The 72,089-nt window shown below is 44.6% G+C and overlaps 1 protein-coding gene, 2 long non-coding RNA genes and 1 pseudogene across 5 annotated transcripts; 2 read left to right on the top strand and 2 right to left on the bottom strand.

The window, feature by feature from the left end:
• The first annotated feature begins 15,961 nt into the window (after positions 1-15,961).
• Positions 15,962-16,566, top strand: LOC123460292 (annotated as a pseudogene).
• A 6,703-nt stretch (positions 16,567-23,269) lies between these two features.
• LOC123460283 lies at positions 23,270-25,181 on the bottom strand. 3 transcript variants are annotated; one of them, XR_006636868.1, is made up of 4 exons: positions 24,935-25,181; positions 24,648-24,806; positions 23,730-24,139; positions 23,270-23,571 (listed from the first exon to the last, which is right to left on the bottom strand). It is a non-coding gene; the product is annotated as an uncharacterized LOC123460283 (long non-coding RNA). The 3 variants fall into 3 exon arrangements; XR_006636867.1 differs by having other exon boundaries at positions 23,948-24,139; XR_006636866.1 differs by having other exon boundaries at positions 23,270-24,139.
• On the top strand, positions 23,336-63,214 carry LOC123460284. The gene is made up of 3 exons (XR_006636869.1): positions 23,336-23,535; positions 58,934-59,007; positions 63,119-63,214. It is a non-coding gene; the product is annotated as an uncharacterized LOC123460284 (long non-coding RNA).
• On the bottom strand, positions 59,393-61,275 carry LOC123460282 (cyclin-K-like). Its single transcript, XM_045148439.1, is given in 2 exon segments — positions 59,393-59,648; positions 59,650-61,275. Coding segments are annotated over 2 exon segments (1,800 nt in total). The 5' UTR covers positions 61,221-61,275; the 3' UTR covers positions 59,393-59,419.
• Positions 63,215-72,089: the final 8,875 nt, after the last annotated feature.

Here is a 72,089-nt window from a genome sequence, read left to right as displayed (position 1 = left end):
CTGGCTGGAGGACCTGTACACCCATTCTCTCTGTCACTCATTGCTTGTAAATAAATAAAAAAAAATATTAAAAAATGAAAGCATTAGAGACCCTACTTCAATAAAACAAACAAAAAATAAAAGCATTAATTTTGTTGAGAAACATGAAAAATACTTAATTTCATGAGGTATTTAAAAATAATTTTAACCTTAACATCAGACCTGAAACTCTGAAACTGCTAGAGGAAAAAGTAGGGGAAACCCTTCAACATATTGGTCTTGGCAAAGACTTTCTGAATACAACCCCAATTGCTCAGGCAATAAAACCACAGATTAATCACTGGGACCTCATGAAATTACAAAGATTTTGCACTGCAAAGGACACAGTGAAAAAAGGAAAGAGGCAACCTACAGAATGGGGAAAAAAATCTTCGCCAGCTATATATCTGATAGAGGATTAATATCTAGGATATACAAAACTCAAAAAGTTAAATAATAAGGAATCAAACAAGCCAATCAAAAAATGGGCTATGGAGCTAAATAGAGCATTCTCAAAGGAAGAAATATGAATGGCATATAAGCATCTAAAAAAATGTTCTATGTCACTAGTCATCAGGGAAATGCAGATTGAGATTCCATCTCACTCCTGTCAGATTGGCCACCATCATGAAAACAAATGATCATAAATGTTGGTGGGGATGTGGAAAAAGAGGAACCCTTCTACACTGCTGGTGGGAATGCAATCTGGTCCAGCCATTGTGGAAAACAGTGTGGAGGTTCCTAAAACAGCTGAAGATTGATCTACCATATGACCCAGCTATAGCACTCCTAGGCATATATCCAAAGGACTCATCTCATTTCCTTAGAAGTACGTGCTCAACCATGTTTATTGCTGCTCAATTTATAATAGCTGGGAAATGGAACCAGCCTAGATGTCCCTCAACTGATGAGTGGATAATGAAGATATGGCACATTTGTACAATGGAGTTCTACTCAGCGGTAAAGAAAAATGAAGTTATGAAATTTGCAGAAAAATAGATGGACCTGGAAAGGATTATACTAAGTGAGGTAACCCAGGCCCAGAAAGCCAAGTGCCACATGTTCTCTCTCATATGTGGATCCTAGCTACAGATGATTGGGCTTCTGCCTGAGAAGGAAAATACTTAGTAGCAGTAACTTAGGCCAGTAAGTTAAAAAGGAGACATAAAAGGAAGAGAAAGGAAGGGAGGAGAATACTTAATAGGTTGATATTGTATATATGTAATTACAATGATTGTAATGGGGAGGTAATATGATGGAGAATGGAATTTCAAACGGTAAAGTGTGGGGGTGAGGAGGGAGGGAATTACCATGGGATATATTTTATAATCATGGAAAATGTTAATAAAAATTTTAAAAAAGGAAATAAAAAAAATTTATTTTTATGAATATTTTCTTTCTTTTTTTCTGGGGGGGGGGTGCGGTTGAAGTAGGGTCTTGCCCTGGCCCAGGCTAACCTGGAATTCATTATGGCCTCAAATGCAAAGTGATCCTTCTATCTCTGCCTCCCAAATGCTGGGATTAAAGGTGTATGCCAACATGCCAGGCTGTAAACATTCTTTTAAGTTGTAATTATTTTTGCAGTGGAAAAAATGACAATCAGTGAAAGTTATGCTAACATCTCAGGGGAAACAGTGGGCTATTTGAAATAACATATTTGGGAAACATTTTTAATTGCCAGCATCATGCTTTCTCCTTGGTAGAATCATCTTGTTTATTCTTTTTACATTCCATTATAAACCCTGGTCATACTGACTTCAGCAGTAGTAAACTGATCTTGAAGAAAGTCAGGTCAGGACTGGAGAGATGGTTCAGCAGTCAAAGGTGAGGGCTTACAAAGCCTGATGGTCCAGGTTCGATTTCCCAGTACCCACATAAAGCCACATGTACAGAGGCCCACGCATCTGGAGTTCATTTGCAGTGGCAAGAGGCCCTGGGGCACCCATTCTCTCTTCCATTCTGTCTCTCTCTTCCTCCCGACTCTCTCCTTGCTTTTTTTTTTTTTTTTTTTTCCTGAGATAGGTTCTCTCTCCAGCCCAGGTTGACATGGAATTCACTTTGTATTCTCAGGGTGGCCTCAAAGTCATAACAATCCTCCCACCTCTGCTTCCCAACTTCTAAGATTTAAAGGTGTGTGCCACCACACTTAGCTTAAATAAAAAAAAATTTTTTTTAAGAAAATAAGTCAGGTCATCTTCAAGAGAATGGAGAATTTTTTTTTCTTCTTCTTCTAGGTAGGGTTTTACTCTAGCTCAGGCTGACCTGGAATTCACTATGTAGTCTCTGGGTGGCCTCAAACTCATGGCCATCCTCCTACCTCTGCCTCCTGAGTGCTGCTGAAAGACCCCCAGAGGGAGACCTTCACTCAAGTCTCGAGATAGCACGCACCCAAAGACACACGGGAGACCCAACTTGCTGCAAAAGCATGAGGCTTTATTCAGGAAACCAGAGCTCTGGGGTCGACACGTATCTCATGCAGGAGACAGAGGAGTCGACCCTGAGCCCTATTGGGTGTTTCTTTTTATAGGGTTTTTAGCAAGGAAGGGAAAGGGGAGGGGGTTCTACAAGGGCATTTGCCAAGCTTGTAAAGTTATGTCTACATATTTTATTTGTGCATAACCAGAGTTTTAGTCCTTGGTCAGGCTGTCTTGGGAAACTATTTTATTATTTTGGTTTTTCTCAAAACTGTATTTTTGTTTATCCTCTTCCTGTAACATAAAGTTTAGGTTGACCCTACCAACCCATATCTTGTGCCACCCGCAGCCTATCTTTTAGCCTATTTTTTTAAAAATATTTTATTTATTTATTTGAGAGCGACAGAGACAGAGAGAAAGACAGATAGACGGAGAGAGAGAGAGAATGGGCGCGCCAGGGCTTCCAGCCTCTGCAAACAAACTCCAGACGCGTGCGCCCCCTTGTGCATCTGTCTTTTAGCCTATTTTTGATTTACTCCTTTCTGAATATAAAGTTCAGGCTGTCCCCTAGCTGTAGCAACCAGCTGTTTCTTTACTAAGTTTACTTTAAAATTTTCTATCCTGCCTTTCACTGCGATTAAAGGCGTGCGCCACCACGCCCAGCTGAGAATGGAGATTCTTGGTGGCAAATGACAATTTCTGACATTCTACCCAGGAGGAGGAGGGGAACTCATAGTTTAGGCTGTTGGCCAGAAAGAATCTGGTCTCCACTGAGCTGATGGATCTTTTTTCTTGTGTGTGTATTGCAGGATTTCCAAAATCTGCTTAATTTCAGGCATTTTATCTTCCCACCTCCTTTGAGCAAGGTCGAGTTCTGCTCTGATACTGTTCATCTAGCCTGCAGTCTCATTCCCAGGCTGTTTCATGAAGAGATCTACATCTTCCACAAGCACAGCCTCGTGAATCCCAGGTAGAACTGCCGCTCATTCCCAGCAGTGGCTTCTAAGCCAGCAGGCAACAAATGGATTTGCTTTAAAACATTGTTTTTTGTTTTGTTTGGTTGTTTATTTTTTCGAGGTAGGGTTTCACTCTAGCCCAGGCTGACCTGGAATTCACTATCTGGCTAAAACAATCTTTTTTTTTTTTTTTTTTCCCACCAAGGGTGGTGGCATGTGCCTTTAATCCCAGGACCTAGGAGGCAGAGGTAGGAGGATCTTTGTGAGTTCAAGGTCAGCATAGGATTACATAGTGAGTTCCTGGTCAGCCTGGGCTACAGTGAGACTCTACCTTAAAACAAATTAACAATAACAAAAAATCTTTTTCAAATTGGGGATTGACAGACTGGAGAGATGTCTCAGCAACAGTTACAGGTGCATGCTTACAATCTTGCCAACTCAGGTTCAATTCCCCAGCACCCACATAAAACCAGATGCAATCTGAAACTCATCATTGCAGTGGCTAAAAGCCTTGTCTGGAGCACAGACACCGCAGATTGACCTCTGACCTCCACATGTGTGCTACGGCACATACGCAGCCACACACACACACACACTCACACATCACACAGGTGCATGAGCATAAAATAAATAAATTTACTTTTTAAGTTAGAGATTGAACTCAGGGTCTATCCATATACTAGGCAAGTACTCTGCCACTGAGCTACAGTTACAGCCCAGCTGGAGAAGATGGTTGGGAGGTTATAGGCCCAGCACATTGCTGCTTCAAAACTCTGTCTTATGGTTGAATGGTTAAAGACACTTGCTTGCAAAGCCTGATAGCTTGGTTCAACTTCCCAGTACCCACGTAAAGCCAGATGCACAAAGTGGTGTTTGTTTGCAACAGCAAGAGGCTGATCAAGAGAAAAAGAAAGAGGGAGAGAGAGAGAGAATGGGCACACCATCGACTAACCATTGCAAACAAACTCCAGATGCATATGCCCTCTTGTGCATCTGGCTTACACGGGTCCTGGAGAATCGAACTAGGATCCTTTGGCTTTGCAGGCAAGTGCCTTAACCTCTAAGCCATCTCTCCAGCACCTCCCCCCCTTTTTTTTTTTTGGTTTTTCGAGTTAGAGTTGTCTCAGTAGTCCTGGCTGACCTGGAATTCACTATATAGTATCAGAGTGGCCTCGAACTCATGGAGATCTTCCTACCTCTGCCTCCCAAATGCTGGGATTAAAGGCATGTGCCACCACACCTGTCCAGCCTGATTTTTGAGATAATCTAAGTAGTGTAGGCTGGCCTCAGACTTGCAATCCTCCTGCCTCAGCCTCCTGTATAGCTGGAATTTACAAGCATACTGAGCTTTGAGGCCATAATGTCCAACAAAAGTCTGTGTTCTTTTCACTCTGTAACCTGAAGGTTGCTGCTCTTGCTTTGGGGCTGGTGTAGTATTGCGTCCTTCGTTCTCCCCGCTCTTCACTCGACAGCAACCACCGGAAATGAGCACTGACGGGGGAGGAGGGCCGAGTGGGAAAGAGTTCTTTCCATCTCACTCTGCACACTTTTCTCCAAAGCTCCTCTAAATGCGTATCTCCTCACCTCTCCTTCCACAAACTCACAAACGCCTGTGTCCCTCTCCAACTTGGATGCGCAGCACGAGAACAGGAATTGAAGCCAAATTCTAGTCCTTGGCCAGATCCTTTCCCCTTAAGCATACTGTACACTGTTTGGAAATGGGGTCATGAGAGACTTCAGAGCGTTTCTGTCAGTACATCGTTTTTCAAAATTCTTAAATATGTGGTAATATAAAATCAAAAAGATGAAACAGTAGTGAGTAAAACTGAGGAAGCAAAAGCCACTGGAGGGGAACATATCTCCAATCCAAAATACGAATACCCCTTAATAATGGGTTTGCAATTATGGGCTGTGGATATACAATGTTGGTATTTCAGATATGCTTCTTTGAAGTTTCGGGGTAAGGGACCATAAATAACGTTTTGAAACATTTTGGGATCCCCTGGTGGATAGCATGAGGGTGGCATGGGGACCAAATTCCATGTCTGTCTCAGACTCTGTGGGGGACAGGAAGGTACCAGATGGCCCGAAAAGCCACCAGGAGAACAAGGGTCAAGTGATTATCTTGGTGGTGACTATTGGCAGAAATTACTTTTTGTTATTTCACATTAAAATATGCACCACTTCCTGGTGACCAACTACTTAAGCTAAGGTGGAGGAAACCTTTGGCTCTTTGCCCACACCTCATTTCTGGAGCCACATGTGGAATATTTCCAGACACAGCAACACACTTTGAGGGCAGGAAGAAGATGGGGATCTGAGGATGGTCCATCTCAGTGCCCAGGACCCCAGGAGAAAAGAGGCATGAAATGCAAGAAGTACTTGGGAGTTAAAAATAGGGGTGTTGCCGGGCGTGGTGGTGCACACCTTTAATCCCAGCACTTGGGAGGTAGAGGTAGGAGGATTGCCGTGAGTTCTAGGCCACCCTGAGACTCCATAGTGAATTCCAGGTCAGCCTGGGCTAGAGTGAGACCCTACCTCGAAAAATCAAAAAAAAAAAAAAAAAAAAAAAAGGGGTGTTCTTAGCCAGGCTTGGTGGCACATGCCTTTAATCCCAGCACTTGGGAGGCAGAGGTAGGAGGATCACCGTGAGTTTGAGGCCACCCTGAGATTACATAGTTTATTCCAGGTCCACCGGGACCAGAGTGAGACCATACCTCAAAAAAAGCAAAAATAAATAAATAAAATAGGGGTGTTGTGCATGTGGCCCCAAAACAGGTGAATAAAAGAACTAACTCCAGGATCAAAGGAAGCAAGAGGGTGCGCCCTGCTAGTGCATGGACCTGAATTCCACCCAAAACATTCATCTGTTACCAAGTCAGAGTTTAAAATTGTAATGAACTATATAAAACCAAACTTGGTCTCTTTAGGAATGAGTACACACTGTTGACTAAGAAAATACAGAAGTATAGCTTCTAGAGCCCATGCTAACTAACTCCAGCAGGGCTGCCAGAGCAAATAAGAAGTTAAGATAAAAAGTAAAGAAGGTTTTGTATAGGTAAGTAACAAGATTACGTGTGTGATTTAACTAGAGGGTATTTACTCATCCAGCAATCCTACCGGAGATGGAAACGAGGATGGCAACAGGGAGCTGGGCTAGTTGATAGGTCAAGGACAGAATATCCATATTTGGCACCACAGGACCTAAGGTGGGTATGACAGTCCTGTCATTTGGCTGCTCCAGACAATTTTTTTAATAAGTGCTATGGTGGTTTGATTCAGGTGTCCCCCATAAACTCAAGTGTTCTGAATACTAGGCTCCTCCTAGCTGATGGAGATTTGGGAATTAAGGCCTCCTAGAGACAGTGTATTGTTGGGGGTCAGCTTATGGGTGTTATAGCCAGCTCCCCCTTGCTAGTGTTTGGCACACTCTTCTGTTTCTGTTGTCCACCTTATGTGGGCCAGGGGGTGGCTGTTCACCCTCTGCTCATGTTATTGTTTCCCCCTGCCATTGTGGAGCTTCCCCTTGAGCATGTGAGCCAAAATAAACTTCCTTTTCCCCCCAAGCTGCTCTGGGTTGGGTGATTTCTACCAGCAATGCGAACATGACTGCAACACGTGCTAAGGGCATCCGAAATCAGCAAAGTCAGGGAAACTAGGATAAGTTTGTACGTGATCTTTGAACTTTAGGAGTGAGCTGGTGCTTTCAGACATCCAGATATCCTACCCCACCTCACATCCACCCCGAGACTCTCTCAAGGTGCTGGTAGGAAGGGGTATTCTCCCCCTCAGTTTCCTGGAAGGTAACTACTCTCATGAAGAATGGTATTCATGTCCTCTAAGGAGGCTCAAAGAGCTCAGAAACTTGGTGAACTTTTCAAAGGCTAGAGGTTGTTCATTTAAGTCCATAAAAATAAATGTCAATATCTAAGCCCATGTTGATCCTAACAACAGAGCCTCAAATAACATAAAAGAAAACTGATAGGATCACAGGGAGAAATAGTTCAGAAATAAGAGTTGAGAGCTGGAGAAATGGCTTAGCAGTTAAGGCACTTGATGGCAAAGCCTAAGGACCCAGGTTGAATTATCCAGGTCCCATGTAAGCCAGATGCACATGCTGGCACATACGCCTGAACTTCCTATGCAGTGGCTAGAAGCCCTGGCTCACCCATTCTCACTTTATCTCTCTCTCTCCCTCTCTCTGTCTCTAATTTTAAAAAATGGAAAGAAATAAAAGTTGAGATTTCAGCTTTCCACTTATAATTGCAGAGAGAAGTACTAGGCTGAAGATCAACAAGGGGACAGAAGATAGGAAAAGACTAGGCTAAACTATTTAATTGCCACATACAGAACCCTCCTTAACAATGAGTGGACATTCCTGTCCAGCACCCATGAAGTGGGACTGAGCTAACCTACTTAACTGTCACAATCAGAACCCTCCACTTGACAACTAGTGGACATCCTTCTGCAGTGCTCATGAAGTGGGATTGAGCTAACCTGCTTAACTCCACCTGACAACCAGTGGACATTCCTCTCCAGTCCACAGTAAGTGAAACTGAGCTAACCTACTTAAGTGTCACATACAGAGCCCTCCACCTGACAACCAGTGGACATTCCTCCCCAGTGCTCATGGTAGGTAGGCGGTGAGGTAGGGAGGAAAGGAGAGAGAGGTCTTCCAGACCTATGAAGTAGATGAGAGCCACTAAAAGAAAATCCAACTGCACCCCTGGGGAAGAGGTGTCTACAATAATAAATGCACAATGACTATGGCTATATTTGGAAGAAAACTATTTTAGTTAGAATTCAAGGATTAAAGTTTGTAGAATCTTATCTCTTTGTACTGAATTTAATTGTTCATAATAATTACATTTGAGCCGGGCGTGGTGGCACACGCCTTTAATCCCAGCACTCGGGAGGCAGAGGTAGGAGGATCGCCATGAGTTCAAGGCCACCCTGAGATGACAGAGTTAATTCCAGGTCAGCCTGGACCAGAGTGAGACCCTACCTCAAAAAACCAAAAAAAAAAAAAAAAAAAAAAATTTGAGAAATGATGGCTGCTGGGCATGGCTCATACCTTTAATTCCAGCATCTGGGAGGCTGAGGCAGGACAAACTGCTGAAAATTTAAGGCTAGCCTGATTTACACAGACTCTGTCTAAATCCCAAAAAGGAGGAGGAGTAAGAGAGGATGGAGAGAGGTAAAGGAAAGGAAAAAAGAAGGAGAGGGAGGAGAAGGAGGAGTTTGCATTCTCATGTATGAAATGAGAATCCTTACACATATGTAAGGATTCATTTAATTATTACTAGAACTCTATTAAAAAGGTATTCTCACATTCCCTATTTATAGATGAAATGAGGAAATTAGACAGAGGAATTAAAAACTTATGGTCAGCTACAGAGGGGTTATAGGTAATTAGAACAGGGATTTGAACTCAGGTCCACCTGACTCCAGACTTTGGGTCCTTCACTAGGTCACTGGTGGTCTATTGTGACAGACAGCCATAAGGCTCTGGACAGTTACATTCTTTTTAAATTTATTTTATTTTATTTATTTGAGAGCAACAGACAGAGAAAGAGGCAGATAGAGAGAGAGAGAGAGAGAAAGAGAGAAAGAGAGAATGGGCATGCCAGGGCCTCTAGCCACTGCAAGCGAACTCCAGATCCATGCAAACCTTTGTGCATCTGCTTTACACGGGTCCTGGGGAATCAAGCATCGAACTGAGATCCTTAGGCTTCACATGCAAGCGCTTAACTGCTAAGCCGTCTCTCCAGCCCAACGCTTCCCTCTTGTGTAAGTGGGGATGACAGTAGTAACAGTGTTCTGTGGGCTGTCGTGAGGGAGAGAATGAAGTCATCGGGTATCTGAGCTGTGCTGGGTGGCAGTGAGGGTGGTGACGGAACGACAAGAGACGGAGCGGGCGGCTGGACGCACATTAAGCGTGTGCTGTGTCCGTGTTCAGGATTTTGAGTGTTCCCAGGAGCACTGCAGCTTGCTGAGTGGTGAACAGTCAGAATACTGTTTAGCTCAATTCTCTAGGCAGGCTACTTGTGGGCTCACCCGAAACAACCTGCCTTTCTAGATCAAAATCGGACCACACACAGCAACGCAGCAACAGCTGACATGGAAGGAGTCTTGGTTGTTCTGACAGAAACTTTAAAATAAATGTAAATCAATAACAAAAGTTTTGCTCAGCACACACCTCTAATCCCAGCAGTCGGAGGCAGAGGTAGGAGGACTGCTGTGAGTTCAAGGCCAGACTGAGACTACATAGTGAGTTCTAGGTCAGCCTGGGCTAGAGCGAGACCCTGCTTCAAGAAACAAACAACAAGCACTCAGCACTTGGAAGGTGGAGTCAAGAGAAAGTTCAAGGTCATGTTAGCTGCATATTCTATTTGGGACTAGCCTAAGCTACAAGAGGTTCTATCTCAAACAAACAATATACCACAAGTTTTAGAAATAATATTGATATTGGCTGACCTGGAATTCACTATGTAGTCTCAGGGTGGCCTCCAACTCTCAGTGATCCTCCTGTCTCTGCCTCCCGAGTGCTGGGATTAAAGGCATGCTCCACCACACCTGTCTCCAAATCCTATTTTTTATTGACCTTCTTTCTTCCCACCCTCTCCTACCCTCCATCAACTCCCTTAAATTCTTTTTAAAAACTTATCTTAAGGGGTTGGAGAGATGACTCATAGGTAAGAACACTTCCCAAGCAAGCATGGGGGTCTGAGACCACCAGTTTGATTCTGCAGCACAAGGGGTGTGGCCACACACACAGGGACCTCCAGTCCTATGGGGTGGACAGACCAGAGACTCACCTCAACCTCCAGAATCCGTGACCTGGGCTGAAGGAACTACGTGGATGAGCAATTATGGTGGCTTGAATTAGATGTCCCCCATCGACTTATATGTTCTGAATGCTAGGACCCTAACTGGTGGCAGCTTGGGAAGTGGAACCTTGCTGGAGGAGGTGGTATTGGAGGCAGCTTATGGGTGTTATAGCCAGCTTCCCCTCGCCACTGTCGGGCTCATTCTCATGCTGTGGTATCTCACCTGCTGTGACAGAGGTGACGTCCAGTGTCTGCTCATGCCATCCTTTTCCCTGCCACCATCATGGAGTCTGTAACAAAGCAAACAACTGTCCTCCCACGAGCCACTTCTTGTCAGGTGCTTCGAGCGTCAAGAAGGAAACTGCGAGGGCAATGGAGGAGGGACGCCTCACATTTTCTCTTGGCCTCCACCCATGTGTGCACATACCACACACATGCACAATTATGTTTTAAAGTTGTGTACAATTTGTTATTTAATTTTATTTGAGACAGGGTCTCATGTACCCCAGGGTAGTCGTGACCCACTATGTAACCAAAGATGACCTTGAGCTCCCGATCCTCCTGCCTCTACCTCCTCAGTGCTGACAGTGATGACAGCCGTGAGCTGCCACGCCTGGTTTGCGTGGCAAGCCCTCTAGCGACTGAGGGCCCTCCCGGCCACCGTGTGCTCTCAGCAAACTGTTGATGACAGGGACGTTTCTCAGGACGGGGCCTGGCTGTGGCTCTGTGGGAAACGCAGCAGTGCCCCGTGCCTGAGGGGTGAGCTGCTTGGCAATGGTGGAGGGCGGCTCTCAGGCTAAGGGCACAGCCTCATCTGAGAGACTTCCTGAGCAGAGGAGGAGTGCCCAGGAATGAGGCTGACACAAGCTTTGCAGGGACTCTACTCCCACTGTGGACCGTTAGGTGGTGTGTCCTGGGCTTCACAGGTTCCCTACAAGTTGGGGTGGAAGTAAGGGCAAAGTGTGCTGCTGCTTAGCCCCAGACAGAGAGAATGAAGGAAGAGGAGCTATGGCAGGAAGGAGGACATGACAAATACGGCACAGGCTGCGGCTTCACGATCAGCCGGTGGAAATGGAGAAGACTGCTTTTTGTGTGTTTGTTGTTTTGTTTTTGAGGCAGGGCTGTGTCTCAGTGTAGCCCAGGCTGACCTGGAACTCACTTTATAGTCCCAGGCTAACCTCCAACTCAGTCTCCCCAAAGCTGGGATTATATGTGAGATGCCACACATACCTTGGCTATGTGAATTGTTATTATTTTTTTTCCTTTGGCTTTTTTTTTTTTTTTTTTTGGTTTTTCGAGGTAGGGTCTCACTCTAGTCCAGGCTGACCTGGAATTAACTCTATAGTCTCAGGGTGGCCTTGAACTCACGGGATCCTCCTACCTTTGCCTCCCGAGTGCTGGGATTAAAGGCGTGCACCACCACGCCCGGCTCTCCTTTGGCTTTTTGAGGTAGGGTCTCACTCTAGCCCAGGCTGACCTGGAATTCACTCTGTAGTCTCAGGGTGGCCTTGAACTCATAGTGATCCTTCTACCTCTGCCTCCCCAGTGCTGGGATTAAAGGCATGCACCACCATGCCCGGCTGTGAATTATTATTTTTTAAATATTTTATTTGTTTATTTGAGAGAGAGAAAGAGGCAGATAGGAGAGAAAGAATGGGCACACCAGGGCCTCCAGCCACTGCAAACAAACTCCGGACACATGCACCATCATGTGTATTTGGTTTATGTGGGTACTGGGAAATCTAACCTGGGTCCTTAGGCTTTGCAGGCTAATGCCTTAACCACTAAGCAATCTCTGCAGCCCAATAAACTGATTTTGACTGGTGACCACTCTACCAAGCAAAGGACGTCTGGTAGGCTGTGTGGACAAAAGTGACCTAGACTAGTCCATGGGAAAATAATATTTATATATTCATTTATATATGATATATATTAAAGTTTTTAAAAAATATATTTTATTTATTTATTTATTTGAGAGAAAGAGGCAGAGAGAAGGAAAGAGAGAGAGAGAATGGGTGCACCAGGGTCTTCAGCCACTGCAAGCAAACTCCAGATGCATGCACCTCCTTGTGCATCTGGCTTATGTGGGTCCTGGAGAATCGAACTGGGATCCTTTGGCTTTGCAGGCAAATGCCTTAACTGTTAAGCCATCTCTCTAGCCCCAATATATTTTTTTTTTAACTATTTATTTATTTAATTTATTTATTTGAGAGCGACAGACAGAGAGAAAGACAGATAGAGGGAGAGAGAGAGAATGGGCGCGCCAGGGCTTCCAGCCTCTGCAAACGAACTCCAGACGCGTGCGCCCCCTTGTGCATCTGGCTAACGTGGGACCTGGGGAACCGAGCCTCGAACCGGGGTCCTTAGGCTTCACAGGCAAGCGCTTAACCGCTAAGCCATCTCTCCAGCCCCCCAATATATTTATAATTCCCTACCCTTTTGAGTTTCTAAATATGGTCTCATCAGAAGCAAGTTCCCATCCCCAGGGGAATATTTTTTTTTCTCAATTTTTATTAACATTTTCCATGATTATAAAAAATATCCCATGGTAATACCCTCCCTTCCCCCCATCTAACCCCCCCCCCCCCGCTTTCCCCTGTGAAGTTCCATTCTCCATCATATCCCCTCCCCATCTCAATCATTCTACTTCCATATATACAATACCAACCTATTAAGTACCCTCCTCCCTTCCTTTCTCTTCCCCAGGGGAATATTTTATCCAAGTCTGGCAGTGGTAGACGACAGAGTCCCGTGGAGTCCGACATTGACCCGTGCTAATCTGAGTGCAAAGTGTCTCCCTAGGTGTCGCGTGTTCGTGAATAAGCCTGACACTCAGCCCTCAGCTGTGGCAGTTCGGGTGGAGGAGCCCCGCTGGCGGAGGCCTGTGACCCGGCAGACCCCGAGGACTGCGAGCCCGGCTCCAAGCCCGACCTTCCTCGGCTTCCACCCAGGTGTGGGGCAGCTTCCTGCCTGTGCTGCGCTGTCGGCGACGCTTCCCTGCAAACCGGGAGCCGGCGAGAAACCCGTCCTGCCCTAAGCTGCTCTCAGGAGCCTTGTCTCAGAAAGGAGAAGGCCACGCTACAGCCGCCTGCATGGCCAGCCCGGGAGCGGGCGGAGGGCTTTGTCTTCTGTGGCAAGTGGGGTTCACAGGCCAGCCAGAGCTCTGTGGTGGCTGAGGTGGGGCGAGAGGCCTCGGCCCCGCTGCGGTTTCTTTCAGAAAGTCCTAGTTGGGTTGGAAAGGATCTTTGCAGGATGGTGGGGGATGTGGGAAGGAATATACAGAGAGCAGATCATGGGGGACACGGTTGCTGGTTTGACTCCTGTGTATCCTCTTGGAATGTTTGATTTGAGGTGAATGATGAGTACTCTACTCAGAAAGTTCAGACACTGCTTCCTGTTGGAGTGCAGCCTTGTGACAAGGAACATTTCATATATGGCCTGCAGGACGACACTGTAAGTAGATGGAGAATGGACCAAAATATCAAGGCCTCTGAAAGGTATGTAAGAATGGACAATTGTGGGCTGGAGAGATGGCCTAGTGGTTAAAGTGCTTATCTGCAAAGCCAAAGGACTCAGGTTCTATTCCCTAGGACCCACATAAGCCAGATGCAAAAGGTGATGCATGCCTCTGGAGTTCATTTACAGTGGCTGGAGGCTATGTTTCTAATGATCATTGTTGGCTGTTTCATTGTATCAACTCAGTACATTCATGTGTAGATTTTTATATTTATGCCTTTGAGAATAGCGTGAAAGTGTGGGGAACAGTGAAAGTATGGATGCGTTGCTTTAGTGCAAAAAGACATCATGCAGTAAAAACAGTACTGTAGTTAAGCTAGTTTTCTTTCAAGTGGTAAGAGAATCACATTACAAAATTGCACAGCCAGAGTTGGATAGTAGCAAATTCTTCCATGTGAGCTAGCTTGTTGCATGGAATATGGAAAAGACAGTAAATTTTTAATTAATTTTTTCTAGGTTTTAGGACATCTCAAGTTCAGGTGTTCTGATTTATTTCTAGCAGGTAGGAAACGTGTTCCTTTTTGACACAGTTATTTCATGAATCAAATTTAATTTACAGTGAAATAATTTTGCAGCTAGAAAAACTGCACAGAAAATACTGAGGCCTTGAGGTGTTTGTGTAGCAAGGGAAATTGATTTCAAAAACACCTCAGATGGGGCTGGAAAGAGTTTAGTGGTTAAGGCACTTGACTGCAAAGCCTAAGAACCAAGGTTTTATTCCCCAGGATCCATGTCAGCCAGGTGCTGTACTGTCTGGAGTTTGTTTGCAGCAGTTGGAGGCCCTGGCATGTCCATTCTCTCTTTTATCAATTAAGTGACTAAAATTGGTAAAGATGCTGGGTCTGGTGGCACATGCTTTTAATCCCAGCATTCAGGAAGCAGAGGTAGGAGGATCACCATGAGTTCAGGCCACCCTGAGACTACACAGTGAATTCCAGGTCAGCCTGAGCTAGAGTGAGATCTTACCTCAAGAAACAAAAAACAAACCAGGCGTGGTGGTGCATGCCTTTAATCCCAGCGCTCGGGAGGCAGAGGTAGGAGGATCACCATGAGTTCGAGGCTACCCTGAGACTACATAGTGAATTCCAGGTCAGCCTGGGCTACAGTGAGACCCTACCTCAACCCCTCCCCCCCAAAAAAGAAACAAAAAACAAACAAACAAAAACCCTGGTAAAGACTGTGGGGACTTTTTTTTTCTTTTCAAAAAAATTTTTTATTAACTTCCATGATTATAAAAAAAAATATTGACTATGGGGACTTTTGAATTTGGACTGAGTGTATGTTGCATTGTGAGGTGATCATGAGTCTATGGGTGCCTTGGCAGAATGTGGGTTTGACTGTAAATGACCCCCATAGTCTCAGGTTAAGCCTTTGATTAAGATTAAACTTTCTCCTTATGTCTCCAGCAGGCAGAGCCCTACTGGAGGAAGTATCAGAATCAGCTTGTGTTTGTGGGAGACCTATGTATAGAGTGTCAGTTTGAGCTCTGCCTTTCACCTCTGCCATGGATGTATGATGTGAGCCAGCTTCTGCCATGATGAAGTTCTCCTGGAATCGGTAAGCCTGGAATAAACCCTTTCCTCCCATAAGTTCTTCTGGTTGGTGTTTCTCCTAGCAATGAGAAGGTAATTGCAACACCAATGCATTCTGCAATATGTATACTACAGGATTTGGATTACATACTTCATGTCCACACCCAACTTTTTTTTTTTTAAATGAATGTGTGAGAGAGAATTGGCATGTCAGGGCCCCCAGTCACTGCAATCGAACTCCAGATGTGTGCACCACCTTGTGTGCATGCACAACCTTGTGCATGCCTTACCTTGGACATCTGGCTTACATGGGACCTGGGGAGTTGAACATGCATCTTTAGGCTTCTCAGGAAAGCACCTTAACCACTAAGCAATCTCTTCAGACTTACATCCAACTTTTATATATTTATTTATGAGAGAGGCAGATACAGAGAGAATAAGTGTGCCAGGGCCAGTAGCCACTGAAAATGAAGTCCAGATAGATGCATGTGCCATCTTGTGCATCTGACACTGGGGAATTGAACCAGGGTCCTTAGACCTCTCAGGCAAGTGCTTGAACCACTAAGCAATCTCTACAGCCCATACCAAACTTTTTACATGGGTCCTGTGGAATTTGAACTCAGATGGTCTCAGTCCCTCTCAGGCCCTCATGCTTAAGAATCAGATGCTCGATTGTGGGAAGCAGCCATGGAGTGAGGCGGGCGCGCACCTGCGGGCGCAGCGGGCCGGGCCTCGTCGGGCACCATGATACATTTCATCTTGCTCTTCAGTAGACAAGGAAAATTGCGGCTGCAGAAGTGGTATGCCACTCTCCCTGACAAAGAGAGGAAAAAGCTCACCCGGGAAATCATTCAGATCATTCTGGCTCGTGGTCACAGGACAAACAGTTTTGTTGACTGGAAGGAGCTAAAACTTGTTTATAAAAGGTATGCTAGTTTATATTTTTGCTGTGCAATAGAAAATCAAGACAATGAGCTCTTGACCCTAGAGATTGTACACCGGTACGTGGAGTTGCTGGACAAATCTTTAATTTTGAAAAGGCATACTTTATCCTGGACGAGTTTATCATAGGTGGAGAAATTCAGGAAACATCCAAGAAATCTGCTGTCAAAGCCATTGAGGACTCTGACATGCTGCAGGAGACAATGGAAGAGTACATGAGCAAGCCTACATTTTAACAGTTCATCTACTTGAAAACTCCAAGGGCTACGTGTTGTGAACCTCCGAATCAGCAATGCCTTACATCCAATCTCCACAGAGCCTCTGGCACCATGCCAAAAACAACATAAAGGGATTCGTTATGAACTAGAAAGAATGCAAGTTGTTTAGGACAAGATATTTATAATTTCTACATGCCTGTATTACACTGCATCTGGGTACTTTTTGTGGGTTCAGTTGCTTGGAATAATGGCTGCATAACTAAACAGACTGATCAGTTGTTTGCAGTATTTTAATTCCTTAGACCTTTAAGCTAATTAAAAAAATTAGTTGCAATTTTTTTTTTTTGTTGTTGCCATTTGATATACTTACAGGCTGGAAACTGCTTTGTGATAACCAACAATTTTGAATGTGAAGTATATCTTATATCACTAATGCCTTTCCTAAATGTTCAGTTTTTAAAGATGTAAATGAATTCAAATTTATGTAACAAGTTCAGAGTTCATACATGATGCTAGGTATTTTAATATCCTTAATAGTACTGTAATTTCAGACTAGATACAATGTATCTGTCTTATTGTCCTGAATTTTCTTTTTTTTTTTAAGGATTGTGGTTAAGGAAAATAACCAAAGATAGGGTAGAAATTATTAAGTGATTTTGATGAATTAAAAGCTGCTAGGTTGAGCTTTTAATTTTACCTTTTAATTTAACATAAGGGACATTTCAATAAGATTGTTTTCTACAAACTATATATTTATTACGATTTCAGGTGATCTAGAAATAAAATGTCTATGACACCTCATCACAAAAGTGCTATGTTAGGAATAACTCACAATAGCATTAAGAATGATTTATATTTTATTTTTTAAAATTTCCTTTTTCCAAGCACTCTTAATTGCTTGAGGAATTTTATTTCAATTTTTTTCATATAAACTTAATATTTGAGACTACCTTACTTAGGGCATTTATTACCATTGTATCCTATGTGGGAGGTGATCTTACTCGTTTGCACACACTGGCTGCTAACTACTGTTATTGTGAATATGTCCCCTTCATACATAACCAGTTGCTCATGTGCTTGGATATAGTCGAGGAAATGGCATGGGGTGTCTGTTCTTGGGGTCTGGGTCTGAAGAGTCACATGTACAGTTTCAGTGCCAGTGTCTGGGATTGGTGTCATATGGGAATGTCGAGTCCTCTGGGGGATTCCAGGTGATAGACCCTTAGAGAATACGATGGATCAGACAGATTTCAGGGAAAATGGCAAGACGAGAGCAGGAGAACAGATGGAGACATTGGCCAGTTCTTCATAACCATTTATTTAAGGGAAATAATTCACATTAGTATATGAAGTCATCACTGGGTTTTTAATGTCTCTTTTGTCTTCAAATTGGTGATGGAATTATGGCAGCAGATTGATGGTTTTCATCAATTTTGTTTAAGTACTTTTTAGTTTTGTGCTTTAACTTTAAATATATATTTATATGGTAGAATATAATATATGTATATGTATATATGCCATATATATTGTAGAACTCTTATCTTGAAACCATTTTGTAAAAGTAGACTTCATGATAATCCATCACAATTTCTCTAATTCCTTTCTACTATTTTTATAATGAAGGTGTCTCTCACCCAAAGTGAGATGCAATACATATATTTTAGATAATTCCATATTTGACACTGTATAGCTTGCATAGGAATTCTCAGACTTCCTGTCAATGTCATACACAGAAAATGATCATATTTATGAAGGTACACTGGGATTAATTCAAGGGATTTTTGGTAACCTCTCATAGGAGACTTAGTGAAAATAATCACTGTGTTTTATTTATATAATTATAACAAAAGTACCAAGTAAAGTGAAAAACAATATTCAATTTGTATAAAACTTCTAAATAAAATGTTTATAAAATTAAAAAAAAAAAAAAAGAATCAGATGCTCCTACCTGCTGATCTACCCCCTCAAGTCCCTATTTTTTTTTTTTTTTTTTTTTTTCCTGAGGTAGGGTTTCAATCTGGTCCAGGTTGACCTGGAATTCACTATGTAGCCTCAGGGTGGCCTCCAACTCACAGTGATCCTTCTACCTCTCCCTCCCCAGTGCTGGGATTAAAGGCGTGAACCACCATGCTTGGCTCCATTTTCCTTTTTATGAACATTGTTATTTGTGTATGGCCATTAGCTTAGTTGTTCAGCAAATGCCAAGCATGTGTGATGCCTTGCATTCAATCCCCAGTACCACAAATTTTACTTGTATAGATATATGGGGCACAGTGTGATATTTGAGATGTATATATAGTGTGCAATAAATAAGTCACAGTAAGAGCTGGGCATGGTGTCACATACTTTTAATCCCAGCACTGGGAGGCAGAGGTAGGAGGATCACTGTAAGTTCGAGGCCAGCCAGAGACTACTGAGTGAAAGTCATGATAAGTAACATTTTCTTAGATATTTTAACAATTTTAACAACATTTTCCTGGTATTGGGTTTTAATTAGAGGGCCTTCCACATGCTATGTAAGCATCCTACTGTTGAGACTGTTGAGCTATATCCCTGGCCCTTCCTTAATTTTTTTAATAATTAAAAAAATATTTATTTGAGATAGCTAGAGAGAAAGAGGCAGACAGAGAAGGAAAATGGGTACACCAGGGCCTCCAGCCACTGCAAACGAACTTCAGATGCATGTGCACCTTGTGCATCTGGCTTTTGTGGGTCCTGGGGAGTCGAACCAAGGTCCTTTGGCTGAATGCCTTAACCGCTAAGCCATCTCTCCAGCCACCCTTCCTTATTTCTATTTTTCAGACAAAGTCTGGTTAATTTTTCCAGTCTGGAATCTTTAGGATCGCAGGTGTGAGTCACTACCTTTCTAACAATTTTAGATTTGAGACAGGATCTTCTTTTGTAGCCCATAATTATGTAGGGCATGTTGGCCTTGAACTCATGATCCTTCTGCCTCTACCTCCTGAGTGCTGTGATTTCCAGTGTGTAACACCAGGTGTGGTGACACTTTTTGATTAACATGTGATCACTGTGTATTTTTGGCACACAGTATGATAATTCAACACAGTAGGTTCTGGTCAGAGCAAAGTAATGTTTCCATCTCCTTATCATTAGTCCTATCATTAGGTCCAAGGACCCTGGTTCAATTCCCCATGAAGCTCCTGTGAGAATAGAGTCCGGCAGTCTCCTGTCAGCTCTGTTCATGTTACCACAAGCCAGCGTTTCTCCTGCTCCCTTGAACCCAAGGTGTGCTTTCATCCTGAATCTCTCTGTTGCTGTCACACATGCTCAGTGCTTTGTTCCTATGATCTTTCTCAGACTTCTAATCACTGCTGAGGTTGTGGCCACATAGAGGAGATGTCCCTTGCTTGGGTGTTCTCAGCAGGCAGATGTGTCCTAGACCAGGCTAGCTTCTCCTTGTGTGATTGGCCAAGAGCCTCAGGCCAAGGGACTAGCATCTTCTCTTGGGGTCGGAATATGTTTAGGGAGAAAATGAGAAGTATCTACAAAGAAGGTCCTTTTATTTGTCCTCTTTCCATAGTTCAACTATCACAAATTAGTTACAGCAATTTCCCAGCCACATGCCCCTTCTTCTTTTTTTGTTTTTTTCAAGGTAGTATCTCACTGTAGCCCGGCTGACCTGGAATTCACTCTGTAGTCTCAGGGTGGCCTTGAACTCACAGTGATCCTCCTACCTCTGCCTCCCCAGTGCTGGGATTGAAGACATGCGCCACCACGCCCAACTCTCACATGCCCCTTATTACTGAAGGTTAATTTTCAAGATGCTAAAAGCATGGTTTTATTGAAAACACAAAAGTGCACATGCATCAAAGATTTTTTTTTTTTAATTTATGAGAGCGAGAGATACAGAGAGAAAGAGAAGGGGTGTTCCAGGGCTTCCAGCTGCTGCAAATGAACTCCAGATGCATGTGCCACCTTGCACATCTGGCTTATGTGGGTCCTGGGAATCAAACCTGGGTCCTTTGGCTTTCCAGGCAAGCACCTTAACCACTAAGCTATCTCTCCAGCCCACATCAAAGATTTTCTTCAACTGCATCATGGCTGAAGGAAACAGAAAGATGTTAAGACTAGTTCAAAGGAGAATTTGAAGAGCAGATGTACAGGCATGTAATTTAATGTATTTTATGTAATAAATATAAACATAGTAAAGGTATAATAAAAACATTGCCATATAACACATAAGTTACATATAAATTACAATCATTGAAAAATATTCATATTCTAATCATATCAGGGTTATCCATATAGGCCAAATTTACTTAAATTCACTTGGGCAAGAATCATTTGTATTACTGTTTTCTATAGGCTAGTCAAAAATATTTTTATGGGCTGGAGAGATGGCTTAGCGGTTAAGCGCTTGCCTGTGAAGCCTAAGGACCCCGGTTCGAGGCTCAGTTCCCCAGGTCCCACGTTAGCCAGATGCACAAGGGGGCGCACGCGTCTGGAGTTCGTTTGCAGAGGCTGGAAGCCCTGGCTCGCCCATTCTCTCTCTCTCCCTCTATCTGTCTTTCTCTCTGTCACTCTCAAATAAATAAATAAAAAATTTAAAAAAAAATATATTTTTATTTATTTATTTATTTGTGAGAGGGAGAAAGAGACAGAGAGAGAGACAATGGGCATGTTAGGGCCTCCAGTTGCTGCAAGCAAACTCCAGACACATGCACTATCTAGTACATCTGGCTTATGTGGATACTGGGGAATCAAACCTGGGTCCTATGACTTTGCAGTCTTCCAGCCTCTGCAAGTTATTTTTTTTTTTAATTTATTTATTTGAGAGTGACAGAGAGAGAAAGAGGCTGAGAGAGAGAGAGAGAGAGAGAGAGAGAGAGAGGGAGAATGGGCGCGCCAGGGCTTCCGGCCTCTGCAAACGAACTCCAGACGCGTGCGCCCCCTTGTGCATCTGGCTAACGTGGGACCTGGGGAACCGAGCCTTGAACCGGGGTCCTTAGGCTTCACAGGCAAGCGCTTAACCGCTAAGCCATCTCTCCAGCCCATCTGCAAGTTATTTTTAAAAGCAGCTTTCAGTATATTCACATAAACACCATGGTAGTTTCCAAAACAATTTCATTATCCCAATATATAATACATCAAATGATGATCATAAGTGAATGTTTTGATTAATTAATCCAATTTTATATGCTATTCTTCTTGGAACAAAAGTCAAGGAGGCTGTCCCATACCTGATCCTTGGCTTCTTCCCAATGCATTTGGGCAAAATTTCCTAACTCCCTTGTGTACAGTGTTTTTCTGCTCTCTTTCCCTTGGTGGTCTTGGATTCTCCTGTCCTCTGCTGGGAGTTTGCTCTTATGGTGCTGGAAGCAATGACAAACATAGGGGTAGGCTTCAGCAATCCACATCTAGGGGCTAGAGAGGTGGGCTAGCCAGTAAAGTGCTTGCTCTGCAGGCACCAGGACGAGTTCAGATCCTCACTACTTATCAAAAGCCAGCGGCAGAAGTACTTCCTGAAATCCCAGCACTGGGGAAGTGGAGACAGGAGGGCCCCTGGGGCTAGCTGGCCAGCAGGTCTAGCTGCACCAGTGACCTCAAGGTTTAATGAGGAGCCTGGGTTAAAAAAAAAAAAAAAAAAAAGTAGAAGCCCAGCATGGTGTCGAACGCCTTTATTCCCAGCACTTGGGAGGCAGAGGTAGGAGGATCACCATGAGTTGGAGGCCACCCTGAGACTACATGGTGAGTTCCAGGTCAGCCTGGACTAGAGTGAAAACTCTATCTAACAAAAAAAAGAGGGGGGGGCTTGAGAGATGGCTTAGTGGTTAAGCGCTTGCCTGTGAAGTCTAAGGACCCTGGTTCGAGGCTCAATTCCTCAGGACCCACGGACGCCAGATGCACAAGGTGGCACATGCATGCTTCTGGAGTTCGTTTGCAGTGGCTGGAGGCCCTGGAGCTCCCATTTTCTCTCTCTCTGCCTCTTTCTCTCTCTGTCTGTCGCTGTCAAATAAATAAATAAAAATTAAAAAAAAATAAAGGTAGACACCTGATACTAAATTTTTGCCTCCACATGAATACACATATGGATGTACACCCCCCACACATGTACACTCACAAACATATAAACACACGTACAGAAACCCACACACAAAAGAAAACCCCAAATGAACAAAAAAACACCCACCTAGGAGGCCAGAAGACAAGCACAAGGACCCATTTCAAGAGGATGTTTTCCCTCAAACATCTGAAAATGTTTCAAATTAAAGTTCAAGGTTGAAAAAAAAGAAGAAACCAATTCCACAAAGCGCCTAGCCATAACCACCTTCCTTAACTGATCATAGGAGCTTCTATAATAAAGTTTAATAAAAATACTGAAAATATATTTTCTCATCTTTTATTTGCAAAGATAATGGAATGATGCATTCACTAAGTTTCTTAGAAAACAGATCAATTTCCTGGCGTACATTCTTGCATAGTCCTTCTAGGTAATGCTTTGTGCTGGGCATCCAGCAGCTTAAATAACAAGATGATTTCCTTAGGTCTCTCCTCCACCTCTCAGCGTGAAGGGAGCAGAGACAACTCCTTTATCCTAGGCTCTCTCAAAGGAGGGGCAGAGGAGCGGCTCCATACTCTGTTCCCCAAAGTGCGCGAGGCCTTGGTGAGCGGTCTTCCAGGATGTGGGACCAGGGCTCTGCTTCTGGGGCGTGTCTTCCTGGGGCGGGGCCGCGGCCGGGGCGTGGTCTTCCTGGGGCGGGACCGCGGCTGAAGCGTGGTCTTCCTGGGGCGGGGCCGCGGCTGGGGCGTGTTCTTCCTGGGGCGGGGCCGCGGCTGGGGCGTGTTCTTCCTGGGGCGGGGCCGCGGCCGGGGCGTGGTCTTCCTGGGGCGGGGCCGCGGCTGGGGCGTGGTCTTCCTGGGGCGGGGCCGCGGCCGGGGCGTGTCTTCCTGGGGCGGGGCCGCGGGGAGCATCCCATGTGTCCTCCAGGAGCTCTGTCGGTTGCTGGTTGGTGTTCAGAGAGACTCTGCAGCTGCAGTCCCCAACAGTCTCGGCCTTCTCCGGCCGTGGCCCCAGGAGGTGCTGGGGAAGGATGGCTTGAAGCTCTGGGGGACCCAGAAGAGCAGCGGCGCCAAGGCACGGCGAAGGGGTGAGTCTCCCCAAACCTACCTCTTAGCTGGCAGTCCTGGAAGAGAGATGCCACGTTACTACGATTTGCCCAGCATAGAGCAGTGAATGACTATTGGATACCACCTAAGCCCTTGCTTTACAACTTCCAGGCCACAGCTGATGGGGAGCAGTGACAGTTAAGTGTGGGTGCAGCTTGACTGGATTAAGATTTACCTGTAGAACTGGAAAAAGCATTATTTCTCAGTATGTCAGCAACATGTTTCTGAAGGGAACTGGTGTGTGGTTCTCCATACTGTGAATATTCTACATGCTGTTGTAAGTTTAAAAAATATTTTATTGTATTTACTTATTAGTGAGAAAAACAGGGAGGGAGAGAATGGGCACGTCAGGGCCTCTAGCGACTGTAAATGAACTCCAGACGCGTGCACCACCTTGTACATCTGGCTTATGTGGGTACTGGATAATCGAATCTGCATCCTTAGGCTTTGTAGGCAAACTTGCTTCACTTTTCCCAGGTGCCTTCTCCACAAAATAAAATCGTGTTGCACTTCATGACCTGCTTCCTTGGATGTTTCATTTTTTCCAGAACCAGCACCAGGTGTGAGACAGGAAAGTTTGCAAACCTGCAGGAGTGGGGAGGGAGACAAACAGTGACCTCAGAGAGCAGCATGCTCCTTCACAGGGTCTTCCTTCAAGCCACCTCCTTTTCAGTGGCTCACTCTCAGGGCATGATTTCCTTTGCTTCAGTGCAAAAAAACAAAACAAAACAAAAAAAGTTGGCTCACCTTTAATGGTGGTAATCTGCTTAACAATTGTAGCTTCAGTAAGGTAAAATCAGTCTGCCTGTTAACTTCAAACTTACTTTAGTCTTTGCTGTGACAAAGTGTACATATTTCATAGCTTTCTGTTCTATACCCTCTGTCAAACACACCAGTCCATTACTTTTAATTTCAAACTTAATCAAATTCTCAGGGCATAGGCAGAAATACACAGCCAGATTTTTTTTGGTGGGGGGGGTGGGTGGGCAGTAGCCCAGTTCCAACAAAGCTTTTTCTTTCCCCTTTAAAAGTTCATAAACTAAGCCTTCTCAGTCCACAACTCTGTCTGCAATTAGCATTTTCAAATTCTCACCAGGATAGCCCATAAAGCTCTGTTTTATAGCACTTCAAGACTTCTCCATCCAAGGCACCAAATCCTTCCACATTCCTCACCGCAGTGACCGCATTCTCAGTACCCACTGTCTGTTGCAGTTACCTGTCTTTGCTGGAACAAACATCAGACCAGAAGCAGCTATGGGGGGAAAGGGGTTATTTCAGATTTACAGAATCCAGGGGAAAATCATCAATGGCATAAGAGAGACATAACCAATAGGCAGCAAGAATGAACAACCAGAGCTTAAACTTGCTCTCTTAACATACCTTAGGGCTGGAATAAAAGGTCTGCCCCCAGTGACACTTCCTCCAGCAGTTTTCTGAAGACTTAAGTAGGAAGCTTAACCTTAATAAAAAGTGCGAGGCTGAGGGTAGGGCACATGTATTCACATTGAAACCATAGGTGCCAATTGGCAGGAAAATCTTGCAAAATGTCTAGACGCAGGGAAGTCTTAGGATAGGCTTCACAAACACCAGAGATCAAGGCAAGCTGAATGCATGACTGTGACCCCAGAGGACTGAAAAGGAAAATTTAAAAAAAATCATTCAACATAGGTCACTTCATCACATTTCTAATCAGGCAGTGCAGTAATATTTTCCAAACTACATGTAGTAGTCCACCTGACACTAGGTTTAAAAAATGAAGTAGAATACACACCACCCAGAAAGGGTTACTGCAGAATAGTAAATTATTTGTGAATTACACATAAATGTACACATTTCTTTTTATAGGTCATGATCAGTTTAAAAGTCACTGGAAGCCAGACATGATGTCATTAATCCTCACACTCAGAAGGCTGAGGCCTGCCTGTGGCCACAGAGAAAATTCCAGGCCAGCCTGGGCTAGAGTGAGATACTACTTTTAAAAAGTAAAAAATAAATAAATAGATTTTAAAAGGTCAATGCATTACAGATATACAAATGAGAGGTAATGAATCATATATAAGTGACAGTTTGCATCTATCCCAGGGATAGGAAAGTGTAAGAGCTGAACCTCTGCACACAGCTAGAGTATTCCCATCCACTCTGCTGCATCCTTCCAGAACACTATTCCTTTTTTTTTTTTTTTTTTAAATTAGAGTCTCATTGTAGCCTATGTTGACCTGTAAGTGATTCTGTAGCCAATGCTGGCCTTGAACTCACTGTAGTCTTTCTTCCTATCTCAGCCTATTCTGGTATTAAAAGTGTTAGTCATCTTGCCAAGCTAATTTAATTATTAATTTTTACACAGTTTTCTTAGTCATTAAAATATATGCAACCCATGAAGTCAGACATCTACCTGCCATGGAAGGGATAACAGAGTCATAATTTACAACCTCAGTGTGTTTCTGACACCCTTGTCACAGCAGAAGCAGAAGGAGTAGAAAGATCAGAAAGAAAGAAAAAAAATTACTTGTAACAACTACAAACAAACAAGCAGTCAGGAGAAGCCAAGCCTCATGCTCACGCCTCAGACAAAGATATGAAGCAGCAGAGACAGATATACTCTAGAGGCTCACAGGATAGAGACAGGCCTCCTGAGCCTGCTGAGGAGCTAAGTAGTAAACAGAACTAAAGAGTGACCCATAGGCACCCTTTGAGTAAGATTCCAAGAACTGAGAAACACCCAGAGACTACTGTTAACAGAAGTACAGTTACTTATGAAGCCAGGTAGACCACAACTGCACACAGCATCCCCTAGAGCCTGTCCCAGAAATCAGGCTTTGCTCATGCAGGCTTCCTCTGCAGAGGGTTTCTCAGCCTTCAAATTGGGAGCCCAGGGTATAAACAGTAGTGGGAGCATTCCCTTCCACCTTGCATGGGAGCCAAGGAATTGGAGGTGGCCATGTAGTCTACAGTCTGAGACTTGAAAAAGCTAGCTGAGGTTATCAAAGGAGAAAAATGTCATTTACAGGAACTATACTTTACCTGTGGGTGTTGACAAAGCACCAAAGATATCAGACTTAAGGTACAGCAGGTAGAAGCAGATAAGGAGGGTCCCTCAGCCCTTTGTGCTATGCAGTGTAAGAGGGCCTTTGGGTAGCTCCATATTATCTTTGGGTGATTATTTAAACTGAAAGAAAGCAACCCAGAACCTTGGTAAAGGGGATGCTGTGGGCTTTCTCACTGATGCTGGCTAATGCTGCTTCACTTTCTAGGGTGAATCTCCAAACCCTGTCATTCTTATCCAGTAGACAAACATCTGTGCCACCTCCAATGAAGACCTCATCCCCACATAATCTCTTTTGTAGTTGGATTTGCCTGTGAGTGAACATAAGAGGTCTGTGGCTGGAGGCTGCAGTGTTCAGTGAAGTTGGCAGAACTCACCTAAATCACATTACAGTCCAGCTGTCAGGGCAGAGAGGAGGACAGTGGAGTTACTGGCTCGGTATGTTATTTGAGAGAAGAGGGCAGAGTCCTGGCCTTAGAAGTATAAGGAGCTGATGAGAAGAATGATCCTAGTTTACAACCACACACCAGGGGTCTGTCCTGGGTTCCAGCCTGTCTCCCCCAGGGCTTCTCCTTCCATCAGCATTGTGATAGAGCTTAAAGGAGATAGTTCACCAAGAAAGCATGGCTTGTCCTTAAACCATCAGCATATGCTGCTGCTTGCTAATCCCATTTCCCAATTTATATATATATAGATGACACCAATATGATGATTTGTACAATAATCCAATTTTACAATGCTATGAACTCAGTAAAACTCATTGTTACAGTTTTGAATTTTGATTTTTTTTTCCAGGCTAGTGATATATGATCCAGTATTTTCTTGGAACACTGGGCATCACCAGTGATCAGAAAGGGAAGTGGGAGACCACTCCATGCATTATACTGATGAACTAGCATGTGTAGCAGTGTAGACAAAGCAAATGCACTTTAATCTGCCAACATTTTCAACCTATTGTGGGTGTATCAACGTATAACCCCACTGTAAGTTGAGGAACATCAGTATTTGGTATGTGTTGTACATATGTCGATGTTAATATGCAAGTTCAGGAAAATAACTCCGAACATAGCATTGTCCTTTATTCTTTCATATAATAGACTGAAAAATGGAATTTCTCCAATAAAATTCTTTCCCAGCAGCCTGATGCTAAAGAATGATTATGTCTTGGCTGGGTGCGGTGGTGCACACCTTTAATCCCAGCACTTGGGAGGCACAGGTAGGGGGATTGCTGTGAGTTCAAGGCCACCTGAGACTACATACAGAATTCCAGGTCAGCTTGGGCTAGAGTGAGACCCTACCGCAAACCTCCCCCCCCCCAAAAAATAGAAGGATTATGTCTTATACATAGGGTCACTGTGGCTACAATTCACTGTAAACCTCTTTCAGTGTGGAAGCGCACATGAAAACAGGTGTGCAGGGTGGGCATGCTCTCTGGGGATTCTGAGAGGCCCCGTGCTCTTCATTCTTCTGTTCCATGTTTCATTTTTCCCTGGTGATTGGGCAACCTTGACAATTGTCAGTGAAGATGCTGGTTGTTTCTAGTGTGAATACTAAAGCCAGCTGACTGAATGTTTGTTCACTCTTGAGATAATCAACTGGTGTTTAGATTTGAAAAATACATATTTTCATACATATACATAAGTACATACAATATAAAAAGACTGCAAAGGAGGATTGCTGAGAAGAAGTGACAGAGGAGTGCTCAACACTGAAACATCTCTATCACACCTTCTAAGGCTCAGGGTCCGATTGCGGAAGAGGTGGCGGGAAGAATGTAAGAGCCAAAGGAAGGGTAGGACACCTTAAAATGTACTCTGCCAGACACACAATGGCCTGGATATCTGTGACCTCACAGTGCTTGGCACTACTTCCACAAAACCATCATAATAGGAGGAAAAGATGATGACATCAAGAAAGAGAGAGACTGATGGAAAGAAGGAGAGGATATGCTAGAGAGTGGAGTTGTAGAGGGGGTGGAGGAGGGAGGGAAATATCATGATTTATTGTCTATAATTATGGAAGTAGCCAAAAAATTTTAAAAAAAATTTAAAAATTGCACAATGAAGGCTGGGCATGGTAGTGCATGCCTTTAATCCCAGCACTTGGGAGGCAGAGGTAGGAAGATCACTGTGAATTTGAGGCCAGCCTGAGACTACATAGTGAATTTCAGGTCAGCCTGAGCTAGAATGAGGCCCTACCTTGAAAACCAACCAACCAACCAACAAACAAATATTGCAAAATGTGTCATTTAGCACTAAGTACTCAGCCTCCACTTGCTGTCAGCACTTTGGCCACTTTTGAGTTTTCCTGGTAGTCAGCCCATCTATAAAAAGAAACCTCTCCTACCAGTGGTGCTATCAGTCCTAATCTATGGGGATAAAACAACATAAATATTTCAGGAGTAAGTGGGTGGGTATTATATATCCACTTAGTCAACCAACAGTAGTGGCTTCCCCACTAAGGAATGTGACCTTTGGAAATAGGCTCTTGACTAGGTTTTCATTCCCAGGCATATATTTACCACATCCTTCAAGGCTCAGGGAATATAGTGGAAAGGGGGTGGAAGGAATGTAAGAACCAGGGGATGGGGAGGAGCACTTTGGGACGCTATCTTCTGGACACACACATGAAGTGACTGTTAGCTTATGACCTCAAAGGAGCTGTCACTCCCTCCACAAGATCTCCACAAAATTGAGCTCATCAACATTTCAACATGTATCATGGAGGGGGGAGAGGGAAAAGTCATAAAAATAAGAGAGGGCATATGGAAAGAAGGAGGAGTTCAATGAAATTGGGATGGGGAACAAAAGAACATATTAGAAGGTAATCCTCACCAAATTACATTATGTTCATGTATAAAAACTGTCAATAAAAGTTTTATGTTTTATTTTTACATGAGAGAGAGAGAAAATGGGCATGATGCCAGGGCCTCTAGCCAATGCAAACAAACTCCAGATGCATATGCTACTGTGGTGGTTTGATTTAGGTGTCCCCCATAAACTTAGGTGTTCTGAATGCTAGGTTCCTAGCTGATGGAGATTTGGGAATCAATGCCTCCTGGAGGAGGCAGGCTTATGGGTATTATAGCCAGTGTCCCCTTCCCAGTGTTTGGCACACTGTCCTGTTGCTATTGTGCACCTGATGTTGGCGAGGAGGTGATGTCCACCCACTGCTCATGTCGTCATTTTCTCAGCCATCATGGAGCTTCCCCCTTGAGCCTGTAAGCCCAAATAAACCTCCTTTTCCCAGAAGCTGCTCTTAATGGGTGATTTCTACCAGCAATGTGAACCTGACTGCAACAGCTATCATGTGCATCTGGCTTATGTGGGTCCTGGGAAATTGAACCAGAGTCCTTAGGCTTCACAGGCAAGCACCTTAACTGCTAAGCCATCTCTCCAACACAATAAATTGTTTTTTAAATTGCAAAATAAGTGTATCAAGGAATATTCCTTCTCCCTGTTATACATATTGGTATGGAAGAAATTTATTAGAGTTGAAGATATTTACAATACTGTGTATTTTCCAAAATCAAAAAACATAGGAGGGCTGGAGAGATGGCTTAGCAGGTAAAGCGCTTACCTGCGGAAGCCTAAGAATGCACGTTTGAATCTGCAGGTCCCATGTAGCCAGACACAGTGATGCAAGCATGCAATGACGCACATGCACACAGGGGCCAGGCTTCTGCAGTTCTTTCACAGTGGCTGACAGGCCCTGGCGCACCCATTCTCTCTTTCTGCCTCTTTCTTTCTCTTTGTAAGAAAAAAAAAAAGGAAATGTGGAATTAGAGAATATTCAGGTCATACTCATCATGGAGGAGCAGATGAAACGAGGCTCCCACCTTGCTGTCAGATTAGGAATGCAAATAGCATGTTCTAGAAGGTGTTCTGACTGTACTATTAAGGACCTCTACAGCTGGTACTCACTTCTATTCAGGAAATTTCTAGTAAGATAATCCTGAAAACAGGAAAAGGCTTCACTCACAGTGGGGGGCTCAACACAGTATTACCATGAGAGTGGCATTGAAATGATTGAGAATTTAGAGAAACCAGTGAGCAAATATTGGCCTCTCACTGAGATGACTCTTGGGCGTGGGTGGAGCCGGCAGCAGTGGAGCCACATGCCCTCGACATCCGCACGCCACCTGCCACAGCTCATCCCACTCTTAAGTGGGTCCCCAGCCACCATTTCCAAGGCAGCCCTGAGGCAAAGTTCCCAAGTGACAGGAGGGAGGCTTGGAGCGTCCCAGGGGCAGAGATGGGACCCAGAGTCCATCCACCAACCCAGATGGGTATGTCCCCTCTGCCAGTGTGAGAGGGACGAGCCACCTGCCACTTAAGAGTGGGATGAGCTGTGGCAGGTGGCATGTCATCTCTGTGTGCGCTCTGCCAGTAGCACACGGAGGTGGCCTGCAGGTCTCTGGTCATCCCTTGCCGGGGATGGGGCTGCAAAGAGGCGGAAGTTGGAGCAGGGCTTGATCATGAGCTTGCATGGGTGCAGGAACGGAGCATGCTGCTGGTCTGGTACCTGACAGCCACGTCCAAAGATGCCTGGGACCAAATGCCTGAGATATGGCAACCAGGGAAGGAGAAGGGATAGAAGGCTGCTCGCTGGGCTCCAGTCAGGTCCTCACAAGTCTTCAGGATAGGGATCATACAGCCATGGCCTCTGGCACAGGGAAAAAAATGTCTGTGGCTGCCGCCTTGAGTGACCTGTGGACTCCCAGGGAGCACATTGTGGAGCCAAGTATGGCCTTTTGCTTCTCTGCTGCTGTTGGTAGAAATAGGCATTGAGGTCCTTTCAAAGTTAATCACGTCATTTTGGCCGACACTTATGTACCTTTGGAATTAGCTTTGAATCTTGAAATTAACATAGCACATTGATTACAGTTGTTGGTCTCTGAACTGTGCAGGCTACATGTTAACCCAGGGCTTTCTTTACATTCTCAACCTCTTGTGGAAACTTGATGGTTTTACAGCTCAGTTGACTTTGCGCTTCAGCGAAGTTGATCTTTCCAAGCCCTCTCTTTGTGTTTGCAAGCTAAGAGAAACAGGGACTGATTGCAGTTTTTAAAGACATGGCCTGGACATCTTTGCCCATTAACAACTGTGGTTCTTTTTGATGAGTTATAACTTTCCTTTTGGAGACAGGGCTTCACTTAGTAGCCCAGGCTAGTCTTGAACTCTGGCTCCTCCTGTCTCTGCTTCGCTAATGCTAGAATTTACAGGTATGTGCCAGGGTAGTTTACTTCGTTGCATTTGACCTTTGACCTGGCATATACATGGAAAATTGCTTTTTTGCAAATAGATGCTAGGCTGACCCTGTCCATGATGGGAAACCTATTGTGGTGGTTTGAATGTGAATGTATGTTCCCCATAGCAATTAAGATGTTTGTCTGAGAAGCCTAAGGTCCCAGGTTTGAATCTCCAGGTCCCACAAAGCCAGATGCACAGTGTGGCACATGTGTCTGGAGTTTGTTTGCAGTGGCTACAGGCCCTGGTGCACCCACTCTCTTTCTGCCTCCTTTTCTCTAATAAATAAGTGAAAAATAAAGTATTGTTAAAAAAAAAGATTGAGCTTGCAACTTGAATCTCCAGCAGGTGGAGCCCTGCTGGGGAGGAGGTGTCAGTGGAGACAGAGCTTGTAGTCCAGCCCTACTAGTGTGTGGAGAATTAGTGTTTGCTGGCTGTTATGGTGGTGTCTGTCTACTAGACATCTATGGAACCGAGCCAGCTTCTTCCGCCATTGATGGATTTCTGGACTCTGTAAACCATAAGCTGCTTTTGGTCAGGTGTTTGTCCCAACAATGAAAGTAACTGCAACACCTACTTAGAATGAAACGCGGCCACTTGAAATAGTATTTACACAAGTACACATGTGCCTTATCATGGAGTGAACTGGGACTGTGTTTGTGTGTTTTGTAGTAGATGTGGTGTGGTGTTTTGTGGTGTGTAGATGTATTCACATGTGTATGTGTGTGTACATGTGTGTGCCTTATGCACACTTGTGCAGAGGCCAGAGGAGAAAACTGGGTGTCTCCCCTCCACCACATATTCCCATGTTTCTTTTGAGATGGACTCTCATTATTACCAGAGCTTACACTTTTATGATCCTCCCTTGTTCTTCATCACACATGTTTCCTTGCTATGGAGTCTAACTATTAGCAGAGTTTACCATGGTCATGGTCCATCCGAGCTCTGTCTCCCACATGGCTGAGTTTACAAACATTGTGGCCAACACTAGGAATTTATGTGGGAGCTGAGAAATTGACCTCAGGCAGTCTCAGGCCTCATGCTTGTGCAGGAAGTATAAGACCCCCCAGAATGAGTACCCCACGCTCCGCCTGGAAATGGCGACACCCCAAATCACTCACGAGAAACGGTCTTGATGCAAACAGCAAGAGGATTTTTATTCCAAGCGTGCTGGGGCCCACAGTCATACACCACGCAGGGGTAGAGGACTGCAGAGCCCCGAATACAGGAACGGGACAGCTTTTATATGATTTCTAACAAAGCCTGTGCATTAAAACCAATCATTTCTTAGCATCAGGAGCCCGCGCAGTGCGGGCCAGTCAGTTTATGCCACTTCATAGTTTCTAAGCCAATCATTTTTTTTTAAATTTTTTTTTGGTTTATTTTTATTTATTTATTTGAGAGTGATAGACAGAGAAAGAGGCAGAGAGAGAGAGAGAGAGAATGGGCACGCCAGGGCTTCCAGCCTCTGCAAACGAACTCCAGACGCGTGCGCCCCCTTGTGCATCAACTAACGTGGGACCTGGGGAACCGAGCCTCGAACCGGGGTCCTTAGGCTTCACAGGCAAGCGCTTAACCGCTAAGCCATCTCTCCAGCCCTAAGCCAATCATTTTAAATTACTCAAGCCCATGCTCCATGGACCAATCAGTTTCCTATAACCTCAGCGGTCAGCATTTGTGTGGGCTCCTGGGTGGGGGTGACAAAGTGTGGTTAAGACAGGCTATTAGGGCTTATGGTGCGAGCAGTTTACAGAAGCCAGATAAGCGGTTTAATCCGTTACTCACTTCCCATCCTCAAGGGCCTGTCTTACGCCCTTTCACCTAGTTTTATATCGAGGGCGGGCTCTGACACAATAAGAAGAGTGACTTTTTCCTTACTTTCTAGCAGAAAGTAGGGCCTGGAATTTGAGGTATTCAGGGCCCCGCTAAAGCTCCTTTGGAGCGTGATAGTATTTCTAGGCTCCTGGCTTCTTGGGCCTTTCATTTCCCACTTTTTTTCTTGTTAATAGTTCTAATCCTAGAACTGGGAGGACTAAATGCCAGTTTCCTCTTGGCTTGGAAGGCCCTTGTACTGTTGTCTAAGTACCATGATCTGGACCGCACTCATTCGTTCTCTAACAAAAGCAATAAATTTATTAATTATGCAGGGCCCAACTGTAAGCATCAGGAGCAAAACCATTAAGGGTCCCATTAGAGGAGAAAGCAGAGTGGTCATCCAGGGGGACTTGTTAAACCATCCCTCAAACCATCCTTGGTCAGCTTCCCTCTCCCTTCGACATTTCTCTAGCCTTTCTCTGAGCTTGCTCATGGAGTCTCTGATAGCTCCTGAGTGATCTACATAAAAGCAACATTCTTCTTTTAAGGCTGCACACAACCCGCCTTCTTTTAGAAACAGTAGGTCTAATCCCCTCCAGTTTTGTAGGACCACGTCAGACAAGGAGGTCAGATCTTCAGTTATGACAGCACGTAATTCACCAAGTCCTTTTTCTAATCGTTGTGGTCCCGTGACCAGGGCTGTGGTCCCTGTCCCTACACTGGCGGCTATCCCTAAGCCAAGCATGACTGCTAGGGTAAGGGTCACAGGCTCCCTTTTGGATCGGGTAGGTCGATAGTCATACTCATCGATGACCGCTTCCTCAGGATGGTAGTAAACTCAAGGGACAAGCTGGACCATTATACAGAAATTTTTGGATTGGTTAAAAACTGAGGTGGAAACATAGGGAGTTAACCCAGTATCGCATGCCCATCACCTGTTATATCCTGGCACTAGATATTGGTTGTCTGAGGTCTGATTATAGATCAGTGTATTATCTTTGGCTATACATTTCTCTCTGAGTGTTTAAGACCATGCAGATAGCCAAATTTAATTAAGGATTAATTTTGGAGGTCATTAATGGCTCTCCAAAGAGACTTTAGGGACCCAGGAGTAGCCCCATAACTTACTGGTGTCTTCTGTCAGGATGAGTCAGGGCCATGCTGGCCAAGTAGTTTTCCCTTCTTTGGGAAGTCAGGAGGACTGATTGTTCCTCAATTGTGACTCTCCTGTTTTAGACTATACACGAATTTTTTCTGGGTCTCCATATCCTTCTTGCTCAGGAAGACAGGTGACTTACCAGGGGGCCAGTATAGAAGTGTCCCATCATCTCCAGTGGCCTCATGACCTGGGAGCACAGGCCAAAATATTGGTGCCTCTTGCTCTGATGATTCCAATTGGCTTTTGGCTTCTACGTAGGTAATTAACACACTTAGAAAGGAAGTTACATCAGCCTGGATGTATGTACATATAGAGCACATTTGATTACTGAAATAGACTTAAAGAATGGCACAAGGATTTTTAAAATTGTTTTGTCCTATCTTTAAATTTTTGGTTGTACTATGGCAGTATAAGCCTTATATATGAGGTATAGAAAGTAGATACATCTCATATTTTAAATAGATAATATTTATAAATATAGGTAGAACCTGCTATCAGTCTTGAAAACAGTACCAATTGATTTACAGACTAATTTATTTAACCTAGAAATTGTTAGAAAAGGACAAGTAAGGCAGTATTAAGTCTTAGCACCTGTGTTTGAAAACATCTTTGATTAGTTCAGATACCTGTGTTGGTACAAATTTCCCAGAGAACACTGGAAGCAGAACCACAGAATTTATTTAAAAAATTTTTTTAAACCAAAATCTATCTAAATTCTAATACAACCCTTGATAAATCTTTTTGAAAGAAAAAAAAAAAAACATTATTTGACAACCCATGATTTTGGCTTAAACTTGATCGCTATTGATTTTATGTACCATAGAAATTTTTATTAACATAAAACAATTTTATGTTTTACCCATGACTTAAATTTGATAAAGCTTAAGCATGCTGTCCCAACATATCCCAGGAAGATGAAGGTTATTACTGAAATTAAATCACTTAAACCTAAGTGATTAAACCTAGCTATGACCATTTAATAAAGTCACAATGTCTTTAGGTATGAGTACTTTACCTTTGGAAATTAATCACTTCGATGTGAGCCTTTATCTTAAGAATAGTTAAAACCTTGATGAAAAGAGGAATCTAATTTATTTTACTGAGCAAGTCTTAAAGCCAGTTTTATACCCCTTAAATCATAACAAATTAGCATCAGTGTCCTGTTAATGAGTGAGGCCCTATCATAAGACTCAGTTTCTCCACTGATTAAAACCTTGGCATCAGGTAAACATTGGATTTAATCCAATTAAATGTTTCAGTGAAGGGGCCCTTACCCTGATATACACATTAGATAAGCCCGATGTTTGTCTTATGTAAGGAGTTTGTAAGCTGATCAAATACCTTGACTCAGTTTACCTGTTTTGTCTAGTGAGAAACTTTATCTAACAGATGTGACTTTAGGTGTTCAAAAGAGAAGAACTAAAGAGAACCACAGTTACATGTTGCACTCCTTTTACTTTGTCAGAGACAATTGGCCATTTTGTCTTTAGTCAGAGTCTGGGGGACACACGGTTTAAACTTGCATGGGGTCTGAGATAAAAGGGGGTTTCATCGGTTTTTTTCAGAGTCCAGCTTTCCATGAATTTAAGTAGCATATGTTGGAAAGCAAGATAAAATGAAGTTACAGAGCCGAGAGATAAACATCCTGACATTCCTTATCCTATTCTGAAGTTGTTTTTACATAGCAAATTCACCCATTTGCAAAACACAAGGTGATAGACTCTTATCTATGTTTAACCTGGTTAAACCTCTAATTACATCTGTACTTATAACTTTGTGACCCACCTAGTATAGGCATCACCTGTGTCTAATATAAGATGAATTTAGATTAAGACTATGTCCCTATATAAAACTTTTAGAGTATCCTTAAGAGTCTGGAAACAGTCGAAAAATCTCTAACTTTAGGCATGGTGTTTAGGTTTAGCTTGAAAAATTTTTCCTATATACGCACATCTTTATTTATCTACTTTTACATTTTTATCTAAGCACCACTCAAAAGACATTTTAAATGAACATTTTATGTCCCAACATTGAAAAATTTTTTTCCCCAGTTCCTTTAATCAATTTATCTTATCCCATTATTAACCACCTTTCTTATAAGGCTATTATGAAAAACTACACCAAATTAATTAATCTCATTACTCATTAACAAGTGAGTAGTCTAAAGACAATGTTATGTCATTAATACCAATAAGACATTAAACTAAGGCAAGTATTTTTATCTTGAGGCAGGCTGGCTTAGAAGTCAGGTCTGTTGCCTCCTCCTTTTAAGTACATTACAATTTTTTAAAAAATTCCTATTAAATTACCACTTTAGAAAGAATTCTGTTGTTTTTAATATTCCTCTGTGAAAGTTGAAGTTGACCTAGAACATAAATTTAGTAATTATATTCATGATATCATGTAAAACTTTAGTTCTTTATTGCCCCCGACCTGCGGGGCCAATGTTACGTGGGATGGTCGAGGAGGGCTGCAACCTGAAAGAACGGGCGAGAAAGAAGAAGGAGACCACGCGGAGGTTTTGTCAAGGTCTCGTTTAATGTTGGATTTTTTTAGCTCTTTTATAATCAACCAGCAGGTAGGGCAATAAGGAGGGAAAAAAGGGGGAGGGGGTACAAGGAAGGAGGAAGTAGGGCCACCTGGCCGTAATCTTCTGGAGCATCTTGTGGCATTTCTGGAATCTCTCTTGTGACATCTCCCAGAGCAGCTGTTTGTTCTCGGGGGAGGGGCTGCATGAGGGCTGCTAGTTCTCTTTTGTCCTCAGGGCAGTGAGGGGCCATATGAAGGCTGTTAGTTCTTCTTTTGTCCTAGGGTGGTCAGGTCATGGTCTCTGACATTTCCTCCCTCTTTGTATAATTGAAATGGGCAAAGTACCCTGTCTTAGGCTATATGGCATGCTTCCAATCCCAGCACCAGTTACTGAAGATGGCCCGCCTGTCTTAAGCTATGAGGGCTGCCTCCACTCCTGGATCCACAATAATCCCATCATTGGCCGAGATCACAGCTCATGGTAGGTGATCCGCCTGTCTTAGGCTATGTGGATGGCCTCCAGGGAATGGACCCTACAATATTCTCGTCTCTGGCTGTGGCCATATCTTAGCGGTGTGCCCCTGGGCTTGGTACCATAATAATCCCATCATTGGGAGCATCACAGCCATTTAGGGAATTGAAACCATGACCTATTGTTAGCTAAGGAAGAAAAATTAAGTCGGGCTGAAGGAGAGCCAAAGGGTGCCTCATGTGTTTGGCCCTCTTCTTGTAGCTGCAATCTGTGGTAATGGACAGACACCGAATTTCTGGTGGCAGAATCAACCTGTTCTTTGACAAAAGAAGTTAGTCGTTTAAATGCCCAAGGTCCAAAAGAAAGAAGAAGGAGGAGTCCTACGAAGGGATCAAGAATAGAGGGGTAATGTGGAAATCAGAGGAGAAGAGGAGAACCAGTTTTGGTACCATGACTTCTGCTTTTCCTGGTTATGCTTTCGTTCCTCCAAGCTGGAACAGACCTTGTCAATACTATTTTGAACTAGGCCAGTTTTGTCCATATAAAAACAACATTCTTCCTTAAGTGCAGCACAGAGTCCCCCCTCTTGTAGAAAGACTAGGTCTAGCCCACGTCTGTTTTGGAGGACCACCTCAGACAAGGATACCATAGAGTCCTTTAAGTCTTGAAGACCCTTTTGTAATTCCTGCAAGTCCTTATCTACTGCCAAAGAGAGTTGATTAAATTGTTGTTGGGAGGTGACTAATGAAGCGATGCCTGTGCCTGCTCCGGCGGCACCCAACCCCAGGATAACAGCAAGAGTGATGGCAGTGATAGGCTCCCGTTTGGCACGTGACGGAGATGTTCCTCCCTCCCAAAAATGGAGGAACTCATCTTTGGAATGTATTGTTAGCTTGGGGAAGAGTTGTACAAGGATACAATAATCTTTGTGAGCTAAGAAGGTGGAAGTTACAACGTAAGGAGACCAGTAGAGCATGTGAAGTAAGTGCCAGCAGGGGCAACAATATAGAAAAAGCTAGAGTTAACAACGTGAGTGAGATTGCAGGTTGTTTGAAGCTCTATAGGGGGAAACATGGACGGACCCAGGAGGCACACCCCACACCCAGATACCTGGGCGACAGTGAGGCCAACCCCATCTTGCCATTGCCACCGTAAAGCCATGGTGTCATTGGTCACCGTTAATTCTGCATATAAGGCTATCCCTTCATAAAAAGGGGGTCGAGGTGAATAACATACCCAGCATTCCTGAAATTCAGATATATTGGTCTGATGTATGGCCTCTATAGAGGCGATAACCATGGTCAGAATAAGGTCTGCCAATGAAGGCAATCCTAACGGTAGGGTAGGTCGAAATAGAGTGACATCAGTAACAGCTTGTGGTGTTGAGGGGGGGGGGGTGTATGTTTTTAGCCTGGCTGGGAGGGGGCTGATGAAGAATGTGGGATTTGGTCCTATAGCAACTTTAGAGAATTGAGGGTTTTTTTTTTTTGATATGAAAAAGATTCTGTTTAATAATATGCAAGTTCTGTTTCATCATACACATATCCTATGCAAAGACCTAATTTCCCTAACAGATAAAGAGCTCTTTAAGCCAATGAGAACAAAAAGAACAACAAAATGGTCGAATGCTCACAGACGAGAAACTCCACAGGCTCCTAAACATGCACAAATATGATATTTCTCATTTTTATACAAAGGTGAGGGGGTTAAAGTATATATAGTCCAGTGTAGATTGCTTGCCTAGTGTGCATGAAGCATTGGGTTTAAAGTTTGGTACTGCAAAAACAACAACAACAACAATAAAACATAAATTAAGACATGCACAGAGATGCCATTTCCATCTGCTTGACTGGCATTTGGTGACCCACTGTGTTGCCAAGGAGGTGGGGGTAGACACTCATCCGGGAGGCAGTGTGAACTGGCCTGACTTAAGAGACCATTCTGTCAATATCTGTCACAGCTGCAAGCACACGGGCCTTCGGAAGTCTGTAGAAAATCCACTTGCTTATGTATGCTTACAGATTCTTTCCTGAAAGGTGATCAACTGCTCTGCTGCTGGCAAAAACTGGAAGTAAACAGAACGTCCCCATGGCTCAGCTGCATGATGAAGTCTCGCTTGCTTTTCCAACGAAGGGGTGAGGGAAGAGCCTGGCGGCTCAGTCGGAAAGGCTCTCTGAGAAGGCAGGCTTGGACTACTGCAGGTGCTCCAGGTGGCTCAGGATGAAGTGGCTGGTGTCGAGGAAGCGCCCCACGCAGTTCACGAGGCATGCCTCGGCCCTACCGTCCAGCCTGGGCCCCGGCCTGTCCACGCCCTTGTCCCAGCACAGCTCGGTCATCTGGTGGATGATCCGCTGCGTGCGCTGCTTCTGCGTCTCCACGTCCAGGAAGCGCTGCAGCTCGGGGTCCAGCGACGAGGACCACGGGCTGTCCATGTCCGGTGCACGCGCCTCCCACCCGCTGCCACCGCTCAGCCACGGCACCGGAACGAGGGGTTTTTTTAAGAAGTTTAATTTTAAAAGTGAGGCCGTGGTCTGTCCCAGAGACATATAACCTAAGGCCCCACTCAAATCCTCTATGGTTTTCCCATTGTGCTTCCTTTCCCTTTTCCATGAAGGATATCAGTATGGGGTTGCACCAATTGTTACATTTTTTCAGGGGAAGTATCCTAACTCCTCCTTGCCTCCCAAGGAAGGTCTTGGGTAAGTCTTTTTCCTCTGTTGGGTATTTTCTTTTTACTGTAATATAGTCCCATGGAGAGGAGGGATGTCAGTACCTATCTCCAGTAGTCTCACATCCCCAGGAAGCACAAAAATAATCTTTATTATAGCCGCAATAATTTGATGTTCTTGGCCTATGGGACGGTCCGGGGCAGACATAAATTGGGGCCGCGGTGAGAAGGGTTCTATCAACCATGCTGCCACACCCATACTGGGGAAGGTATTGACCTCCAGTATTTATGGGTTTGCTTTGTGGCCAGAAATGGTTTGGGGTGCTCCACAGTGGGTTGGCTCCTAAGGCGAGGGCACATAGGTCCACTTCTAGAGTGGGCCAGGGGGTTTGATGACTTTCCTGAGAGGTGGCGTTAACAACGTCATTGGCCTCACTTATTATTTGCCACGTGTAGTTAAATACCTGATATGCTGTTCTTGTGGCATTAGTCAGTGAATGTAAGGTTGTCAATAGTAGAACCAGTATCTTTGTGGTCTCCATTGTTCTGACTTTCCTGTAACAGAGCACAATTAAGGAAATTCTCAGGGTTTTCCCTGGGTGGGTTATATAACTTTATTAATCTCTCAGGTAGCCACCTGGCATTGCTGCTTTGTGTATCATAGACACATGCATGTCCCTTGCCCCAAATAAGCACAGGGTCAGGTCCCTGCCATTTGAGTGTCAAGGGGTCCTTCCAAAGGGCTTGTGCATAGTTATCAATAGTGGAGGGGTGCCAAAGACGGTCTGCAGCAGATCTCCCTTCTTGAACTAATGTAAGGAAGTTTATTACAAATAATGCATGATTAAGCAGATTTTTATAGTTTCCTGTGCGTGGGTATAGTATTCCCCCACTCGACTGTAGTTTGGTAATGGTATTTTTGAGAGTTTGGTGAGCTCTTTCAACAATTCCTTGTCCCTGTGGATTATAGGGAATGCCTGTGATGTGTCTGATGCTGAGCTGTGAGCAAAATTGTTTAAATATGTTACTTGTGTACCCGGGCCCATCATCTGTCTTTATTGTTTTAGGCTGAGGGAGGACTGTTAGACAAGTGAGAACATGATTAATTACATTTTTTGTGGCTTCCCCAGATTGGAGGGAGGCAAAGATAAATCCACTATATGTATCAATGGTGACATGGATAAACTTTAGTTTGCCAAAAGTTGGCATGTGGGTAACATCCATTTGCCTTAGTTCCCCAGGAATAAGCCCGTGGGGGTTTACGCCTAAATGTGCCTCAGGTAAGAAGGTTAAACATCCTTTGCATTGACGGACTATTTGTCTGGCTTGTTCCCTAGTGATGTGGAATTTTTGCCTAAGTGTCTGAGAATTGAGATGGTGTAAATTATGGGCGGCCTGTGCTTGTTGTAGGGGGTCCGGTGACTTAAGGTCAGGATTCTGCATGAGACCTATAAGTTGTGTAGCTTGGTCCACCTGCCTATTGCCTTGAGTCAGGGGTCCTGGCAACCCAGTGTGTACCCTTATGTGTCCTATAAAAAAGGGGTGGATATGGTTATGAATGAGAGACTGAAGAGTGGAAAACAGAGGGGTGGCGTTGGTTGTGGGCTTAATATAGGGGGCTGTTTCTAAGAGGGGAACAGAGTAGGCTAGATATGAGCTGTCAGTGTACAGATTAAAAGGCGAATGTGGTAAGACTCTAAAGACTTCAATAATGGCGTGTAACTGAGGAATATGGTGTAATCAGTGGAGTTACTTTACCATTAATAGAATAAGTGGCCCTGCCATTGGAAGAACCATCAGTAAAGACCAGATCAACACCCAGGATTGGAAGATGTTTGGTAATATTTGGAAAAATAATAGGTGTTTTATGTTTTATGTAGAAATTGGATTAATTTATCTGGTGGGTAATGATTATCCATCCTTCCCTGGAAGGACACACAACTTACTGCCCATTGATCATCATTCTGAAGTAACCAGGATACTTGGGATGTATTGTATGAGGCTATTATAACTTCTGGATCCTTCCCAAATAGTTTTCAAGATTGTTCCCTCCCCAAGCAAATCAGTTGTGCTCCTAAGGACTATAGGTGGGGAGGACCTTGGGAGGGTGGTGGGTAAATTAACCCATAAAAGGGGGTTGCCCTGCCAGAAGAGTGCAGAAGGAGAAAAGGGGGTAGGGAGGATTATGAAATGTAAAGGCTTGTCAGGGGAAAAATAGGTAATGAACTGGGCAGAGATAGCTTGCTCCACCAAACCCAAGGCATTAATGGCTTCTGGGGTAAAATGTCGAGGGGAAGAAGGATCAGTTTCTCCTTTAAGGAGATCAAACAGAGGCCTTAATTCGCCGGTGGTTAGATGGTGGTTAGATGTAAATAGGGGCGTAGCCAGTTGATTTCCCCTAGGAGTCGCTGGAAGTCATTTAAGGTCTGAAAGGAGTCTCTTCTTAGTTGTATCTTTTGAGAGACAATCTTATGTGGAAATAATTCAAAGCCTAAAAACAAATGGGGGGAATTTATCTGAACCTTATTGGGAGAAATTTGGAGGCCTCTCTGTTGTAAAGCTTTTATAAGCTGTTGTGAAACAGCATGAAGTTGGGAGACATCAGGTCCTGCTAGTAAAATATCATCCATATAATGAATAATATAGAGAGAAGGCCAACGGAGGTGAAATGGATCAATGGTTTGGGTGACATATTTTTGACAGAGTGTAGGGCTATTAGCCATACCTTGAGGTAGGACCCTCCACTGAAATCTAGGCATAGGTCCAACAAAGTTAGTAACAGGAAGGCTGAAGGCAAAGCATTTACAGTCTTCTGGGTGTAGGGGAATGGAGAAAAAGCAATCCTTGAGATCAATGACTATTTTTTGGTACCCTTTAGGAATAGCCACAGGGGAGGGCAAGCCTGGCTGTAGAGCCCCCATGGGGACCATAGTTTTATTAATTTCTCTGAGATCCTGGAGTAGTCTCCATTTTCCTGTCTTTTTTTGTATAACAAAAATGGGAGTATTCCATGGGGAAGTAGATGGCTTGATATGACCAGTGGCTAACTGTTCCTGCACTAACTGTGTAGTCGCAGCCAACTTGACTGAGGAGAGGGGCCATTGATCTACCCAAAAAGGAGAGTCATTCTTCCAAGTGATTTTATCTGCCTGCTGTGCAGGAGGTGCAATGGCCCTTAGGAAAAATGGTGATACCCCAAGCCTGAGCGAGTAGGTCTTTGTTGCTGAATAATAGGCTGCGTAATGCCTTGATTATTTTTTCCTAGTCCTGTCCCTGGTATAAAGCCCTGAGATAGCATTTGATGAGTGATTGTCTTATTTGGGCTGTAAATAATGACCTTCATTTGGTCTAGTATATCATGCCCCCACAAATTTATAGGTAAGCCATCAACCACAAACAGTTTGACTATCCCTGAGTTTCCTTCTTGATCCTCCCTTGTTAGAAATTTAGAGCTCTGTAAAGTGTTCTGAGATTGACCAATTCCTTGTAAGTGGGTAACAGAGGACTGAAGAGGCCAAGCCGAGGGCCAATGATCTTTTGAAATTACAGTGGCATCGGCTTCTGTATCAATGATGCCTAGAAACCATTTTTTATCTAGTTGGAGGCGAAGGGTGGGCCGGTTGCGGGTGATAGCCTGGACCCAGTAGATATCAGGAGCCTGGGTTGGTGTTTCCACGAGGACTGTGAAGGGCAGGGCCATTGGTCTGTGAGGGTAGGGGGAGGGCTTGTGCCACTCTTTGGCCCCTGGATATAACTAAGGGTCCCAGGGTGGCACTGGCCAGGATTTTTATTTCCCCTGTATAATCATTGTCCACTATGGAAGGATGAATGGTGAGCCCTTTAAGGGTGGAGGATGCTCTTCCCAAGATTAAAAAGAACATATCAGGAGGGGGGGGGGTCCAAAGGTTCCTGTGGGGAGGACCTGGACTCCATCCTCTGGTGTTAATATTGTATCGGTGGAGGAACACAAGCCCAATCCTGCGCTTCCTGCTGTGGCTCGATAGAGGTGGGGGGTGGGTTGAGTTGAGGGGGGTGGGAGGATTGGGGAGTCGGGTACAGAGGGGTGAACTGCTGGCTGTTCCCCGAGGCCGGCAGGAAATGGATGGGCTGAGGGGCCCGGGGCTGGCCCCTCAGCCCGTTTCTCTGGAGAGGAGGTAGGGGGTTTCTTGAGATATGTCTTAGAATGGCAGGTATTGGCCCAGTGTTTGCCCTTTTTACAATGTGGGCAAAGAGTAGCAGGTTGGAGTGGGCGTGTTTGTGGCCCAGCAGATGGCAAAGGGGTCACGGCCGTCATGTTAGAATTATTGGGGCACTGTCTGGAAAAATGCCCAATTTGGCCACATTTAAAGCAGGCTTTGTTGGAAAATGGTTGCTGAATAGTGGCCCCAATCGCAAGATTGACAGCTTGGGAAATTTTGTGGGTGAAGGTATCAACATCTTTGCAAAGTTGAATCATGTCCTCAAGAGAGGCTGTTCTAACTTTGCCGCGCAGGACTGACTTGCAAGCTGAGTTTGCATTTTCATAAGCTAATTGTTTTAGGAATTTAGATTCGGCGCCTCCTGGGCTGAGAATACGTTCTGCTGCTTCAGTGAGTCTGCCCACAAAATCAGTATAATCCTCTTGGGCACCTTGAGTAATCTTTGACAAGGGGGAGGTAACTGAGCCCCGTGTAGGGATCATATGCCAGGCAGCAAGAGCCGCATTAGCGGTTTGCGCCAGGAGGCCAGGGAGAAAGCCCCGTTGGCGAGCCTCAGTGGCATACCTGCCTTGACCCGTTAGTTTATCAAGGGTCCAAGTTGCTGTGGGTGAGTTGGGGTCCCTTAGATTAACTGAAGCAATTGATTGACATCTATCCATAAAGTCCGCCTTCCATGACAAAAATTGTCCTCGGGTTAGAACTGACTGAACAACTTGGGTCCACTCTCCTGGGGTTAAATGACCTCCCCCAGAGAGATCCTCGAGAAGGGAGAGAGTAAAGGGGGCTGTTGGGCCATAAGCCTGTACTGCAGAGTGGAATTCTTTAACCTTTTTAAAGCGCAGGGGGCTAGTGAGTCTCCGGGGGCTGGGCACCTGGAGCAGCGGCGGGAATTCTAACAGGGGGCACTAAGAGTTCCTCAGGCCCTTCCTCTGCCTCTGAGGTTTCATCCTCATTATCCGAGACCGGAGGAGAATCATGGTCTTCTAATGGGGCATCCGAGGAGGAAATCTGGGGTGTGGTGGTGGAGCGCGTAATCACTGGGAAAGCCAAGGGACGGCATGGGGCAAGAGATTTTTTAATGTTTTTGGTTGGAGACTGTTTAGGGGGCTTTAATATAGCCTCATTAATTGAATTTTGCAGTAAGTTTAAATCTGAAGAGAGTTGGGCAAAATCCTTTTGTAGTTTAAGAACATCCTGTAATTCAGTTATTTGTTTAGTGAGATGTTCCTTAGCGCCAGCGAGGGCAGAGGGAAAAAACCCCGAGGATAACAAGGTGGGAGTGCAAATTGGAGAGGGATAAGGAGGGGGTCTAAAAGGGAGTGCTGATGCAGTCGGAGGCCAGTCGGGATTGTGGTATTTAGCAGCCTCATCTTCAAGAGAAGCAGCATCACCCAGATTGAGTGGCTTGGGATCACAGTTTTTTGAAAAAACTGGGTTAATGAGGGGCGTACATCGAGAAGCAGTTTCGGGGGGAATAGGCTCGGGTAAGGGCAGATATAACTTTTCTATTGTTCGGGGGGGCACCAGAGTTATTGGAGCTACAACCCATATCGATAATGACTGATGGGCAAGGGGATTTCTCAGGAGGAGAAGAAAGCGAAGCTAAAGAAATGCCGTGCGAGAGAGGGCGGAGGCAGTACTCAGCGACAGAAAGGAGTTGTTGTTTATCTGGATCTGAATGCGCTTCCTCCACTATGTCTCTTATGAGTCCCCAGTAGGAGAAAATCATGGAGGGAACGGGATCAGGTCCCTCCTCTAGAATACGGTGATTTAGGTCTTTACCAACCTTTTGCCATTTTTCAGGATGAATATCAGGACCAGAAATAATGAACCAGGGACACACTTTGTCAATGAAAACAAAAAAAATTAACGAGGTCCTTTTTCTTAACTCTAATTCCTCTTTCCCTGAGTGAGCTCTTTAAATCCTTAAGAAAAAGAGCCTCTTTACTAAGCTTTTGGCCCATTCTGAAAATCGGACGAGAATGAAAAATAAGGGCCCTGACTTACTGTGTCCCGTAGCCGAAATCGCGAGCGACAGAATGGCGGGGCACTCTTCAAAATGTCTCTTGGCGTCCTGAGGAGATCTCCAGCGTGGTTAGTCGTCTGGTCAGACCCGTGCCTCGAGCCCCACGTTGGGCGCCACTTGCCCCCGACCTGCGGGGCCAATGTTATGTGGGACGGTCGAGGAGGGCTGCAACCTGAAAGAACGGGCGGGAAAGAAGAAGGAGACCAAGCAGAGGTTTTGTCAAGGTCTCGTTTAATGTTGGATTTTTTTAGCTCTTTTATAATCAACCAGCAGGTAGGGCAATAAGGAGGGAAAAAAGGGGGAGGGGGTACAAGGAAGGAGGAAGTAGGGCCACCTGGCCGTAATCTTCTGGAGCATCTTGTGGTATTTCTGGAATCTCTCTTGTGACATCTCCCAGAGCAGCTGTTTGTTCTCGGGGGAGGGGCTGCATGAGGGCTGCTAGTTCTCTTTTGTCCTCAGGGCAGTGAGGGGCCATATGAAGGCTGTTAGTTCTTCTTTTGTCCTAGGGCAGTCAGGTCATGGTCTCTGACACTTTATAGGCTGCAGTTAAATATAACTTTTTTTCCCTTGCCGCTTTTTGGCGCGCTGTTGCGGCTGGGTGGGGCTTGTATCATCTTAGATCAGCCCTGCCTTACTCCTGGCATTCCCCAGAGGTCCAGTCTAGTACATGTGGAGGTAATGGCCAAGACGATTGCTGGAGGGGGGCCAAGGATTCTGATTACCTGAAGGGGAAAGGGCCTCCAGGATTGCCAGGAGTCCTCTGAAGAAGGCGGGCCACTGGGAGGCTGCTGAAGGAGTGGGTCCGCTGGGGGCCAATGGGGGAGGAGGCAGAGACATGGCAGCTGCATGGGCAGAGGGGCCATTGTCTGTCTGCCATCTGACTCTGACTTAAGCTGCTTTGGAGCACTTGCAAAACTGGCTTGTAGTTTTACTGCTTAAAGGGAGTGAGGGGAAATTTCCTTCCTGAACTTTTCATTTCCTAGCCAGAATAAGCTATGCAGGTCCACATGGATGCCCAGAAATCCAGAAATGACTTGGACAACTTCTTCCCAAAAGGAGCTTGCCTCCCTCTGGGACAGCTAATTTCCTTAACTTTTTTTTTTTAAATTTTTTATTTTATTTTTTATTTGAGAGCGACAGACACAGAGAGAAAGACAGATAGAGGGAGAGAGAGAGAATGGGCGCGCCAGGGCTTCCAGCCTCTGCAAACGAACTCCAGACGCATGCGCCCCCTTGTGCATCTGGCTAACGTGGGATCTGGGGAACCGAGCCTCGAACCGGGGTCCTTAAGCTTCACAGGCAAGCGCTTAACCGCTAAGCCATCTCTCCAGCCCAATTTCCTTAACTTTTAAAAGAGCTCTTAATTCATGAATCTGAGACAGAGGAGGAGAAAGAGAAACCTGTCAGCCCTCAAAAACATGGAGGCAAAGCCGCATGGGCCAATGTTTCTCAGTCCCTCTGGGAGAGCACTCACCCATCCTGTCCATCTCATCAGTGCCCCCTGCAAGAATTGGGGCTGAGGCTTCAGCAGTGGGCTTGGTGTCTCTTCTGGGTGTATCTGCCAGCAGCTTCAGCCGTGTTGTAGTCCCAGGCAGGGCGAGTCAGAGGGAATCCCATATTTATCTCATGCTGCAACTGTGTGGGTCACCCCTCGGCCCCAGGAACATTCTTTCTGGCCTCTATCAGAATTCTCTCCCGCTCCTCGGTTGTGAAAAGCGTCTGCAACAGCTATTGGCAATCATCCCAAGTAGGCTGATGAGAAAACATAAGAGACTCCACCAACCCCGTAAGGCGTTGGGGGTCTTATGAAAAAGGGGGGTGGTTAGCTTTCCAGTTATAAAGATCTGCAGAGGAAAAAGGCCAATACTGGAAGGGCTCTAGTTGGCCCCCTGACACAGGAGGACCTGACGTGCATAGTGGTAATGTTATAATCCTGTCTGCTTCTTCCGGGGTGGTGTCTCTCCGGCTCTGCGTCCTTGCAGCCGGTCCTCCCATTGCTGGAGACTCGGGAGGGGTGGAGGGCCCTCCCTCAGCATCTGGGGCTGGGTAAGGAGGAGGAGGGGCAGGCTGAGGTTCTGGCCAAGCTGGGGGCTCCTCAACTCGGGATAGATATGAGGAGGAGGTCTGATTTTCTCAGGCAAGGGTTTTCTTTTATTTTCAAGGGCCAGGACTCAGGAGGTTGGCTTCCTTAGTCTGTTCAACCATGGCTTAACCCATGGTGGGGGGGTTGTACATCAAATCTTTCCATGTGAGGATATAAGGCTCTTGATCGGGATGAGAGCCTAGTGCATTCTGAAAAATAATGTCTTTAACAGTCAGAATAGTCTCAGAATTAAAGGTTCCTTCTGATGGCCACCTGACCTCGTAAGTTGGCCACTCAGAGGCACCAAAGGTCTGCCAGGGTCTCTTCTTAATCTCAACTGACAAATTATGAGCCCTAGATTTAACTTCAGTCCAATGGTCAAGAGTCAAGCTAAGGGGAGTTGTCACCGTCTGTCACATGACAAAACTGTAGACAAAGACACAAAGGACAAAGATGCACACAACTGAGACTAACAGATCCAGACATCAGTGGCCCGTCCGCACCCTCCACAAGCAGACAAAAGAATCGGACGGCCGCAGAAGGGGCCTCCGCTTCAACAACAGAACTCGGTCCTCTGACCGACAATAGGAGACCACCAGGCATCCCTGGCTCTCCTCACCTCCCAGGGTGTCCCCCAGGGTGGAAGCCTGTGATCCTCCTAGCACGTCTGCTGATCACAGTCCTCTGGTCCTTACACCCGAGAGGATGGCTGCAAACCGAAAACCGAAAGTGCACGTCCCATAAAACAGATACTCAGAACAGAAACACTGGCCAGCACACATTTACTCCAGGAGGGTCCCCCTTACCTCCAAGTCGGTTCTTGGGCATGAGGGGTGGTTGCAAATCCTGGATAAGCCCCCAAATGTAAGACCCCCCCCAAAACGAGGACCCCATTCTCCGCCTGGAAATGGCACACCCCAAATCACTCACAAGAAATGGTCTTGATGCAAACAGCAAGAGGATTTTTATTCCAAGCATGCTGGGGCCCACAGTCATACACCATGCAGGGGTAGAGGACTACAGAGCCCCGAATGCAGGAACGGGACAGCTTTTATATGATTTCTAACAAAGCCTGTGCATTAAAACCAATCATTTCTTAGCATCAGGAGCCCGTGCAGTGCAGGGCAGTCAGTTTATGCCACTTCATAGTTTCTAAGCCAATCATTTTAAATTACTCAAGCCCACGCTCCATGGACCAATCAGTTTCCTATAACCTCCACGGTCAGCATTTGTGTGGGCCCCTGGGTGGGGGTGACAAAGTGTGGTTAAGACAGGCTATTAGGGCTTATGGTGCGAGCAGTTTACAGAAGCCAGATAAGCGGTTTAATCCGTTACTCACTTCCCATCCTCAAGGGCCTGTCTTATGCCCTTTTACCTAGTTTTATATCGAGGGCGGGCTCTGACACAATAAGAAGAGTGACTTTTTCCTTACTTTCTAGCAGAGAGTAGGGCCTGGAATTTGAGGTATTCAGGGCCCCACTAAAGCTCCTTTTGGAGTGTGATAGTATTTCTAGGCTTCTGGCTTGGGCCTTTCAGAAGCACTCTTACCAGCTGAGCCATCTCTCTGGCCCTGATTTTTAAAATATTTTATTTATTTATTTATTTGAGAGAAAGAGGCAGGTTGAGAAAGGATGGCACACCAGGGCCACTAGTCACTATACATGAACTTCAGGCACATGTACCACCTTATGCATCTGGCTTTACATGGGTACTGGCAAATCAAACCTGGGTCTTTTGGCTTTGCAGGCAAGTGCCTTAACTGCTAAGCCATCTCTCCAGCCCCTCCAGCCCTGATTTTTAAAAATCAGATTAGTACTTAGCTGGTGGAGACAGGAGGATCTGGAGTTTGAGGCCATCCTCAGCTACTGGTGATTTTTGAGGCCAGCCTGGACTACATGAAACCTTGTCTAAAACCAAACCAAAACAAAACAAAACAAAAAAAAACCTTCCCCTTCTCCCAGAAGAGAATCAAGTTAGGGGCTGGAGAGATGGCTTATCCGTTAAGAGCTTGCTTGTGAAGCCTAAGGACCCCGGTTCAAGGCCACTGCAAATGAACTCCAAGAAGCATGCACCCCCTTGTGCATCTGGCCTACGTGGGTCCTTGGGAATTGAACCTCAACCAGGATCCTTAGGCTTCAGAGGCAAGCACTTAACGGCTAAGCCATCTATCCAGCCCCCCCCCCCCCCCCACACACACCATCTAGTCTAGGCTGACCTAGAATTCACTATGTAGTCTCAAGAGTGGCCTCGCACTCATGGCAATCCTCCAGAGTTCTGGGATTAAATACTTGTGCCACCACACCCAGCTGACCATTGTCTTTAAGTGGCAAATTGTATCTAAGTTTCAAAGGCAAAAAATATCCAGAAAACAAAAAAAAATAGGTTGTGATATAAAGTTACAGGTGTAGGTAGATTCCTGACAGGGTTGCCTGGCAACTGCTGTCTGTGGCATGAGCAGGAAGCAGTGATAGGATAGGGTTTGCATTTTATCCAAGAATGATCTAAGACAGACATGCTTCTCATTACAGTGATGGAAAAGACCATTAGTAGCAACAGTGCCCCTGCCCTCTGGCCTAAGTCTTTCTGCACTCAGGTGAGGGACTCCTGGCCCAGGGACTCACACTTCTGAAACTGAAATCGGTTTTGCACCCTGTCTTCAGAGGCATTATGGCGAGGGCCCATACCGTCTAGGTGCTCTCCACTGGTTCCCCTGAACTCTGTCCTTCCTACATTGAGCTGAGCTCCTCCTGCTTCTCTGGGCTGGAGGTTTGCTCCTAGAGAGGCCCCTCCATGCTGTACTGGACAGTCATTCCTATGCTGGACAAAATCTTCCCTGCTTGTTTATAATTTAAAACAAGGTTATATTTTTATATCTCCTCTTCCCCATTCCCATTCCACTGGGGAGCCATCATTAATGGGGTTATGGGTATCATGTGAAGTTATGAAGGCCTCACTCAGTCTCTGTGGGGTGGGGAGATGGTACCTTAGGTTAATCCCACCCACCCTGAGGCTCTTAAAATCTTTCTGTCCCTTCTTCCTTCATATTCCCTGAGCCTTGATGGACATGTTAGAAATCTGATTTAGTGTTTAATTCTCTGTAACCTCTGGATCTCTGGTGTTTTTATACTTTTATTAATTTTGAGAGAGACTGTGTGTATGAATGTATGGGTGCACTGGGGCTTCTTGCCACTGGAAATGAACTCCAGATGCAGATGTGTCTGGCTTTGTGTTGGTACTGGGGAGTCAAACCCAGGCAAACAGGTTTTTTACGCAACCATCTTTAACCACTCAGTCATCTCCCCCTTGAATTTGAGTGACCCCAGTCTGTTGCCATCTCTCTGCACAGGTTTCCAGGCTAGCAGTGAGAGCCACACTCCTGTCCCTGCTTCCTTTGCAGTGACTGCTGGGCTCCAGCAGATGTGGTTGGTGGAGGGGACACATCTCATGATAGGTACTTGGCGATCTTTTCTTGTTGTATTGATCCACCCTGGATCTCCCATTTTCTCTGCCATGTGGAAGACAAAACATTCTCCAACCAAGAAGACTGGAGACAGAATGGGGCATACATAACCTGACTCTTCTTTCATTTTCCTCCGCTTTGTTTCAGATGGGATGGTCACCTTCCAAGATACCTCAAAAGTCTCTGGTAGCCTGTCTCCTTAAAAACTGGGCTCACTTAGATAACACAGGGAGGACAGGAATTGCCCATTACTTTTCTCCAAAGACCTAATGGGACAGTTAGAAAACATACTAATATAAGGGCTGGGTAAATGGTTTAGAGGTTAAGGCATTTGCCTGCAAAGCCTAGGGACCCTGGTTTGATTCCCCAGGACCTACTTAAGCCAGATGCACAAGGGGGCACATGCATCTGGAGTTTGTTTGCAGTGGCTAGTGGCTCTGGCATGCCCATTATTTCTTTCTCTCTATCTGCCTCTTTCTCTCTCTCAAATAAGTAAATAAAATATTTAAAAATTAAAAAAAAACATACTAATATAAGTCCAGATGTCTTGGAGAAGGAAATTCTTCTTAAAGATAAATTTTTAACTCAGTCAAATATAAAACATCACCTGATATTTGTAAGAAATTACAAAAATTGATAGACAAACCAGGTAAGAGCTTACAACAGTTGTTCCAGGTAGCAACTTCTATTTATTATAATAAAGAAACCAGGAAAAGGTGAGACACCAGTATAGGAGATAAAGAAAAAAGGATAGACGTTGCCAGGAGATCATAACAATGATGACAGTTGCTCAGGGAAGGGCCCCTTCATTGAAACATTTAATTGGATAAAATCTAAAATATGTTTCCTTGATTCCAAGGTAGAGAAACTGAGTCCAGCAGTTCATGACATCAAGTTGTTGATGGCTTAAGGGTTAGAAAAACTGGTTTTAAGGCTCTCAATAAATTAGGTTTATCCATTTGTCCAGGTTTTAACTATTGAAGAAAGTGAGTTTTAGATAAAGGTTCACATATAACTGTTTAATTTCCAAAGATGAGGTGCTCATACTTAAAGAGCTCCTGTTTTATTTATGCTTATTCTGGTTCTGTCAAGTGGTCATCACTAGGTTTAATCACTTAGGTTTAAGTGATTCAATTTTAGTCACTATAACCTTTATTTTCCTGTTAGTTCAAATATGTTGGGATAGCTTGCCTGAGCTTTATCAATTTTAAGTCATGGGGAAGGCAAAATTGTTTTATGTTGATAAAAATTCCCATTATGCATAAGATCAATTGCTATCCAACATTAAGCTAAAAACATTGGTTGTCAAATAGTGTTTTCTGTTTCAAAACATATTTGTCGGGCTGGAGAGTTGGCTTAGTGGTTAAGCGCTTGCCTGTGAAGCCTAAGGACCCCAGTTTGAGGCTCGATTCCCCAGGTCCCACGTTAGCCAGATGCACAAGGGGGCGCATGCGTCTGGAGTTTGTTTGCAGTGGCTGGAAGCCCTGGCGCGCCCATTCTCTCTCTTCCTCTCTGCCTCTCTCTCTCTCTGTTGCTCTCAAATAAATAAATAAAAATAAACAAAAAATTAAAAAAACCAAGATTTGTCAAGGGTTGTATTAGAGCTTAACTGTTTTGGCTCAACAATGACCAGACTCTGCTCTGTTATATGTAAAGTAACTGTCTCACTTCTGTCATCTCAAGTCCAGTGCTTATAACAAAATTAACTCTTAAGACATTCCCTGATTTAGGGTACAGCCTCATGCTCAACAAGTGGCCCTCATCTGAGAGGGATAATTTCAAGCTCCATGGTTCTGTTTCTAATGTTACCTGGGTAATTGGTACCACACACATATCTGAACTAATCAAAGATATTTTCAAACACAGGTGCCAAGACTGTATACTGTCTTACTTGTCTTTTTGCTGAAAGTTTCTAGGTTAACTTAATTGTTTTAGATTTGTATTATTTTCAAGACTGGTAAAAGGTTCTGATTGCATTTATAACTCTTAGATATTTAAAGGATAAGATATGCTGCCACAGGACAACTAAACTTAAAAGTTTGGACACAATGACTTTAAGCTCTTGTGCCATTCTTTTTTTTAAAATTATTTTTAAACTAACAACTTCCATGATTGTAAACAATATCCCATGGTAATGCCCTCCCTCTACCCACTTTCCCCTTTGAAACTCCACTGTCCATCATATCCCCTCCCTCTCTCAATCAGTCTCTCTTTTATTTTGATGTCATCATCATTTTCTCCTATTATAATGGTCTTGTGTAGGTAGTGTCAGGCACTGTGGGGTCATGGATATCCAGGCCATTTTGTGTCTGGGGGAGCACGTTGTAAGGAGTCCTACCCCTCCTCTGGCTCTTAGATTCTTTTGACCACCTCTTCCACAATGGACCCTCCGCCTTGGAAGGTGTGCAAGAGATATTGCAGTGCTGAGCACTCCTCTGTCACTTCTTCCCAGCGTGATGATGCCTTCTGTGTCATCCCAAGGTGACTGTCATCTGAAAAGAGAAGGTTTTCTACCAAAAGTGAGAGTAGCATTAATATATGGGTATGAACATTAAGTGAAGTACTTACTGGGCAGTTTTATGAGCATAGTATATCCCTTTAGCCAGATAGCAGCAGGCATTATACCCCTAGGGCTCATGACTACCCCTATTGTACGTTTTCAGTATCAGGGATATATTCCCTCCCATGGAGTGGGCCTCCAGTCCAATTAGAGGGCACTTGGTTTTCCACCATGTGCCACCTTTGTACCTGTTGGCTCATTTGGCCTGGGGGGCCAAATATAAGGCTTACAGTGTCCACTGTTGAGTATCTTCAGTGGTGTTTTCTCTTCCTCCCATTGAACTGCATGCAGAATAGCTTCTTCAGCTTTCTGTCAGCTGGTCTACATGGAGGAAGTTGTCAGCTCAGTTCCAGCAGGATTTCTCATTGGCTTTGCAGCCCAAGTATGTGGAGTCTTCAGCAATAGGGTCTTACCATGTATTCCTGCTGGGAAAGGAAGGGCCTCAGCAATGGTCTTTAATGTTTTGGGGGCATTAGGGACTTCCCTGGCCAACAACTCACTGGCACTGAAAATTTTCTAGCAACAATCTATGACTCCTTATTGTTCTGTTGTCCAAAAAAGTAGGTTTCCATATGATTTATTTATATCCTCTTAGATTTTGATTAGCCCTCCCTCCACCTTTCCTTTACTCAGTCTCTTCCCCTGACATCACGTGGGCCTTTTCACCCCCATTAATCTATTCTTCTACTTACATGTATACAATACCATCCCATTAAGTGCCCCCTCCCTTAATTTCTCTTCATTTTCTATCTCTTTTCTAGTTTACTGGTCTTTGCTACTGAGTTTTCTTCCTACTCACACAGAAGTCCAATCATCTGTAGCTAGGATCCACATATGAGAGAGAACATGTGACGCTTGGCTTTCTGGGCCTGGGGTATCTCAGTATAATCCTTTCCAGATCCATCCATTTTCCTGCAAATTTCATAACTTCATCTTTCTTTACCGCTGAGTAGAACTCCATTGCATAAATGTGCCATATCTACGTTATCCACTCATCAGTTGAGGGACATCTAGACTGGTTCCATTCTCCAGCTATTGTGAATTGAGCACCAATAAACCTGGTTGAGCAAGTATCTTTAAGGTCATGAGATGAGCCCTTAGGATATATGCCTAGGAGTGCTATAGCTGGGTCATATGGTAGATCTATTTTTAGGTGTCTTAGAACCACCACACTGATTTCCACAATGGCTGGACCAGATTGCATTCTCACCAACAGTGTAGAAGGGTTCCTCTTGTTCCACATCCTTGCCAGGATTTATGGTCATTTGTTTTCATGATGGTAGCCAATCTGACAGGAATGAGATGGAATCTCAATGTAGTTTTAATCTGCATTTCCCTGATGGCTAGGGATGTAGAACATTTTTTTAGATGCTTATATACCATCCATATTTCTTCTTTTGAGAACTCTCTATTTAGTTCCATAGCCCATTTTTTAATTGGCTTGCTTGAATTCTTATTATTTAATTTTTTGAGTTCTTTGTATATCGTAGATATTAATCCTCTATCACATGTACAACTGGCAGATTTTTTTCCCATTCTGTAGGTTGCCTCTTTGCTTTATTTACAGTGTTCTTTGCAGTACAAAATATTTGTAATTTCATGAGGTCCCAGCGGTTAATCTGTGTTATTATTGCCTGAGCAATTGGGGTTATATTCAGAAAGTCTTTGCTAATACCAATATGTTGAAGGGTTTTCCATACTTTTTCCTCTAGCAGTTTCAGAGTGTCAGGTCTGATGTTAAAGTTTTTAATCCATTTGGACTTAATTGTTGTGCATGGAGAGAGAGAAGAATCTATTTTCATTCTTCTACAGATACATATCCAGTTTTCCCAGCACTATTTGCTGAAAAGGCTGTCTTTTCTCCAATGAGTATTTTTGGCATTTTTATCAAATATCAGGTGTCTATAGGTACCTGAACTTACATCTGGGTCCTCTATTCTGTTCCATTGATCTACATATCTGCTTTTGTTCCAGTACCATGCTGTTTTTGTTACTATGGCTCTGTAGTATAGGTTAAAATCAGGTATGGTGATACACCAGCCTTATTTTTGTTGCTCAGTATTGTTTTAGATATTTGAGATTTTTTTGTGATTACAAATGAATTTTTGGATTGATTTTTTCTATTTCTGTGAAGAATGCTGTTGCAGTCCGGTTTGCATTGCTGGTAGAAATCACCCAATAAAGAGATTTATTTTGGCTTACAGGCTCAAGGGGAAGCTCCACGATGGCAGGGGAAGATGATGGCATGAGCAGAGGGTGGACATCACCCCCTGGCCAACATAAGGTGGACCACAGCAACAGGAGGGTGTGCCAAACACTGGCATGGGGAAACTGGCTATAAAGCCCACAAGCCTGCCCCCAACAATACACTCCCTCCAGGAGGCATTAATTCCCAAATATCCATCAGCTGGGGGCCTAAGTTTATGGGGACACCTGAATCAAACCACCACAAATGCCAATGGAATTTGGATAGGGATTGCATTAAATGTATAGATTGCTTTTGGTAAGATTGCCATTTTCACAATATTGACTCTTCCAATCCAGGAACAAGGGATGCTTTTCCATTTCCTTGTGTCTTCTGCAATTTCTCACTTGAGAGTTTTAAAGTTTTCATTGTAGAGATCCTTCACTTCCTTGGTTAGGTTTATTCCAAGGTACTTTAAAAAAAATTTGATGCAATTGTGAATGGGAGTGATTCTCTGATTTCATCCTCTGTGTGTTTGTTGTTAGCATATAGGAAGGCTACTGATTTCTGTGTATTTATTTTGTGTTCTGCTTTATGGCCATAGGTGTTTATCAGCTCTAACAGTTTGCTGGTAGTGTCTTTAGGATTTTTATGTATATAATCATGTTATCTGCAAATAATGATAACTTGATGTTTTCCTTTCCACTCTGTATTCCTATTATGTGTGTCTCTTGCCTTTTTTTTTTTTTTTTTTAAAGAACCCTCCTGGACAGAGAGGGAATCTTTTTTTGTTTGTTTGTTCATTTTTTATTTAGTTATTTGAGAGTGACAGACATAGAGAGAAAGACAGATAGAGGGAGAGAGAGAGAATGGGCGTGCCAGGGCTTCCAGCCTCTGCAAACGAACTCCAGACGCGTGTGCCCCCTTGTGCATCTGGCTAACGTGGGACCTGGGGAACTGAGCCTCGAACCGGGGTCCTTAGGTTTCACAGGCAAGTGCTTAACCGCCAAGCCATCTCTCCAGCCCTCTCTTGCCTTATTGCTATGGCTAAGACTTCCAGTCCTATATTAAATAAAAGTGGGGACAGTGGATACCCTTGTCTTTTTCCTAATTTTAGTGGAAAAGCTTCCAGTTTTTCCCATTTAGTAATATGTTGGCTGTTGGCTTGTCATAAATAGCCTCTATTATATTGAGATATGTTCCTCCTATTCCCAGTCTTTAAGGACCTTAATCATGAAGGGATGTTGGATTTTGTCAAATGCTTTCTCTGTGTCTAATGGGATGATCATGTTATTTTTGTCCTTCAGTCCATTTAGACAATTTATTACATTTATCGATTTACATATGTTGAATTATCCCTGGATCTCTGAGATAAAGCCTACTTGGTCAGGGTGAATGAACTTTCTGATATATTCTTGTATTCTGTTTGCCAATATTTTGTTGAGAATTTTTTTTTTAATTATTTATTTATTTATTTGAGAGTGACAGACACAGAGAGAAAGACAGATAGAGGGAGAGAGAGAGAATGGGCGCGCCAGGGCTTCCAGCCTCTGCAAACGAACTCCAGACGCGTGCACCCCCTTGTGCATCTGGCTAACATGGGACCTGGAGAACCGAGCCTCGAACCGGGGTCCTTAGGCTTCACAGGCAAGTGCTTAACTGCTACACCATCTCTCCAGCCCTGTTGAGAATTTTTGCATCTATGTTCATGAGGGAGATTGGTCTGTAATTTTCTTTTCTTTTCTTTTTTTTTTTCATTTTAGAGCTGATTTTATTCGGGTAACTGACTGAAGGAGTTTCATTTGTAACCAAGATGGAATTCACAGTATCTTGTTACATTCATGCTTAAAAAATATATTTCTATGTACAGAAATTTGCAAAGAGATGTAAACATACATTACTTTCCAAGTACATTTCTCTCCTTCTCCCAGGAAGAAAAGAAAAAAGCCATCCAACAAGACAGCCCTTCCGGTGACTGCGGACAAAGGATGCAAAAAAACTACAGGTAGCAGTGGCTACGGAGAAGCCACCAAACGAAATGACAACAGCGTGACTGCAGAAGAGATAAGACTATTGGAAATTAAGTTTTCAGGAAATAGGCACTGATTTCTAGAAGGAAATTCACTCCTTACTGAAGCTATTCATGGAGCCAATGTGGCTGGTTAACATTTTCACTAGCATACAGGAACCCAGTGCAGGACTCTCAGATGATGTTAGTTGAAGCTGAGTATAGTCAAAGTGGCAAGAGGCACTGCCCAGGCCACACTGAGGCTCTGTCCCCACCCTCCACAAGGGAGGATGTTCCCTTCTTCCATACCCTAACTGTCCAGCATTATACAAGGTACCCTGATGCTTACCCCTCAAACTACTCATGTCAATTAGAAAAACTGTTAAAAAACAAGGGAAAAGGCATCATGTTATCTCAGCCAGGCTGCCTGCCCCAGCCCCCCAACAGGTGGCATGCCAGGTGTGGGGGTAGGCGGGGGCACAGGTGTCTGTCCTCCAGGGGAGACAGCAGGAGGCGGGTAGCCAGCTGGTGGCAGGCCCAATCCTGGAGGAGGGTGAGGTGGGACTGCATGGGCGGGGGGCAGGCGGGGGGTGGGTGGGAGTGGGAAATTGGGGTTGTAGGTGGGGGGAGGCGGGGGTACCCTGGAGTGGGGGGGGAATGGTGGGTGGGGGTAAGGAGGCTGGGGATGGGGGCACAGGGGGTGGGGGCGGGTTGGGAGGGTAGACATAGGGGTGGTAGGGAAGGTGAGCGGGTGGGCCATAGGCTGGGGGCAGGGCACCATAGGAAGGGCCCTCGGTCTTCATCATGGACTGCAGGCTCTGGTAGCCCTCTCCAGACATGTAGGAGCTGGTGGTGGACATCCCAGTCATGTAGCTTGAGGGGGGCGGGGGTGGAGGCCGATGTGGCAGCGGTGGGGGTTGGTGCACAAGGGCTGCATGGGCTGGAGGTGGAATCTGGACTTTGGGGAGGTCACCAGCTTCCACTGGACCAGGTGGCTCACCATCACCTAAGGCAGTGGCCAGGGGAGGCTTCCGGTCTGGAGGTGGATGTGCTGGGGGTAAAGGCGGGTGGGTGGTCTCAAGTTTGGGGATTTTAGGTGCTGGTGGTTCTGTGACTTTGTTTTCTTCTTTGGGAGAAACAACCACGGTACGCTTAGCCTGTCGAGGAGGACTAGGCTGTGGAGATGGTTTCTTGGGTGGTGGTGGAGGCTGCTGCTCTTGCTGGGCTGGTGGTGGTGGTGGTTGTGGCTCCTGCTGCTGCTGCTGCTGAGGTTGTGGAGCTGGCTGCTGCGAGTCCTTCTGCTGGGCCGGGGCTGGGTCAGAGCCTTGAGCCGCCTGTGACTGCTGTACTTGTGGCACTTGTGGTGTGGGCTGAAGAGATGGGGGCTGCTGCAGCTGATGAGGGGTGTGGTGAGGCATCTGTTGCTTCCCTTGTGAGTACAGGTCCAGGATCTGGTGGCAGATGTCTTCTAAAACATCAACAGGGACATCTTGAACAAACTGTTCCCACCATCTCCTATACATAGGTTTGGAGGTCCATTCTTGTATTTCAAATTTGCACAGACGTCCTGCAAGATACATCACTGCTACTGGTATGATCTCTGGTTCCCACTGCAGTGATAAGGTGGTGCAGAGACTGTCATTTACAAACGTCCATGCCATTTGGACCAACTTCTGAATTTTGTTTTTATCACCTTTGAGTTGTTTTGCATATTTGAGAAGGAACTGGTATGGATGCTCTACTTGCAAATCAAACTTTATAGTATGTAGTAAGATTCTCTCTAAAACCATTACTTCTTCCTTTGGGTCATCTCCAGACTGGCCAAATTGCACATCATTTAATAAACTACGAGCTGTTTTGATGATATCTTTACATTTTTTTGGTGTTTTTTCTACTTTTCCAGCCAAAAAGAGGCAACAAGCTCCTGTCACATATCTTGGGAATTGCTTGAAGGAATGGAACACATAGAAGCGATGAAAATAAATTATTCCAGTTGCCAGGGTATCATAGTGTAGCCCCAAATGTGTGCCCACATCAAAGATGAAGTGAGCCCCCTCTCGGCAGTACTGAGCCTCGGTGGCAGGATCAAGGCCTTCAAGTTGTGAGGGTGTATGAGCCAAGTCTTTCTTATCCCAGTACCAACATGGTTTTGTGTGGTCCAGGTTTGCTGACGCTACTGAAGGGCTTGAGTTTTCTTTATTCTCCTTCATTTATTGAAGCAGACTTATTCCTTCTAAAAGGTTCTCAGAAAATGTTTCAGTCCCCTCGCTTCAGTCCAGCCCCTTAGCGACATCTCTCCTTGCTGACAGTGGCCATCTTGGATATGGAATCTAATTTTCTTTTTTGGTTCTATCTTTGCCTGGTTTTAGTATTAGAGTGATGCTGGCTTCATAGAAGGAATTTGGTAGGATTCCTTCTTTTTCTATTTTATGGCAAACCTTTTAAGCAGTGGTATTAGTTCTTCCCTGAAGGTCTGGTAAAATTCATCAGTGAATTCATCTGGGACTGGACTTTTTTCAGTTGTGAGATTTTTGATAACTGCTTGGGTCTCCATACTTGTTATAGGTCTATTTAAGTGATCAATCTCATCTTGATTTAATTTAGGTAGGTCATGTATATATTGTCTTGATTTTAGGTTTCTTGTATTATAATGTATATATTTTTGCATCTTGGATTAATTTAATGCTTGGATTTTCTAGTTAGCTGCAGTATTATTAGATGTATCAATCAATCTGATGTTATATATCTTCAGGGTAGGAGCTTAAGGTGCTAGGTGTGGCTCTCAAGATTCTCAGAGTATCTACAAAAGTGTCGGGTTTCCCTGCTATGAGAGTATTCAAGTAGGCTGAGTAGAACAAAATACAGGCAGTTTCTAAAATTTAACTAAACAATGTACACTTTCAATGAAAAGCAGCACAGAGTATTTTTGCACAAGGAGTTATTATGACAACCAGATCCTTGAACTGTTCCTTAGGATGTGTGGTACCTCACACCCTTAATCCTGACAACAAAGAGGTTAAGATTTCTGGTCTGTTGAGGGTTCCAAGTCAGCTTGTGACCAAGTGAGACCCTTATCTAATATATAACAGAAGAGGAAACAAAGCCACTATAAATCAAGAAGCAACAATAACAAGCCCAAAATATAGCTTATTTAAGAATGGCAAATCCGACCATCCATCAGATTTAACATAATTTATCCTGATATGGAAGGTGCAATTAGCACTTCTAGTTCAGGTCCATATACCAGGCTTGTTTGGTAGGTACTGACCTGGTGTAATCCCAGTTACCTTTTGGGATGATTTTGGTCTCATTTATGCTGCACTCCTGCTTTGGTCCCTCTTTGGTGCACTGTAGGTTCAAGTAGGCTGGCTGGGTGGTTGGATTGCTGGTCTGTTCGTGGGTTCTGGGTGCTGTGATCTCCCTTCCGCTGGTGTCTGGTGCTTGCTGGTGCTTTCACTGGTGGTGGGGGAGGGGAGGCTGTCGATGGTGGCTCTAGTTTTCTTGCTGGTCCATGTGGTTCTCTACCTTGTGATCTGCTCTTCTGTTGTTCACTGCCGTCCTCCCTTCACATTTCTTGAGCTTGTGAAGAGCTCTGGTGTGAGTGGAAAATCCCCTCACCTGGCTTTTCCTGCGGCTCAAGCTGAGCCTGGCAGCTGTGGCCCTGTGGACCTGATGCCGCTGCTGCTGGAGCCGCTTCTACCTGCCTATGTGGGCTCTGGATGCTCTGAATCTCTACTTCTCTGCTGCCATTTTAATTTCTTAAACACCTCCTTTTTAAGTAGAAGAGTGTAGTTTGCTGTTGTTTTTTGTTTTCTTCTTCTCCCCTAGGCTGCTTTGGCGTGGTTCCTACGCCACCATCTTATCCAGAAGTTGAGTAAATTATTATTCTTATTTGAGGCTGTGCATGAAAACATAAAATATATTCATAAAGTGCCCAGCCTCACAAGTCTTATGACAGAATAATGCAACAGTCTAACACAGTCTTTGACTTTCCTACTCTTTCCCTGCCATGCTTTCATTACCTCGAGTGACTGGGAATCAGAGACCTGGGTAAAGAAAATTCACTATGATCTGGTCCTCAAGATATTTTCTTCTCTCTCTGTTACAGGGAACAGCAAAAACAGGTGGAGTTGGTGTGTGTTGGGTTCTGAAAGGCCCAGGTGTGAGGCCTAATGGAACTTCCTGAGCCTAGCTAAAGTTTGGCGACCTGTCTCTGTTCAGCTAGGACTCAGCAAGACGCCTAATGGCTTCTGGCCTGCTACCTCCATGTGGCAATTGTAATTACCATTTCATTAGTTAAAGTTTACTATTGGCTCTCACCTCTTCCCCCATCCTAAAATCCCCACCTTTGTCCCCAGCATGATATAGGCAACCACTCAGAGTAATAAAGCGAGTTGTTTCTGTGAGTTCCTGCATCGAAAAGACTCCCGACTCAGTATGGTTTTTCTCTGGTGGCCAGGAGAGGTTTCTGAGTCATCCAATGCTCATCATCCCCTCAACCCCTAGAGAGGAACCAGCAGGCCTGGTCCTTCCCTGGGCACTACCTGACTGGGAAGGAGCCCCGCATCTGGTGCCCAACGTGGGGCTCTGGGACCCCGACAGACAGTGCACCCTGTGAGAGGCAGTTGTTGAGGAGGTAAGCGGTGTGTGCGGGTGAGCGTACCCTCGTGAGCTATGAGGCAGTCTTCATATCTAGTGCACTAAACTTTGCTTCTATAACCTGTACTTACTTGTCAACATCTCTTCATTCTATTTCTCTTTCCTTTCACTTTCATTTCATAGACAATCTGCATCTGCGGCTTTTGTACAACATGTTTACCTGTCTTTTGCATCCTTGTGGTTGTATTATACGTGTATATGTGGGTTGCTGTTGCCCTAGTTTTATGGACATCTCTCTCTCAACTTTATAATAAGGGACAGTCTACCTCTAAATTCAATCCTGCCTTAGAATCTCTCAGGGCACTCCTAAAGAGTAGAGGGCTTAATTTGACTGATAATCAGGCTCGACAGACCTGGGATTGCCTTTTCAAGCTGGCGCCATGGCTGCCGGAAGGAAATCTCTTTGATTGGGACACGTGGGATAGGGTAGAGGCCCTTGTTTGTCGGGCACATGTGGAGAAGGGTCAAAGTCCCCTCAGGGGTCCTCCCTACAATCTCGGCCCTCAAGGACTGCTTCCCTCCAAGACCAACCAAACATACACAAAAGACAGAAGGAAAAGATAATATACAGCCTGATCCAGCTACTACTCCTGGAGATACAGCTATAAAAACCCCAAAAGAGGATACATCTTTATACTCCTCACTCAATCCCCTTGAGAGTGCTCCCTGGCCTTCTGGGGGACCTCCTCCACCTCCTCCATCGACTAACCCTTTCTGGACCCCTTTGGCCCCTCCTTCATATTCGGCCGCCAAGACCCCCTCAGCCCCTCCTTCATATTCAGCTGCCAAGCCGCCAAAAAATAAAGCTACTTTTTTATTTCCCATCAATCTAAATCCTGGGGGCAATCGCCCTGCTGCTTGGTATCCGTGGGAAGCTCAGGACCTTAAGGAGCTTAAAAAGGCAGTCTCAGAGGATGGACCCAACTTTCCTTGGGCTGAGACCCTATTATAGGGACTTGCCCATCAACCTTGTACAACCCAAGATTGGAAAAATCTAGTCAGGGCTGTCTTGTTGGGTCCCCTATACCTTAAGTGGTGTACCTATTTTAAAGATGAGTGCCATGCACAGGCAGAACGAAACCAAAATCAACAGCCCCCTGTGCCAATAACTTTTGGGATGCTCTACAGTATCTCTGATCAATATGCTACAGGCACTCAACAGGCAGCTATACCTGACCCGTATAGGGACCAGGTCAGGGAACTGGGCTTGGTGGTATGGAACAAGCTTGATGAGGGACCCTCTGAAACCCCCCCTTAGAGGAATTACTCAAAACCATCTGAGGACTTGGCTACATTTATAGATAGGGTGGAAAAAAGTCTCCAAAGAAAATTCCCCCCAGGGGCATTACGAGATCAATTTACTAAAATGTTGGTCTTGGAAGGGATGATGGCTGATCACCTCCTCGCCTGTGCGGGTCTCAAGGACAACTCCATGAGTAGATGGATTGTAGCCACCAAAGACGTTGGCACTATCTCCCATCAGGCTAGGGCCATGGCTGCTGCCCTTCAGCAAAACAAACAGGGAGATTTAGCTGATAAGACCTGCGCATTACAGTTAAATCCTAAAATCTCAACATGTTTCTGGTGTGGGGACGTGGGCCACTTTAAAAAAGGAGTGCCCCAACAAGACAAAGCCTCCCCTGCCCTCTGGGGGGATGACCTACGCCCCTCGCACCCGATGCCCTAAATGCAATAAGGGGGTTTCATTGGGCTAGGGACTGCCAATCAAAATTTAACATACAGGGAAAGCCTTTAAACTTCTTCCGGGGCTCCCCCCAGCCCCATTAAATAAGGGGAAAGAATCTATCAAAGTCCATTGGACCATCCCCTTGGTCCCTGGCCTTAGACCCAAAATTATTTTAAATATTGGCAATAAAAAATTCAAACTTTTCATCGACACTGGAGCAGACTGAATGGTCCTGAGAAAGGAGGAAGTGCCCCCCTCCTGGCAGCTTGTACCCGGCCCTCCCCTACTGGGAATTGGTGGGAAATCCACCTCCTGGGAGACTGCCACGTGGCTCCCTTGGACTGACCCAGGTGGAGACAAGGGAACAGTCCGCCCTCTTGTGGTGACTGGGCTCACTGCTAACTTACTGGGGCAAGACATCCTTGGAGATGCCGAGGCTTTCATCACTACTGACCATAAGGCCTTTTATAATGATTTGTTAAATTAAAAAAAATCAACAATAGTTTGAGGAAGGGAGGAAATGTCATCCCAATTACTCCAATGAACACCCCCAATTCTAAGGGCCACTGCTCAGCCCCCCCATTTAAAATCCAGTGGAGACTGCGGGATCCTATATGAGTTGAGCAGTGGCCTCTCCCTTCTTTTAAGTTACACCAACTCCACATACTTTTTTTTTAAATATATTTTTTTAAATTTTTTATTTATTTGAGAGCGACAGACACAGAGAGAAAGACAGATAGAGGGAGAGAGAGAGAATGGGTGTGCCAGGGCCTCCAGCCACTGCAAATGAACTCCAGACGCATGTGCCCCCTTGTGCATCTGGCTAACGTGGGACCTGGGGAACTGAGCCTCGAACCGGGGTCCTTAGGCTTCACAGGCAAGCGCTTAACCACTAAGCCATCTCTCCAGCCCTCCACATACTTTTTGATCAGCAGTTGGAGGCTGGACATATCTGTCCCTCCACTAGTCCCTGGAACTCTCCTGTCTTTGTCATAAAAAAGACTAATGGGTCCTGGAGATTTTTACATGATTTAAGAAAGATCAATGAATGCATGATCATATTCAGAACCCCCCAGAGGGGACTCTCATGGATCCCAACTATTCCCAATATATATCATATTACTATCATTGACATTAAAGATTGCTTCTTCTCTATCCCTCTCCATCCAGGAGACATGGAAAAATTTGCATTCTCTGTACCCGCTGTTAATTTTTGTGGCCCAGGTAGGAGATTTGAATGGACTGTCTTACCTCAGGACATGGCTAATAGCCTACCCATTTGTCAATATTACCTGTCATCCATTTTCTCTTCTCTTATCAATCTCCCCAATACCCTGTTTTATATCTACATGGATGATATTATTCTTGGGTGCCTAGATTCCTCCACACTCCAGGACCTTACCCACCAATGTCTAACTATCCTTCACACTCACAGCTTTAAAGTAACTCCTGAAAAACTTCAAACTGTGCCTCCCTTTAAGATCTTGGGCTCGACCCTTACCCTAGATACAGTTTCACCTGTTAAACCACAACTTTATATTCAGGATTCTTACACCTTGCCTCAACTCCAGAAGCTCTTGGGAGAAATTAACTGGATGAGGCCTTGGATACCCATAACTACTGAAGAGCTGTCGCCTTTGTTTGACCTCCTAAAGGATCTTAACTTCTCCTCTCAGGTAATTTTGTCCCCTTGTCATCAACAAATTTTTCATAAGGTACAACAGGCTATAAATACTGCGACCTTAAAGAGGTCCAATCCTAATTTGCCCATCTCCCTCTACATTTTCTCTGGGGAAACATTATGCACTGCACTGTTGTCCCAGGAAGATGAGCCCATCCAATGGATCCACCTCTCAATCGGCGGGATCTCCAGAGTTTATTCTATAACCAACCAGGTTGCTGATTGCATTATCAAGGGCAGAGACACCTCTGTCCGGTTGTTTGGCACAGAACCTCACCTTATTGTCACTCCCTTTAAGATAACTGATTTCACCTGGCTTCAGAGAAATAATAAGAGTTGCTACGGCTCTCAAGGGGTTTCTAGGTAAACTTGATTGCCATTATGGCCCCCACAAATGGATGAGTTCTTTCTCCAGGTTAGAATGGAAGCTCCCCTCCCCCCACTTTTTCTGTCTCAACCTAACCCTGACTTTCTTACCATGTTTACCGATGGAGGGTGCCTGGGGGCTTCCCTAGTCATTTACCCTCCCTTAAAACAGGAAAAAGAGCCTATCCCCATAAAGTCACTCTCCCATGAGGTTGAGGGGGTCAACACAATTCAAAGAACTATTTGCTGTCGTTCTAGCTTTGGACACTATTCAAGAGCCATTTAACTTATTTTCTGACAGCCTTTATGTTGTTAATTTACTACCCAACCTGGTTGAGGCCCATATTAGACTGGACTCCAACCCTATATCTCCTTTGATGATTCAAGCTTGTTCCCTACTCAAACAAAGAATCAATCCCATTTTTCTTCAACATCTCAGGGGTCATCAAAACTTAACGGGATTCCTCTCTAAGGAAACAATTTGGCTGATAAAATGGCTTCTATGCCTCAATGTAATACTATTACAGAAGCTACACGCTTCCACTTATTGACCCATGTCAACTGGAGAGGTCTCAAGCACAGGTTTCCACAGGTACCAATCAAGAACCTTAAAAAAATTGTCCGACTTGTAAGTCCTGTCAGCCTTTCCTCCAAGTACCCCCCCTTCAAAATACAGAAAACAATCCTCGAGGGCTCCGCCCTAATCATCTTTGACAAATTGATGTCACACACTATTCTCCATTTGGAAAGCTTAAATATATCTTTCTTTCAGTCGATACCTTCTCCTGTGCCTGCTGGGAATCAGCACATGCCGGGGAAAAATCATTAGTCACATGCTTCAATGTTTTGCCACTCTTGGGCTGCCTGATCAAATTAAAACAGATAATGGCCCCTGCTTCGTAAGCAAGGCTTTTATAGATTTTCTCCAGACCTGGAAAATCTCACATTCCACAGGCATCCCATACAACCCCTGGGGCCAAGCTATAGTTGAAAGATATAATCAGACTCTCAAGTCTCAATTACTAAAACAAAATAAGACAAAAGGGAAAATCCTTATCCCCACATGACCAACTAAAAAAGGCATTATTTACCCTAAACATTTTAAACTTTTCTAAAAAAAATAAACAATTATCCCCTTTTCAAATACATTGGTCCTCAGCCGTTACCTACAGTTCTATCTGGGTAAGATGGAGGGACCCATTGACTGGGGCCTGGAGAGGGCCTGATCCGCTCCTCACAGCAGGGAGAGGGTTTGGATGTGTCTTCCCTCAAGATGAAAAAAAGACCCATTTGGGTACCAGCGAGAGACCTAAAATGTTTGTCCCAACAAGGGGACACTGACAATCACTTCTCTAGGGAGTGTCCCACCCCTGAGGACTGTTCCTAAAATGGTCCTTCACCCTGCTAAACTAAATAACTCCCTCCCTTCCAGAGGATTGCTGGCTTTGCCTCCGATCTGGGCCTCTCTGGCTGCTTGCAGTACAATTGCCCATACAACCTTAAAAAAACTGCTCAGCCACCTTCCCCATCTCTGTCCAGCTTTTCCCAATGTTTCCTCTGGGCATTTGGGCCCCGGCTTCCCCTAATAATTCCCATATAGATGAGGGACACATTCATCCTTCCTTATGTACTTTTAACACAACTGAGCCCAATGCTCAACGCTGCCCGCCTTCTGGAATGGCTTATGTTTGCGGAGGCAAGATGATCTATGACTTTCTGCCCAGCAATTGGACAGGCCTTGTGCCCCAGCCACCTTAACCCCAGATGTAGATATCATTCCTGGGAGCTAGATTCCCTGGCTGAGGTAGTCCTGCAAAACAGGAGAGGACTAGAGGACTAGACCTACTAACGGCCAAAAAGGGAGGCGTATGTTTGTTTTTATAGGAAAAATACTGCTTTTACGCCAATAAATCAGGAATCCTCCAGGACACAATTAAGAGGCTCCAGGAAGACTTGGAAAGGAGGCGACGGGACCTCCAGGACTACCCACTGCTTCTTACCCTACCTCCTCCCTCTACCTGGACCCCTCCCCCTCCTTCCCCTTCTCCTTCTCCTCACTGTCGGGGCCTTGTGTAATTAACAAAATTACACAATTTATTCACCAGCGGCTAGAGGCAATACAACTTCATCAGGTCGAGATACATTATCACAGGCTGGCAACTCAAGAATTAAGTTCCTCAGATGACCCACTGCCACCTCCCCTGCCCTCCATGTGACCAATGACAGGTAAGATCCCCAGAGGGGAAAACCTAAGACAGGCCATGGAGTGGGTTCTCAGTGAGCTAAACACCTGGTACTCAATGATGGGCAAGATCCCCAGAGAGGGACAACCTAAGACAGGGGCCACGGTGACTAATGCTCTTACAAAAACAAAAGGGGGAGATGTTGGGCCCTGAAAGGCCCAGGCGTGAGGCCAAGTGGAACGTCCTGAGCCTAGCTAAAGTTTGGTGACCTGTCTCTGGCCAGCTAGGACTCAGCAAAATGCCTAACAGCTTCTGGCCTGCTACTTCCGCATGGCAATTGTAATTACCATTTCAATAGTTAAAGTTTACTATTGGCCCTTAACCTCTTCCCCCATCCTAAAATCCCCACCTTCACCCCAACATGATACAGGCAACTGCTCAGAGTAATAAAGCGAGTTGTTTCTGTGAGTTCCTGCATCAAAAAGACTCCCGTCTCAGTGTGGTTTTTCTCCGGTGGCCAGGAGAGGTTTCTGAGTCGTCGGACGTTCATCATCCCCTCAACCCCTAGGGAGGAACCAGCAGGCCTGGTCCTTCCCTCGGCACTACCTGACTGGGAAGGAACCCCACAGGTGTGTATTCTGGAGTCATTTTATATTACTCTGCATTTCACCATTTCCTAATTAAAACCTTAGATGTTAATAATTCTTTAAGGATCCCATTCATTTCTATACATTTCTGTGTAAGCATTTTGTTACACTACAAACAAGAATTTCTAGCATTTCATTTCTTCTGTTCAGTGTACTAACAAATGTCAATTGAGTCAACCTCTTTGTTCCACATTGAACATCAACCATGGTTGTGAGCCATCTACACCATTAAGTCTAGCTATGTAGACCAAGCTTCTAGACCTCTGCCTTTATGAACAGAAGAGCCCTGGGTTTTTAATCCTTACACCATGATCTAAGTGTTGCTTGTGTCATTCTAGTTGCTCTTCCTTCAGATGACAACATGATAGAGAAAGAAGATATTGAGTCCAGATATGTTGTGGTAAGTTGGGGTTTTGTGACAGGAACACATTAGAGACTGATAGAGCCTTTGGCTTGAAAACCCTTCCCTTCCTTGCTCTCATTACCCCACATGACAGGAATGAAAGACCTGGGTAAAGAGAACTCAGCATGATCTGGGCCTCACAGTGTTTTCTTCTCTCTAAATTACAGGTCGAATCCAGAAGAAGGAGAATTCGTATGTGTTCTGGAATATTGTTCTGATGGCACATTTAGATAAGAATTGTGAAGCCAGGTGTGGTGGCGCACGCCTTTAAGCCCATCACTTGGGAAGCAGAGGTAGGAGGATCACCGTGAGTTCGAGGCTACCCTGAGAATTCATAGTGAATTCCAGGTTGGCCTGAACTAGAGTGAGACTCTACCTCAAAAAAAAAAAAACAAGACAAAAAAAAAAAAAAAAAAAGAATTGTGAAAAAATGGGTTTCTCTTGTGTGTCACTGTGAGCTGAGCAATCTGCTGGGAACTGGGCATAGCATGCCTTCTGCTCTAGTCCTCTTTACTGGGATGGAGATTTTAGGCAGCAGTGATAATGTACATGTGTGTTTGTTCCAGGAAAATATTCCCTGTTAACCAACTCAATTTTCTCAATATAAAAAAAAAACAATGCTACACACTGTACCTGCAGTTCCTAATTACAACCTCATCACAGGCAGGCATGGTAGATGTATTTCACTGCATTTCCCACCCACCCCCACCCCCACCACAGATAAATTAAACCATGACACATAGGTGTCTAAGCTCTCTAGCTGTGTGGCACAAAAGCCATAATATGTAGCATACATGTGCACTAAAGTGAATACTCTTAAGTTATAATGTCTAGTCATCACTCCATCAGGTGAGTATTAGTCAGCGTGTTAGAGTGCCAGCTACTCAGAGTTTGGATGTTTTCCAGTGGGCAGAGTGCTATCTTTGTATGCAGGAGGCCCATTATTGAATCCCTAGGACAAGAAAAAGTCTAGCTTTCCCCTGCATATCTTTGGTACTCAAGTTGACAAAGATCCTAAACACTATCAGGATTGCCTCAGTGATCAAAAAGTGATAGCATCTGTGTATCTGCCTGTACACATTCACAAGTGTGAATGATATGAAAAGCTTACATGCTCTGGTCAGATCATAGCTTCTGAAAATAGAAAACTCCCCAGACAAGTGTGATGTCAAAATTAGCATTCCTTCCTGTCAGAACTGCTGAAATGCTTTAGCATACTGAACCATATTATTTTGAATCCAAAGAGCAACACAGTTTATATGTCCACCAAGAACTGCAATCACCACTTGGCTCAATCATTCTTTTGGTAGTGCATTGTAAAGGCAGCTAGACTCTGCTTGGAAGATACTCTAACTTATAGATGGTCTCTGTTGAATGGGAAGGAAGTCCACTCAATGCATTTATATCATCAGCATTGAAGACTGAGTATATATAATTGTTTCTAAAATGCTTT

Source organism: Jaculus jaculus, chromosome 4, assembly GCF_020740685.1.
Source record: "Jaculus jaculus isolate mJacJac1 chromosome 4, mJacJac1.mat.Y.cur, whole genome shotgun sequence".
Taxonomy (NCBI): domain Eukaryota; kingdom Metazoa; phylum Chordata; class Mammalia; order Rodentia; family Dipodidae; genus Jaculus; species Jaculus jaculus.
Note: the sequence above shows the minus strand (reverse complement) of the source record. Positions and strands in the feature narration are given on the sequence as shown.